Consider the following 71,727-nt stretch of genomic DNA (forward strand, 5'->3'; position numbering starts at 1 on the left):
AACAAATGTTGTGTAAGAGAAGTGACTGCCATCTCAGAAATCCCTTGGCCTCCGAATTATCATTGTTATACAAGTGTTGCAATTCCAAATTCTCTCGAAACCTGAATGCATAGGTTGAGTTAACTGAACATAGGATGGAAGTTCATCACGAAGATGGGGTGGGCACCAATAAATTTTGAGCCTTATATACTTTGTTTCTCAAACTGTGAACCAAGCCACGATACAACCTTCAGAAGTCCTAATTGAAGCTAGGTTTATTTTGAAAGCATGCTACAGTAAGGTTGCATTAACCTGACTCCTAAGAGAGTTTGTCAATCATTTGTCTTGGTCTTTTTTGCTTTACCTTTCACTTCAAATGCCATGTTTCTTTGCTTTTCTCTTTTGCTTTACAATTCCATTTCCTTTTGATTTCAAAAACTTGCATGCTTTGCATTTAGATTACCAGTCTTAAACAAACATTTTTGCTTGTAAACAACATTTCCTCATCAAGGAATTTCAAACAGTTGAGAAACTTGGTCCGTGATCTTATCAGGGGCATTTCATTTCAAGGATCCTATTGGGAATCAGTTCAAGATTTATCTTAGTGCAAGTTATTATCAGATTTGGTTTATCAAAAGATCTCTTTCAAGACTTATGTTGGGGAAATCTTCTTCAAGAGAATCTCCAAGCAGTTTATCAATCCTTCTCAAAAGGATCATCATTTCAGTATAATTTGCAAGTGTGATAGAAGAGCTTATAGGCAGTGTTCCATGTGTTGAGGAATCAGACATCCATCTCTGCCGCACAAAAAGAGTCTATCTCGATTGTTATCTCCAATTGCATTGCATAGTTCATTCATATCATACATAGAAAAATTTCATATCATGCATAAACAAAATTCAATATCATGCATGCAGATTCATATTCATTTGCATTTTCCAAGGTCTTGTTGCAAACAACATTTTCACCTTATGATCAAAGTCCAACTTACTTGGCATTTATCCTATACAGATTTATCCCTTTGGTTCATCTATCTATATCTATCTGATGCTTTCCCGGATGTGTCTTTATTATTCTGATGTTCTCCCAGAATTTATTTATCTGATGCTTTCCCGGATGTATCTTTGTTATTCTGATGTTTTCTCATAATTTGTTTATCTGATGTTTTCCCGGATATGTCTCTGATCATTCTAATGCTTTTCTAGAATGTTTAGATTGTTCCCATACATTCAATGCTCTTCTGAATGTCATGGATGCTTTCTTCAGAATCCTTGGTAGCGTTCAATGCTTTCCTGAATGACTACTCAGATTTTCCATTTGGTTTCCACATCCAACGCTTTTCTGGATGTCTCTAGCGTATTCTCGGGTTATCAGGTATCCTTTGTGTTCAGTGCTTTCTTGAATGTATTTGGTTGTCTCCGTTAATTCTAGAGTTTGGACTCCTTATCATCCAATGCTTTTCTGGACGTGTGTTCCCAAAGTTCATTCAACGCTCTTCTGAATGTCTTTGACGATCTTTTCCAGGGTTTATCCAATGATTTTCTGGATATCTCTAAGGCTTGCTTCTCGTACGTTCAACGCTTTTCTGGATGTGCTTGATTCTTCTCCAAAGTTCATTTAATGCTCTTCTGAGTGTCTTTGATATTCCTTTCTGTAATACGGTGAACTGACTTTTATAATCGAAAATGTTGCGGTTAAGCATGAGTCGCCACCGACTTTTATTTTATCCAAATATCGGAAAGGCTAAAAGAACAGGAAAATACCTTTTAAAAAGATTTTGAGTTCGGGGGGTAATTATGCAAAGGGAAGGTGTAAGGCACCCTTTGCATCCATGGTTTTCCATGGGCTCTTAATTGCTTTGCTCGTTTTGAAACCAAAAGTTTAGAAATGTATAGAAGATGAAGAAACAAGGACTTTAGCTCGTAAATGAGCGTAGCCTTGAGAGTGTTTGTTTAAGAAAAAGTTGATAAAAGACATTTTAGCCAGAGCAAGGCAATTAGGGGCAATTACCTTATAATTTGAAAAAAGAGTTCTTTTAGCCTTTCAGGGTGAAAGGGTCTATCCTTGCCATAAGAGGGCAGGAAGCCTTTCATTTGGAGGTTAAAGGGTCGTCGCAATGTCGTTCGCCATAAGACTGACCCATGCCATAGAGGGGCAGGTAGTCTAAGGGAAAGACCAGAATAGCCTTCATTCGTAGGCAACCAGAAGATACCTCAGCCTTTTTTCCGTAGGCAACTTCCGAGGGTCGAGGTCATGTTAGTGTATCGAAGGCAGCATCATTAGGGTCGCATGACCTTTTTATCGAGGCAACATAGCTGAGGTATCCTCATATTCGAGGGACATGGCTATTCTGCAAAAAATACACAAGGCAACAGGCAACAGGCAACAGGCAACAAGGCAACAAAGAGGTTACCCCAAAAGTGTGCGTGGGTGCAACAATCACGTGATTAATTCGATTAAATTATCTTGTAATTAGTGAGGCTAATTCAATTCAAGGTTACACTCCCTAAATTACTAACCACGCAATTTATCATAAAGCAATAACAATAGCAATATGGGGAAGGGGAAAATGAAACCAGCGGATCCCCCAATAGGGTTTGGCATAAGTAATAATAAAAGGCAGAAAATATCAGGGTTAAGGTTTAGGGTTACCAATACTCGTGGCTTCGGCAATCGACAAACCCTGAAAATTGGAAAAGAAAGAATAAACAGAAGGGTGAGTGCGTTATTAGTTCGGAGGCAAACAGAATTAACCTTAAAAATAAAGAATAAAGAAATTTAAAATAAATAAAGCAAATGGGCACTTAGCTTCGAATTTGATCTGACATGGTTGGCAGACGGAGGATGTCTTGAGACTAACCCTGAAAAGGCAAAAAGGCAAGGCATAGAAAGGAGTGAGTGTATGCACAGTTCAGAAAATATAAGGGCAAACCCTAAAATCAAAAGGAAATAAAATAAACTTTAAGATAAATTAAATACTTAACTTTGAGTCTTGATCGGGCGCGTAGTCGGAAGGTATTTGAAGAGTAACCCTGAAAAGGCATAAATAAAACATTCAGTGTAGGGCATGATCTTCGTAAACCCTGATTAAGGTACGAATTAAAATAAGAAAATACAAACGATTTAATTAATTATTGGTCTCGCGACCTAATTAATTAAATCGAGATAAAAATAAAGAAATCGAGTGCAAAAATATTTTTTATGATTTTTTATGGATTTTTATGAATTTTTTAGAATCATAATAAAATAAATGTGAATTTTAATGAATAAAAAGTAATTAAAATGTTTATGATAATAGAAAATAAATGGATATAATTATTATATAAAAATAAATAAATAGAATAATAATATATAAAAAAATAAAAATAAAAAGAAATAAAATTGGGAGAAAGAACTTAATTGATCCTGTGTTGCATATGGTTGGAGATCCATGGTGCATGTGCAGATCTGAAGGCGTTGGATTGGAACTGAGATAGATTTGATGTTTGGATACCTGCCAGCGTAGCGTGTGCCCGTGTGGGAGGAATAACGCTGGATCTGCAGGAAACTAGACTTTGAAAATTTAACAAAATAAGATGTAAGAGGCAGGGTTCGAACCCGTGCCCTATGAAGACCTTAGGATGCTGCTCTTCGCCACCACGCCAGGCTCCGCTCGCTGTTAGCAAAGTAGCAAAAAGGTTATTTAAATGTAACCATAAAACGTTTGAACTCTAAAACCAACACGCGCTACAGTCTTCCTCTCCGTTCAGACTGTTTCTTTCTACCAGAGGTTTTAGCTACGAACATGGCTGTTGGTATACCCTATAGCCACGGTTTCCATGCGTAGTTACATGCCTGCAACCATTAAATTTACATAATAATGCACATAAACTCCGAATCCATACATGGTTCGACTAGAAATCTTCTCCTGAATGCAATGGTGCCATTAATTTGGGGTGATTTTTCCTGTCTCATGAACCCCCAAATTGGAGCTCTAAAAACCTAACAATGGCAAACTACATGTCCTGCATCAAAACTCAAATCAACGTATCCAGAAAGTTTGCAAACATGATTATGAACATGATTATGCATCCAAAATGTATTTACAACTCGTCAAATATTGAAATCGGGATTGTGCAAAAAAAAGGCAAACCGAGTTCGTATATGGCATGATCCTTGGCGCTGCGCCGCCCGATAGTGATTGGGATTGCTTCGAAGAGGCCCCAGGAACGTTATTCGATTTCCAAAACTTCTTGAATCACGCTGCAAATTGGAATTCGATTTGAACTTTTGCTTCGACTTTTTTGAGTTTAGCCAGAGTTTCTTTGTCTGCAATCCTTCTCCCTGTTTTTGATTTCTGTTCTCAGTATATATACAAGTGATTTTAGGTTTAAGAACTTGAATCAAATCCCTCATATTTTGGATGATTGTAATTTGGTTTTGAATAGATATTGAATCCTTCCTTTTTAGTCTTCAATCAGATTCTACTCAATCCAATCTTACATGATTCCAAAAAATCAGAAATCAATTTCCCATGATTCCAATAATTCAGAATTTTGGCTTCTAAAAAAATTCAGAATCCAACTATTCCATAATTTTTTATGATTTATTTAATATTTTAAATGAATAAAAAACTCAAATAAATATTAATAAATCCATAAAAAATAAAAAAAAGTGGAATTAGAGACTTCTCTTAAAGTCATGGGCTTGGATCAATTTAAGTTCAATGGACTTTATTTCTACTTGCACCTAAAAACCAAAAAAAAATAGAATGATATGTAAATATAATAAAATGATTCACTAATTTTAATTAAAATTCAACTTAAATCTAAATTGAATTAAAAAATATAATTGTAAGCCTAAAAAGGGTTAGTGAACCGAAAATATTGTTAAATCGTAAAAACGACCAAAATACGCAAAGATGTACGTGTGATACATATTTTCGAAAAAAATGCAAAATCAAGTTAATTTGCAGATGATATGCAAAGCATACGCTTAAAAAGAATCTGGAGGGCAAATTTTGGGGTATGACACTTTCCGAAGTATATTCAATGCTCTTCTGAATGCTTTTGATGATCGTTCCTATTGCTTTCCAGAGTTTATTCAACGCTCTTCTGAATATCTCTGATGTCTGTCACCTTTATTCTGCTATCTCTTTCATCAAGTCTTTTACTCATCCCATCATTAGTTTATCTCTCGTGGCGTTATATTCCCCACGGAGTTTCGAGTTCGTCTCATATCATATCATACAAAAAAAAAGGAAAAAGAGTCCATACATTCATGACATTTCATATCATTCTTAAGGCATCTTAGGCTAAAAAATCGGGTTTTGTTTATATTTAAGTATCTCCTATCTTGTCGAGATGAAGTTTTTAATCTTCATATCTTCTGATAGAAGAAACTTAAATAGGGGCAGCTGTTGCACCCTGATTTTTACCCTACGATTCTATTTCATTCACATCATTGCATTTTATTTAATTAAATCATACTTTTACTAATTTTGTTGCTTCATAATCATTTGCATAATTTTAGAACACTGAACATAATTTCGCATTCGTTCGAAAAAAGAAAAAAATATTTATTCATATGCATTTTATTAGTCTTTTAATTTAAATATTAATTAAAGCTCAATTTATTTATTTTAGATTGAATTTTAATAAATGTTTAAATTAAAATATATTTTGCCATATTTTTGCATTTTTTGTTCTATTTCTCTTTGTTTTATAGGTGCAAAGCAAGATGTCATTTTTAGCCCATGTTAATTCAAGTTGCAAAGGCCCATAAGCCAATTTTGTGGAACACACCAAAAAGTTTCACGTTTTTCCATTCAATTTTTATGACATTGCACAAGTATCACAAACACACAAAAAAGAGCAAACTCTTCTCCTCCCCAATTGTCCAAAATTCTGCTCCACTCTCCATTCCACTACTCCACTATCTTTGAAACAAGTTCAAATTTCACAACAAAATTGTACCAATTGACAGAAAATGTTCCCTTTGATCTTATCCTCAATTCCCATTCAAAACCCTAATCACTCTCCTATATAAACCAACTCACATTACAAACAAAGGGGAGGAAGAAAAAACTTAAAGAAAAGCTCTGCATAAATTTCATAGAAGAAAGCTTTCCTCCAAACATTTTTGAAGCCTATCCTTCACACTCCAAACAAACCAGAACAACTTTCATCAATTCGTTTCCGCAAATCTTTGAACCTTCATCCTCAATATCCATTTCCATCAGCTGAATCATCACCTAGTGCAGCATCTCCAAATCTCCAGATTTAAACACCAACTTACAACAAATTTAAACATTTGCACAACAACAAACAACCCCATCAACACACTTCACATGCATCAACTTCAAGTCCATTCAACAATTCTAAGAAAACTCAATTCATCCAAAGCCAGGGCCGGCCCTGGGCCTGGGCAAGCAGGCCCACAACCCAGGGCCTCAAAAATAAAGGGGCCTCAAGCTTTTTTGGTATGGGCTTTTATTAGTATGATATACAATATATATACCTTTTATTTTGAAATACATCATGTCTGGTATATGTGGCGCAGCGGTAATGAGACTTGGTATCAAAAGCAGATGTCACGTGTTCAATCTTTGCCGAAGGATTTTAGTAATTTATTTTATTAAAATGCCAAACTACATGGAACAAGGTTTAAACCTTTGGCATTGTACTTTCAGAAATTAAAATATTACCAACTAAATAATGGAATTACTAACCACTACTTTTTATTATATACTATATATATACTATATAATATTAAATTTACTAACTTTTCTGATTTTATTTCTTTAATATAATATACTATATAGTATTAAGTTTATTAGATTTTATTTCTTTAATATAAATTTTTGATGATATTTATTTTTTGTAATTAAATATTCAAAAGTTTATTATATGATTAAATTATAATAAAAAAATTATATAATTATATAATTATTAGTGGTTTGATCTTGTTTATAAAAAATATATATTGTTAAATTTTATTTTATTATAATATATTTAAAAAATTGTATATTAGTGTAATTTTTAATTAATTCTTATGAATATTTGAATAATAAATTTAAATTTATAAGTTTAAAACATATTGATCTAAGTTATGATTTAAGTTAGTATAACCTAACATAATATTTATAAGATGTATATAAAAGTTAGTATAACCTAACATAATATTTATAAGATATATATAAATCTTTAATTAATTCAATTATTTTTATATTATTACGTCAATTTTGACGGTTAACTAAAGTATCACAAAACAACTAAATAGTGAGAAAAGTATAAAGCGGTAAACAAACTTAACTCAAATTATTGATTTTTTTATTTATAAAAAGAAACATTACTAAATTTATTTTATAATAATAAATTAAAAATTAGTAATATTAATATTATTTATAACTAAATATTTTTATTAATTGTTATTTTTTTAGGGGTCCAATTTTATTATTTACCCTGGGCCTCTAAAAATCAGGACCGGCTGTCACTCAAACCAACCTATAGATTCACAGCTTTTTGCTCTCATTAACTTACCTCACAACACCATAACACTCAGCATCATTTTCTGTCAAAAGCAAAGCTGAACCACAACTTCATACGCATCACGGCTTCACGGATCCTTCATACCACAAAATCCACCGAGCTTCATCACCACAACGACTCACACAACATAACCTCCGAGTCAACACGACGCTCGCAGTTCTGATCCTCCAATCGCACAACACCGACCTAAAACGCTTAAGTGGATTCGGAGTGGTAACTTCTAACACCAATCTTGCATTTATTTTCTCTGATTTGATTATGATAATGCTGTGAATGCTTGTTGGATGTCGTAGATCATGCTGATGTTTAAATTCCTGTTTGAACCTTGGCATTTTTGTTTGTTTGTATCGTGAGAGAGGAAATTGACAGAGGGAAGTTTCGTTTCTGGAACGCAATCAGGGAGAGAGTCGATAGGATTAGAATGGTTTAATTGTTGCTGTTGTTTCGATTAGAAGAGAGAGGTTCTGTTGAGAGAATGTGAGATTTTTTTTGAAGCGTGAAAGAGGAATAACAGGGAAAGGAGAGATTTGAGTTATTTGTTTTTGTTTCCATTGAAAGTGCGGATGAAAAAAGAGGCGTGAGAAATTAGGTTTAGGGCGGACTCCACAAACTGTTAGTATTAGGTTTTTTTGTGTTAATAATGCTGGGCTTTTGATTGTTGTGGCCCAATCCGAAAGTGATCTCCGCACCCTATATTTGGTCTACAGAACCCCTGTCATGGCTATTTGTGGTTTGCCCTGGGCGAACCTCTTTAAGCCCACCGAATTCCCTTCTATTCACACCTTCCTTTTAATTATTTTAGCCTTTGTGTTTTGGTTTTTATGTTATTTGTTTTAAGTGATATTCTTTAGTTTGATTGTTTATTTTGTTTCATAATATTATTAAAAAATACAAAAACATGTTTTTTAGTTTAGACTTTATTTTCCTTATTAAATTCCAAAAATATTAGATTAGTCCTTTAATTTTTCAATTTTAGGTAGGATTAGTTTAACATAATTTTAGGATTTAGAATTCTCCCACCGTCTTTTAGTTTTAGTTTTCTTTTTCTTTTCAACTTTTAAAACACTTAATAATTATTCAAAAGTAGAGAATGGTGAGTATCCTTGCATTGATATTTAATTCACCACTATTCACACTTCCCTTTAAAAAAATACCCAACAAAAAAAACACTTAAAATACCTAATAAAATTTCATATTCTTAAAAAGGAGAGAAGGGTGGATATCGTTGCATTGGGATTTGATTCACCATTATCTACATCAAAAAATACCAACCAATCACATTTTTATTTTCCTTTTAAGAACATGTTAATTCTTTTCCACGACAATTGTGTAAGTCTCCAAAGGTCGAGCAGCAGTGGAATGCGACGTTTAACATCGTTCATTTAAAAAACACAAAACATACAAAAATTTGTAAACCGAACTACGGCTGCTCTGATTCCTTAAAGGAATACGTAGGCATCGAGTCGCGGGGCTCGAACGAGCACATCTTTGTAAATATTTCTTTCTTTTCCCCGTGTTTCTTTTCTCTTTCTTTTTCGAGCGTTTCCCTTTAGCTTTTAGTTTTAGATTTTTAGATAACACCCATAGATTTAGACTAATAAGAGAAGATCCCGTCGAGTACGACGGACGTGAGGAGTGCTAATCCCTTCTCCTTGTGTAACCGACACCCTTACCCTCTTCTCTTGGTCGTAAGACCTTTTGTTTGTTTTACCCTTTAGGTTTTAGTCGATGTTTTCCTTTCCCATTTTTTGTGATAAATAAATAATCGATGGCGACTTCATTGATTTTAAATCTAGTTGATGTTCGATCCGGTTGTCACACACATTACCCAAACCCGCACCTGAAATCGACACCCGAACCCGAACACAAATCCAAAGGCTGTTCGAGTTGCAAAATAACACCCACGCCCACACCCGTTGGGTTCAGAATTTTTTACCCAAACCCAAACCCGCAGCAAAACACATAAAATACATTTTTCCTATAATTTTCTCACAACTATATATATATATATATATATATATATATATATATATATATATATATATATATATATATATATATATATATATATATATATATAAGCGGGTGAAATTTTGGATTTTGGGTGCAGGTTTCACACTACCCAAACCCGCACTCGAAATATCGGGTGACACCCGAACTCAAACCCAGTCAATTCTGGTTTTCACCCGTTGACTCAGATTCGTCTGCTTGCCATCCCTACGATGTACAACAAATGATTTAAGAAACTTACTCAAAATATGAGCTTTTGGAAACTTGATGAAATAAGTTGAATAAACACTTGCTTGGATAACACTTACTTTGTCAAAGTATCGTAAAAACTTGCTTCAATAAGTTGCTCAAAATGAAGGATTAAGAGTTTTTGTGAATAAAATGGAAGAGTTGACTGCAAATGAAGAATGGGGGTTATGTCGCGCTAAATATATACTTAAAACAGGTTCAAATATGCATTTCCGAAATCTACTAAACTTAAATTATGGGTGGATTCGGAGATGCATCTTCGAAATTCCCTTGATTTTGAAAAAAAAAAATGCTGTTTCGGGTATGCATATTTGAAAATTTCTCTAAAAAATATGTTATAGTGAGTTCATTAATATATATTTGAATTTTGAAGATATTTAAATTTTTTTAAAATTTTGGCCAATGACCTCTAAGAAGACACAAAGATTATTTTAAGGGTTAAGTATGTTTTTGGTCCTTATAAATATCTCAAATTTCATTTTTAGTTCCGATTAAAAAAATGACATATTTTAGTCCCTATAAAATTTTTATGCATTTAATTTTACTCCCTGCTATTTTTTAAAATTTTGAAAACTGTTTAATTACTCTTAAATTTTTAAATAATTTTTTTAATACTTGTTTAAAATATTATAAAATATTTATTTATAAAATTATAAAGTTTTATAAAATGAGAAGAATTAAATATGAATTTTTTAAATTTCAAAAAATAATGATAAAAGTAATGCAAATTTCTAGAAATTAAATTTTGAAGTTCTTTTTTCGAGGAACTTTTTATAACGTTCTAAACATGTTTGTAAAATAATCATTATAAAATATACATCGGTTTAACTGTAGGAACTAAAACTATGTGTATAATAATTTTAAAAGGACCATAACATGTAATTTTTTTAACAAAAAAGTAAAGATTTTCCTGACGTGGCAGACTTAGTTGAAATTTTTTATTTTTTAAAATTATTTTTAGTGACTTGACAAACAAGCTAAATTTTTAGTCATATTGAACACATGACTTAGTTAGGGCACCACAATTTTACATTTGTTGTCCTAATTCTTGGGTTAAGTATATATATATTATAATAATATTTTATTAACTAATATATTAATTAATTTATATTTTAATATTCTAGTTAATTATTGTTAACGTTATTAATTAATATATTAGTTAATTAATTTATAAAATAAATTAGTTAATATATTAATTAATTAAATTATAAAATATATTAGTTAAAATATAATAGTTATATTATAGTTATTAGTTAAAATAAATAGTTATATTATAGTTACTAGGTAATATTAGTTAAAATATAATAGTTATATTATAGTTATTAGTTAATAGTAGTTAACATTATTATTAATAATACTGTTACAATTAATATTTATTTTAAAATATAAACTAAATTATAAATTAAGCTAAATTAAATTACATTAAATTATAAAATATAAAATAAATTAAACTAAAATAAATTAAATTAAATTAAGCTAAATTAATATAAACTAAATTATTATAACATAAATTAATTTAGTTTTAATTTAAATTAGTTTAATTTTATTTTAATTTAGTTTTAATTTGATTTATTTTTAACTACATAAACAAATTTAATTTAGTCATGTTTTATAAGCTATGTTTTATAAACTAATTTAAAAAATACTGAACCAAATCAATTTAGTCATATTTTATATGCTATATTTGAAAAAATACTGTTTGTCATGTTTCATAGGTTGTGTTTTAAAATAATAATGTAGCTTTTAAACTAATGTTATAAACTAATTTAATAAATTAATTTAAACTAATTTATTAATGTTATTTTTAATTAGTAATTTAAATATTTAAAATTATTTAAATATTAACATTTTTAAATACCAATAATATTTAATATTTTTTAAATATTTATGTTACAATAGTTTAAATACTAACGATAAATATGTAATTCATGTAATATACTAATGTTAATATATTAATTAATAAAATATTATTAATTAATAATAATAATAAAACATATATTATATTAAAACATAAAGACCTAAATAAATATATTAACATTATTATATTAGTTAATAAAATATTATTATTAATAATAATAATAAAATATATATTAAAACATAAGGACTTAAATAAATAATTAATAAACATGTTTTATGAAATTATTATAATAAAATATGTCAAATGAAATTAAAATAAATAAAAAATAAATAAAAATTCTAATTAAGCCTGTTATGTCAATAAAAATAATTTATAAAAATAAAAAATTTCAACTAAGTCTGCCACATTATTAAAAATTATTAAAAATAATAAAATAAATTTAACTAAATCCGTCATATGATTAAAATTAAATTAAAAAAAATAATTACCACGTCAGTAATTTTAATAATTAAATTTTTGAAGGGACAAAACACTGAAAATGAATTCAAACTTTTTTTTTACGAGAGTAAGTTTTTAAACCTCGCCCATATATAGGCTATGATAGAGGGTAAAATAACTATTATCTCAAAAAAAAAAAAAAATCATACTTAATCTATCGTGTTTTCTTATTATTTTGTATTCTGAATTTACTTCCCTAATAAACAAAGAGAAAAAAGTAATAAATTCTGATTTCGTAGCTCTCTTTCGATTTCACTTCGTCTCCATCACTCTCCGCCTCGACCACCGCCGGCAGCTGCCCAGCATATCACTCAGTCCTCTGCTCAGCCGCAGACATCACACCAGCGACCGTCCCTCCATCTATACAACTCTGTCAAGTGAGTCATCATCTCCTCACTCCAACGTTCCTTGCACTTTCTGAATTTTTGTGTACTGTAATCAAACTTTCATCACTTTTTGATTTTCGATTGTTTAATTATAGGATTCATATGAATTTGATCACGATCTTATGCTAACAATTTCGATTTCGAAAAGATTGTAATCATGTTCTTACAATTCAAAGAATTTTTTTTCAAAACTTGAAAGTTAGGTTTTTTCTTCTAGTATTTCCATTACATTCTGGAAATGATGAACTATTTATGCTTCATTTTCTAAAACCTTATCGAAATCGTTAAAAAAATCTATCCTTTAGTCCAGGAGTTGCTGATTTTTCTAACCCTATATCTTTAAGATTTAGGGTTTATAAACTATAAAACCTAAACAATTTAATGGCTCATTCGCTACAACTATATCTCAAACGCTAAAATATCTTTCCTTTTAGTCCAAGTTTTGTTTCTTTAAACCCTCTATATGTAAGATTTAGGGTTTCGAGCCTAAACCCTTTGCTAATCATGCTTCATTTGCTATAACCTTATCTAAAATGTTTTTAAAAATTCTGTCCTTTGGTCTAAGTGTTGATTCTTTAACCTTAAACTATTCATGCTTCATTTGCTACAATCCTCTCTAAAGCGTTTGCAATAAATATATCCTTTAATATGTTGATTCTTTAAAATTTAAACCCTGTATCTGGAAGATTATAGAGAAAAACTCAAATTAATGTTTTGTTTGCAGCAGCTTCCTCAATTTTCTTGTACTCATAGAAGGTGTTAGATAGGATATCCAACCATACATCATGATTATTGAACACAGATACCAAACATTATAAGCTCCTACGAAAATTATTCCCTTCACCATTCTAACTGACTAACATGATTCACCCTTAGATTTAATATGAGTCAACATATCTCGGCAGCTTCAATCTACACTTTTCAAATTCATCTAAGAGACCACATATCTAAATGATTCCAGTATGTCTATATATATGCAAATGGCAAAAAATGAATTTGGATTGAATTTTAATGCTGTTTTGCAACTCCCATTCCAGTTTTTGATGAAATACATGAAGATTGAATTTCATCAAAAACTAAACACAATTTAACACTTTGTGATTTTTATTTAATGATGCAGATCTTGAAGTAGAGATGCATGTATGATCTTTAACTGTTTTTGATTGGAAGATTTTTTGTTATGGCAACGGCAACATATCCACCACCACCGCCTTATTACAGGCTTTACAAAAATTACGCGCAAGACCCTCAGTCTGCCCCAGAGCCTCCACCACCAATTGAAGGAACTTACATTTGTTTCGGAGGCAGTTACACTGTGAGGTTTTTTACACTTGTGTTTTTGATATTATTGCGGTCCTTATTACTATCTGGACAAATATTTATTCGAGACGATATTGCTCAGAGTTATGAGAATGGTTAAATCCGTGAGGTTGATGGCAGAAGCTCCAACGATTTCTCGTTAAAGTTTCCTTTCAAAATCTGTTTATAATATCGTCATCTAAACACGAGTTCTGTTTACTATCTAGTTGTTTGGTATCCCATTTTTTAGGGCTGTGATAGGTGCCATCTATAATGCCCAATATACTTAAAAAATGGAGAAGTTTCTTGTCCGACGTGATATCATTAAATAGGGTTATGTAGTTAAGATTTTCCCATATTCTGCACCGCAAAAACTGGATTTGTTGTTATTTATATTCAAGATCAGATTGTGCTCAGTCATGTAAAACATGGTTTCTTCTTAGTTGTTTGAGATGCAATTTTCTGAAAGTATATATTTATCTGTGAGATTTTATGCAGAAACCTCTTTGGCATGATCATAGTGTTAATATTTTGTTTATTTATTTATTTTTACGTAGACTAGTGATGTTCTACCAAGCTTGGAAGAACAAGGTGTTCGCCAACTCTATTCCAAGGGACCTAATATTGGTAGGCTATCTTCAACTTTTTTATGCTCAATTTAATTTCAAAATGTTATGAAGTGGCTGGCCATATGAGTTACAAATAGTTGGAGTTTTATGTTATGTATTTCACTCTTATCCTCAGTAGTGTTGTCAAATAGCGGCACTATAACATAGTGGTATTTGAACAAATCACTATTGTTCAATGATAAGCTAGTAAAAGATGTTGTCGAATAGCTGCTATAGCGGCACTTTAGTAAAAGATGTTGTCCCCCCGGTCTCAATCTTCCCACTTTCTTGTCTATATAAATGCTTCTTTTGATTAGCCTCCTTCAATTTATGTTGAGACATTTTTTCATTTAGTGATTTTGGGTATAACAAACATTGTACCCTCTAATGTAATTGTATAGTCTAGACTTGTGGGCTTGATCTTTTAGGGATTATTAACATTATAGTTTTGTGAGTGAAAAAAATACTGAATTATTTACAAAACATGGTGTTGCTACTAGATAAAATATTACCTCTTATAATTAACATCTTACCTTCCATAGATTTCAAGAAGGAGCTGAGATCACTTAATGGAGAATTGCAACTACACATTTTGGAGCTTGCTGATATTCTTATTGAGAGACCATCACAATATGCAAGGAGAGTTGAAGAAATTTCAACCTTGTTCAAAAATTTACACCACCTTTTAAATTCCCTGCGTCCTCATCAGGTAAACAATATTCTAGACAGTTATAATTATATGTACCCGCCTTTGATTTGGATGCTTTTGGTCTTTTTCCCTTTTCTGAAATTTTCATTATATCATGTATTTATTTTATAGGCTAGAGCAACTTTGATTCACATTTTGGAACTTCAGATAGAGCGCCGTAAACAAGCTGTGGAAGACATTAAAAGGTATGCACATTTCCTGATATTTTTCTTAATGTCCTTGTCTATGGTTTTAGAACCTTTTACAATTTTTGTTGGTATGCTGCCAACCTTCCCGGATTTCTGTATCCATGAGTCAGTTCATTCTTTCTGGTTGTACCCACTGCTCCAATATCCACTCAAGGCCAGTGTAGGTTTCTTCGAGCAAGCAATGCCAAAAAGGAAGTTTATTCGTCCCTGTTAGTTTATTGATTGAAAATGGTGAAAGATACACAAGAGACTCTATTCTCTTCACACGGGGTAAACTAGTAAACACTTCTAAGAATGGAAAAGATACCTAACCGATTTAGGGAAATCATATTTATATGTCCCCTAAAACAGAAATACAAGAGAAGATAACATTTGCAAAACCTTACTAATTTTCAAACAAGGTCCTCCGTCGTAGGTTCGTACACCCATGGCTGCTTGCTTACCAGGGTTTTATTTTATTGAAAGAGTAGATTATATTATTTCCTTCTAGAATCTAGAGTTTTATGTTCAAATAAAATTTAATGCATATAGTTTACTGTTACACAATCACATCATCTTTTTCATGTTTCAGCAACATGCACTTTTCCATTTAACAGTAGAAGGAATATTAAAAACTTCATGAATTTTTAATGATGTAGTTCTAATTGATAACGGAAATTGGAAACATCACCTGTCATTCATGTGATGATTTATGTTGCCAAATGTTTTCTAATGAAGTACAGTTATTTTACTTTGACAACCAGAAATCATAGAGCATTTCACATTGTACTTTACCATAATTTGAAAGACAATATCTAGTGTATCGGTAAGTTACCTTTGCTGTATATAAATAAAATGACTATAATTCTTTGGAATCTTGATTAGTCTAAATTTGAGATAGTATAGTTCACGAAATTTGATAGACGCAATGATTCTGCCCTTTGTTAAACCTGTGTTTCTTTTCTTTTTAGGAGGAGAGAAGAAGCTCGAAGACTCCTTAATGAGTCATTGGCAACACTTGATGGTCATTAAAGCATTGTGTACCTTGTATTGTTGTGCAACTACATCTCAATGAATTTCGACCAATAGATTCATACCTTGCGTCAAAGGTTGCCATGCTATAAGTTATAGGGAAGACTGTTTTATAGTGTGTCGTAGATATTATAACTACTTGTGGATGAACTTTTAGGATTGTTCTTTAAATTGTGTGTGAGAATTGTTACTTGGTAATAACTTTTAGACACTTTAATTATGTGCTCAATTTCTCTTTGAAGTAAACAAATGGAGTCTGAAAAAACAAACAGAATTGACATTGAGCATATAGTAGTTAGCATGGATAGCTAGATTCCAAATCTTTAGTTTTACACTAACAAGGAAATATAAGAGCACACAAAAACCCCGGCTCCATGAAATTATGATCTTCTACTATATCATCAGTCCCATGAATTGTCTCACATTCTGACTAACAATTGTTCTCCACTCCATCTAATCTAGCTGATCACTTTCCCATGTTAGCTTTGAGGCAACTCTTTCATGCTGTGGGAAATATTCCTACAAGAGCAAAGAACCAAAAGAACCGGTGAGACATTCGGATCATAATTTGAATTGGTTGGATCGACCGATTATAAAAATATCAGATAGAATAGAATTACCTCCATGTTTTTGACAAGTTCTTTTGGTGTTGGGGCAGATACAATTATATGACGAGCTGTGGGGCTAATGAATCCTTCCTCCACAGCTTTGTCAATGAAAGACAAAAAGGAATTGTAGTATCCATCAACATTTAGCAATCCCACCTTCAAAAACAAACAAAAAATATCTTAAAAGGGAAAGATATATGCCAAGTTGAGAATTGAAATCATTTGTGTAGAATTAAAATCTTTACTGGTTTATCATGTATGCCAAGTTGAGCCCATGTTATCACCTCAAGAAGCTCCTCAAGTGTACCATAGCCACCTTCATGCACATAAATATAAACCCTTTAAAAAATGTCACTACAAATAGACTAAATGGTTTCAATATTGAATAATTTTACATTTTGTTTTACAAAACTGTGCCATTTCCACAGTTTTTAAAAATAATTATATAATAATATATGAATAAGACATTTTTTCTGACATTGTGATGAAATTATTCTTTTAGACAATATGTGGAAACCCTCCTAGATAATGGAATGAAGACAAATAAACCTTTATTCTTAAGGATTTGAAAATATGTATTTTATTCTTTTTTAATAAATAAAATTAGACTATGAACTATGAAGTGTTTTGTTTTTGTGGCTAAGCTCATGAAAGATTTCATCAAGACTGGGAAAGCTGCCAATATTATGGGCCCCTATCTCTTTGGGCCTGTGTGGATAAACCACTTGCAATGTCCATGTCAGTTAGTATGACAAAAAATAATAATTTTTTGCCCATGTTTAAGTATAAAATATTATTTAAGTTTATCATTGTAAAAACATACAATTAAAAATATATTATAAATATCAATTTGTTTACATCAATATATTATAAAAATTTAAAAAAAAAACTTAGAAACTGAATCATAAGCCAACTGATTATACCAATCTAAAAATGTACAAGAGTATGTTTTGCAAGTTCGCACCACTAGTTTATGCTATAATCTCACATGAATAAAGTCGAGTTTTTTTTTTATATAAATATAATTCTCTTGCGTGTTTATAATATTTTTTTAAAAATAATTTATAGTGTTTTTTTTTACTTGCAACTTCAAATAAGATTTTAGCTTATAATTTATAATATATTGTTTTACTACTATTTATACCATCATTATCATAAATAAAAAGATTAAATATTACTTTAGTTTTTAAAAATATTTTGTTTGTCATAATTTACATTTATCAATATCTTAAATTATTAATTTTATTAAATATTTTAATTTAAAATTTTATTTTATCTTCTTTGGTGTCGCATTTCTCAACTGACACCAAACATAATTTAAAGTGATCTTTAGAAAAAAAAATATAAATAATTTTCAAAATTAGGTGATGTGGAAAAAAAATCCAAATCACACACCTAATACACCTAAATCCATATGAGTCCAATTAATATTTGAATGAACCTAAATCTTAGTACACTTTCGTCTTTTTCCACAAATGACTTTTCTAATCTTTATTACTTTTGACCTTTTTAAATTAATATCTGGTCTTAGAATGTTTGTCATGTGATAATTAATGCATAATCAAAGTAAATTTAAAAAATTCTTTTTGGACATTTTATGGTCTTTTCATCAAAGACTAGACTATACCCCACTTATGGTAGAACTTTTTAATCAATCTTTTCATAAAGTTTTATTTATTCTTAGTTTAAAGGAAATTTGCAACACTTTCGCAAATTCCAACTAAAATTTAAGTGCATTCCAACAAAATTAAAATAAATAAATAAAAAGCATTTAACATCTTTTATTCTATTATTAATTTAATAAAGTTATTTTACCTAATAACTTTAAGATTATCTACTTTTTTCCCTCTAATTTTAAAAAAAAAATTTACTAAATTGCAATTGACATGTGTAAATTTTGTTCAATACTATCAAAGAAATGACTTACATTCTCCTAAAATAAAAAGAGAAAAAAAAGGTACTATTAGTTTACAAGGTCCCTTAAATTAATCCATCATGAATTAAAGATTAATAACATTATCCATGTGAAAAATATTGGAGCTAGAAAGTAGAGTGTACCAACCAGGTAAAGCAATAAAAGCATCAGAATTTCTAGCCATTTCAGCTTTCCTTTGATGCATGTCAGCTACTGCTTTCACTTCTCCCACTGTTTCTCCAGTAAGCTGCACCATATCACATATACCAAATTATCACTCAAACAATAGTAAACTTATAAAGTCCGCGAATCAAATATATCTGTGTGAAATGATCAAATATGACAGTTATTTACGTGAAATAATCAAATACGACGGTTATTACGAGATTAGAGAGTATTGTAAGATATTTGTTTGGTTTGGGAAGAAACAAGAGGAATATAGAGAATATAGAAAAGGAATAATGCCAAGGAGAATATGAAGAGTGTAAGATAGAACATGGAGAGAATGACAAAATAGTTCAGAAGAATAAGCAACCCTAGATTGACACGTGTATATTGATGGATACGTTTGTAATTTAACACTTAATGCAAAATGGTGTATACTAGAGAGAAAAAAAACATGCAAGCACAACTTGCATTTTTTCACATAAATACAAGTTGAAATTTAGATATTGAGATAACAAAAGCATGGTTGAAATTGACTTAAAATTATTAAGCTAACTCTAGTATAGTCATTTTCTTTTTATATTTTTCGAAATGAAGATTGATAAATGCTTCCAAAATAAGTTAACATTACCTCTCTTGGCATAAGTGTTTTGGGAATCACTCTGAAAAAAAAAAAAAAAGTTAGGCCAATAAAATATCTACGATGCATGTTTGAAATTCGATAATATCATAGCAAATTTGAAATTCGATAATATCATAGCAAATTTGACGATATTATAATGAAACCGTGATTCTGATAAATTTACTGTCAATTTAAACATGCATGAAATATGATCAAGAAAATGATAAAATAGTCAGAATTTCGACTCACCCGATTACATGTCGACCACCATCGTACACCGCTTGAGAAATCAACCCCATCAAACCAATGCTGCCTCCTCCATAAACTAAATCAATATTTCTTGAAACCTTGTATCATATCAAAATACAAAAAAATCTCAAAAGCCATATTGATGTATATGTATTTATATAGAATAAGGACTAAAGTAGTAATTTACCAATTCTCTTCCAAGTTCAATAGCAGCATCTTTATAACTAGTCTTATTACCAGGACTACTACCACAAAACACACAAACTCTCTTAAACTTTGATGATAACTTCATCTCTATGTCTCTCTCCATTCTCTCTCTCTTTCTCTCTCTCAAAAAATGGATGAGTGGTTTATGGTTTATGGTGTATATATATAACAGCAAAACGAACACGTATTCCTCACCACACATCATTAAACATGACAATGACATGTCTATAGGGAACCAAAGAAAAATTTGATCCAATGTCTTATGTTTTTGTGTGTTTTCTACTTTAATTACTATGGTCCCCTTCTATCACCATTCACTCAAAAAATTAATAAATCCAATAACTAAATGTTCAATCCGTGGTCCTATGTCAAGATCATTGTACTATTTTGTTTCGGTCGTGTCTAATTCAATTTTTATACAAAATTTTCAAATTTTACAGTAAAGGCCGTGTCTAACTTAATACTGAATATTTAGAGTTTGACTCTGAATTACTAAATTTTATATAGACTTTGATACTATGTTAAAATTTTTTGTTGAATCTAACTTGACTTATAAAATCGGCTATAGTATTAAAAAATTATATATTGTTCTTTGTAGTCAAAAGTTTTTTCTTAATGCATGATTCTAGACATTAATCTCTTAATGCTCTCGTGATCTAACAATAGTTTATTTTAAACTTTTATCATTAAGATTCGTTTAATTTAATTCTTGACAACACAGTTTGGAACACACTGTATATATGTAATGAGCCCGTGAAACCCTATCTCACACTCCATGGTTCCTGTTGTTACTTGAAAACAAAAACATTGTGTAATAGAAGTAGTTAAATCATAGGTATCTTTAATGTTAGTTGACTTGTTCTTACACCAAGTCTTTGTATTTCTCTCTCTACCTGACACTGTTGATGATAATTCTGAAAAATCATGATGATATAAGACATTCAAACTTTAATCACAGACAGATACTAGTGCATTTGCCATTACATATCTTGTACCATCCATTATGGTGTCTGAGATGATATGCAAGTTTACTTTTAATACACATGTTTTTAATTTAAACTTAAATCAATTCTGTCTAACAAAAGCTACTCAAATTTTTGGAGATTCTGTGTAAATTATTAGTTACAATTTAATCATACAAAAATAAATAAAAATCCTATTTAGTTACAATTTAATGTGACAAATATTTTATAAGACTCTATTTAGTTATGTTTAACTCTGGTAAATTTAAATCTGTCTTACACGTCTTCAAAGACAGTTATGATGTCTAATTTATTGAAAGAGAGCTTTGCTATAAATTGCATTTATCTCTGCGGTTTCATCGTCCCTTGCATTCCTTTCCATCTAAAAAGATTAGTTTTTATAGGTAGAGATGGCAAAAAAAGTCCGTTAATAAGACATATTCCTATTTTGCTCATATTTTTTATAGGGTGGATCAAACTTTTAGATCTTCACCCTCTAATGTATCCGTCCTGATTTTTGTGAGCTTTTCGGAGCGCGAGCATTAACAAAATTTTGTTAAACTTTTAACCTTTATGTAAGACATGCATGCCCGTCTCACACCGTTTTCATTTTTTTTTTCTTCAGGTTTTTGTGGGCTTGGCCATTAACATTAATTTATGCAACTTTTAGCCTTTAAGACTATAAGGTTTTAGGTCCGCACAGTGAATTATGCCTACCTTGCTTTGCTCTGATTTTTTTAACGAATTCTTGTTAGCCGGACTTATACGGGGCGAAATATGTGTTTGCCACCCCTATCTACATTAATGTCGATCATTACCGTTCTTCTCAAAAGAGTAGTCTTTGTAGTTAGTACCTTAGATTTTTTTCTAACCTAAGTGATTAGTCTCTACGATCGTTCCAGTTGTACTTAGATGATACTCGTTATATATATTTTTTAATCCGCTCACTCGTATTATCAAATTAATATTTCCTTTTAATACGAACATATTGACGAATTTGATTAACAATTAATAAATTTAAAGATCAATTTTAAAATACTTTGTCAATATAGTAGATTAGGTCAAATTGAGTAGTTTGAACTTTGAAGGATTTTGATGAATTGATTCATCCGTGCAATGATAGGTGTTTGAGCAGAGTTCAAAGAGAGGACAAATAGTGAATGAGTACTTTTACTGCCACCAATATTACTTTACCTCACTCTACAAAAATATAGATAAGAATAACCATGAATCATTCACTCTCAACCATTCTTTATCAATAAAAATATCATAAACCCTAAAATTCTTATTCTCTAAGCCAATAAGAACTCGACGCATTGAAAAAGCCATAACAATTTGGTTTAGCCATTTTTAGAATTGCAAACTCAACTTTGATGTTACTCTTTTGTCTCCCCTCAAACCATAGCCAAAACTTTTGACTCTTCTAATCAATGAACAACAAGTTATTACGTATCATCAATTGCACTTTTTTTTCTTTCACTTTCTTTATTCTTTTGTTGGTGAAAGCATTGCACTTTGTTTTTATTAAATAAATATGTCCAATGAAAGTTAGATATGTAGGGTTGTAATATAATAATATTGCCCTAAGTTGGTTAGCTTGACTTTAATTTTCATCAACTTAACTATAATTAGTGAATCAAAATTCAAAATGAGAATTATACTTGGTTAATTAAAAATTAAGAGGGTCTTCTTAAATTTCTTAAACTTTTTGTAAGTCTTATGTATAGTTTTTGAATGAATTTTTTAGGTTAATCTCAGTTTAACTACGCAAAAACAAACGATAACTCTATTTTACTATAGTTTAAGAGTGATATATTTTATGAAATATTATTTAACCAAAGTTTAACTATATCAAAATTTAAATTCTGTGAGACAATCTGCCTTAGAGACTCTAAAGAGGGCTATATTAATTAATCAGTAGATTAATCATTATAGGCAAATATGGATTGCTTGATGATATTTTATACTCGATTAATTAAAAATTAAGAGAGTATTTTTTAAAGTTTTTGTAGGTTTTGTGTAGAGTTTTAGAAGTATTTTGTAGATTAACTTCTGTTTAACTATGCAAAAACAAACCGTGACTCTACTTTATCATAGTTTAAGAGTGATATATAATTTTTATGAGATATTATTTAACTACAGTTTAATTATGACAAATTTTGAATACTGTGAGATAGTTTGTCTGTAAAACTCTTCCAAACTACTATATATCTTAATTAATAAGCAGATTGATCATTATAATCAAATATGGATTGGTAGGTGGTATTTTATATTATCTATGTTAAGATTGTATTATATAGTATTATTTAAAAATAATTTAAAATATCTTATGCATTTGCAAGGCCAATGAATGATTGAGTTTTTGTGCACCAAAATGGTGGAATCCTACTCATATAAGTTAATAACCTACCCTTTATACTTGAGTACAACTTTTTTATTCTTTCTTTATTAGCCTCTCATATTTCATCTAGTCACATTTTTTTCTGACCAATTTTGGCCACCATTAAATTATTAATTTGGCCACCATTTACTTATAGCACTAGAATATGGACACATGTAATTGATGTTAGTTTTTGCTCAGATCGATCATGTCATATTTTTAAATTCTAACAAGAATTATTGGACATATATATAAGTGGTGTATATGATTGGTGATGCAAATTGAAGCCTTCAATTGGTCACATTCATAAGAAGAGCATAAAAGTGTGTCCAAGAGTTTCCTTTTCGGATAAGGTAGTAAGAAAAACATCTCTTTCATCTTATTGTCTACGCACTCTATTGCCCTTACCCAATCCCTTTATTTCAATGCACTTAATTCTAAATCCCATCACTTTCTTTCCTAATGAGCCAATCTAAAAGCTAAATGATGGAACTATTCGATGCTTAAGTATGCCTAACTTTTAACATTTCAATTTTTAGGTTTTTACTTAAGGGGTTTGGTGAAAATTTTTATGGTTGGTTTTCAATATAACTTTCATAACTTGTATCTTGTGAAAGATATAAAAAAGTATAACAAGCCTCGTGGATACTTTAAACACCTTTTAATAGCAAAAACATAAATCATATATAAATACAAACTAAAGTTTATAAATGGTAGAAAAAAAAACAAACAACATTAGTGGTTTGCAAGAGCAACAAGCTCCACAAAAGTCGAAGACAAAACAACAACAAAGAAGAGTTAAAACAATCAAACCACAAAGGAATAGAAGGAAAAAACAAGGAAAACAAAATCAAACTAACGATCCGAATTATACAGCGACCTCAGGCACAAAAGAGCTCCAGATATCATAAACTGTAGGGAGGTAAACTCAATCACCTGCACAAAATAAAAGGAGAGTAATTAATCATTTGCACAAACCTAAATGTCAAACCACTTAAGCGGATCTCAATTCAAGTCTAATAGAGGAATGACAAAACTCAAAGCATGAACATGGATCTACTTTCACGTCAAATTAATAATTTCAGACATTTAGAGATTAATCATCAAGCTTTTTAGGAAAAAAAACTTTATTTCACATTTTCCAAATAGTCAAAACCGTTGTTCACCTGATTTTTTAAAATTTTCCATTTGCTCAATCAAAGCAGTTAGAGTTATAGTAAAAGTCGCGTCAATTTCCTCAATATATGCTCTAGTCGTTGGTTGATCCGCCATGGTTGTCAAGCTACGAAAAAAATATGAGAAAACATGTTTTGATGCCAACTGACGCAGTCGGAAACCCTAGGAAATAGCAAGCGCGAAAACCTAGAATGAAAATGCATTATTTCAAGCACAAAACCTGTCAGATAAGCTCTGGAATTCATCAGATAAAGAAGTTATAAGTTATGGTAATTAAGAATGTGCATATAAAGTGATTCATAGACAAGTTATGGTAATTAAGAATGTACATATAAAGTGACTCATAAACTCAATTTGGATCCTCTGTTTCAAGTCCAAGTCTCATAGGCATAATTCTTTCTTGGTGCCCGTTTACTCTCCCTTTCTTCCACTACATGTTCCTCCATTGGGATTATATTACTAGTGCCAAAAATGAGCTAAAATATGAGTATGATTAGAGGTATGGGTCACGATCCTCTTCTTTTTGGTATATCCTCTATACTTCTCTTGGTCCCTTGGTTGCTATTGTTGTGTATGTACATATCAATGACATAAATATAACAATTAAACATTTTTACTTTACAACACCACCTCAGATCCACCACTTTTATACACAACTCCCTAATAATATCATCACCGAACTCACCAAAAGTCGCAGTTTCAACCGCAATAAAAATAGTCTTTGTTTGGTATGCTCACATATGTGGTACTTACATTACTAAGAATTGATACTCTTTGATCCGCTACAACAAAAAAGATTTACATGATCTTAATATGAAACCTTAATTATAGCATTGGATCAACTATACCTTCGAGAAAAGACCAAGTTCCTCTTTTGGCTTGCTTGTCGCAACTCTAGTTCACCATTGCAACATCGTCACATTGATTGTGTGCTCCATCTGTGGCCTAGAATAAGAGTCGTTCTTTCATTGTGTTAATGACTATATGGATTATAAAAACCTTTGATTGTACCTTAGGTTTAATCATCTATATCTTTTCTTGGCCCAAGATTGAAATATTTAGATATAAAATTAGATTAAATATGTTATTCTCAGCCATTGTAGCGAGTTTCTAGTTGCCCCCTATAAGAAAATTTGTTGTGATCCCCTCCCTAACTTTGTCAGATTCTCATAGATACAGCTCTGATTGTCGCAGAATTTAAATACGTGCCCCTTAGCTAATAGATCAACTCCTTTACTACTAGGATAGATAACGCACTGTTGTACATTTCTACAAAATATTATTAGTATATACCGTCAAGACCAAAAATCAAAATAAGTATTTTGCTGTATTATTTTCCTGGTTGGTCACTTTAAAATTCACATAAAACTTATTATTAATAGAAAGTTTCAAAATAAAAATCAAAATTAGAGATAAGATTTACCTATTCACTTTCTTAATATAGAAAGTTATTATACTTATTTTCACATGAAATCTTATGAAAAAGATAGATAAAATTCTAACATGACAATAATCCTATAAAAAGTATACCAAAATTGAACGGAAATGTATAAAATGATTTTTCATTAATATTTTTATATAAATCAAATATCATCCGTATATAATTGAAAAATTAATTTTTCAAATAAAATAAGATTACAGTGCAAATTATTATTAATTCCATTTTTTATTATAATTGTTTTAGACTTTTCACACATATTAAGAAAAATAATAATTATTGTATAAAAATTAAAAATTATAAAAGTTTTTTACAAAATTATCCTTCATTAATGACATGTGAAAGATGAATTTACATAATTAAAAGGAGAAAATAATAAATATTTAAGGATATAATAGAGAAAATATAATTAATCATGCATTTGAAATTGTTAAATGACTTATATTTAAATATTATTTTTTTCTAAAATAATTAATAATAAAAAACAGAGAATATTATTTTAATAAATGGGTGGATGCACTTGTATTGGATTGGGGCTCAAGCCCCCACAAGCAAGTAAAACAGTTCTTCAATAATAATAGTATAATTATTTTTTAGCCTCCATTAAATAGATCAATAGATAGCCTATTATTTATTTTACTCAAGTTTACTATTTTATTTTGTCTTTTCTAACTATTCAAAAATTTACTTTTCTAATCTTTTCCCTAGTATCTCTTCCAATTATATACTCACATTCACTTCCAACTATTATTTTTAAGGGGTAATATTTTATACTTTAACTAATTATAAATTTTGTAGAAACAGTTTTTTGTTTAATAGTTTATTCAAAAATAGATTTTAGCTAATTAATTTTTTTTTCATAATCTACTACTGTAAATATCCAAAATCCATCAAATCAATATAATTTGGTGGCACAATTTTTTTAAAGTGCTAAATATTTTAAATAAGAATTTTTCATAAATACCTTTAATATTTTATTTTATGCATATATTTTATAAAATTACCTAATTAAATAACTTTTATTTACAATTCAATAACTAGAATCCCTATAAATCACTTTATAGTATATATATATATATATATATATATATATATATATATATATATATATATATATATATATATATATATATATATATATATATATATATATATATATATATTTGATTTGAGATTAATTATCCAGTTCGTGCATCATAACCATTTATAAATATTATTTTATAAATAATTAAAATAAATATTAAATTTTAATAAATATTTAATAGTCACGATTCGCTAACGGTGTAAAACTACTTTACACTGTCCGTAATACCTCTTAAATTCATTTGATTTTACGCAAGTCTTATATACTTTAGTGAGTTAGAAATAAAAAAAAATATTATTTATTTATTTATATAGAATGATAATTAGATAGTGTTGAGGATAAAAAAAATTATTGCAACCTCTTATCAAATAGTTAACACATTCAGATTTTTTTTAATACTTTTTTATTTTATTTTCATGCTAAAGAAAAAAAATTAACTTTGAATATATTTTCAGTTCACTTTGTCCTTATTAGAGTCTAGAGATGACAATCACACACTTATTTATTGGATCCTCCTAAAATAAATTCAAATGAGTACTCCTAACCTAGGCCAGTGGTTGGGTATTCGACATTGAATCGTCATTGGTAAAAGTTTTGGATTGTTTTAACTTTTAAGTTTTCAAAATTTATTATAAGAAAAATGAAAAAGCAAATTTGAATAAAAAATAAAAATTACAATTAAAAATGAAAAAAATAAAATAAAAATACACGTGGATTTGAAAAAAAAGGTCACGTAAACTGACACACTGACAGTTAGAGAGATTATTTACTGCAATGCGACAATTTAAGGTGTATTTGAGAGAATATGAAAAAGTTAAGGAGAGATCACAACAAAAGGGCCAATTAAAAATTCGCTACAATGGCAGGAAGTAACATATATTTAACTCTAAAAAATAAAATTCATGATACCCATCATAAAGGTGGCAAAACGGGCCGCGGCCCGCCAGGCTGGCCGCACACCCGTCAAAAAATGGCGGGTTGGGTTGGGATTTTAGGCCCGCCGCTCGCCAAAGTTCCACTCCTCCAAAACTCACTCTTTTTTTAGTTAATTCTAATAATTGCAATTCTTGATGTATACATTTATTTATAAATATATGTAATATTTTTTAAAGTAAATTTGTTAAAAAGTTGCTTTTATAAAAAATTGTTTTAAAAAATAAGTAAAAAGTTTAATTAAAAGGTAAAAAAAAACCTATTAATCTATTAAACAATATAAATAAAAATAGGCGGGTAAGTCCGCCGCCCGCCATCTTGGCGGGGCGGGCATAATTTTTATGCCCATTTTACTTGGCGGACATGCCCGCCCCGTTCGTTTTTTGGTGGACATAAGGCGGGCGGACGACGGACGACTCGTTTTGCCACCCCTAATCATAACCTTTTTATCAGGGGAATCTAATATGCTTGGAGAAATATATATATATATATATATATATATATATATATATATATATATATATATATATATATATATATATATATATATATATATATATATATATATATATATATATATATATATATATATATATATATATATATGAAACCTCAAACAAGACTTGCATATTCTTGTTTCATCAATTGGAATTGGCAAATTTCTCATGCACTATTATCAAGTAGAAGGAAGTTGCAATGACACACCAACGTATACTAACTTTGGCGATATTTTTCGCATCTCATTTGAGACATGGCAATGTGATTTCTCAGAATTCATACCCAAATCTTAAGGGAACCTCTATGTAGAACTCTGAGTCATTCACAAAGGCCTCTCACAAGGAAAATGTATGGACATTATTGATTCGACGTGTTACATATACTTATCCATCAGTATCAGCATCATTGAGACACCCTTAAAATAAGTATTATAAATATGTGATGTTAATCAAAAGTATTAAAATATCTCACTTTAAAATAAAATGTCTAGAATTATCTACACCTTTTGTGAAGACTGCTAATGTTGATCTTCTGATTCACATATCTCCTTCTCCAAGATTGAGTAACATTCTCGCATTGGATGTTGTCGAAACTTTATTTTTAAGAATTTAATTTTTTTCTCCCTTTCTTTTATTTTATCATTGAAAACAAAAAGAAAAGTATAAGAGAAGGTGGAAAATTATATGTTTTAGTAATTAAGAATTAACTTTTTAAATGACACATAAGGAAGTTATAAGTTGAGTCTTAGATAGTTGAGTTTTACAACTTGAAACTGAAATGAAATTGTGAGACCAATAGTGTCGTTGGAACATTGAAATGACGATGGGCCATGAAATGAACAAGGCTCCTTACTGGCGCTGCAAAGATTTTATTGGAATCTGACTGTTTCTGCATTGTCCCTTTTTTTGAATGTTGCAAAAAAGATAAACATTAATATGTCCATGGTCTTTTTCTCAGCCGAAAAACTTCATGATTTAGGATTGTCTAAAGGTTAGTCTTCATGTCTGAAGAAAGCAATACAAACAATCAGTTTGACAAAAAAAAGAAGAATTTGATTTGTCTTTTGTTTTTGGTTTATGAAACAACAAGCATAAGTTAAGGAAAGACTATAATCTCATCGACAGCTCCAATATATCATAGGCTCTCTGCTAATTTAGTGTATTTTTTTTTTGTTGATTTTTAGCTCTTTTTAATTAAAGTTAATCATTTTTTTCTTAAATCTATTATATAGACAGGGCTGGCCTGTGCAAGTGTAGGAAGTGCTACAACACAGTCCTTAAATTTTGGGAGCTCCCAAATTTTGAAAGGTTTAATTTTTTTTCCATAAATATTAATCAAAATAAATAAAATGTTAATAATAAAAACTCAATACATACAAAAATTGAGATAGATTAAAATTTAAAATAATTATAATTAAATATATTATTGACTAATACATGATTGTATTTTTTTATGTGTCTTTTTAAATTATTATAATTGCATTTATTTTTAAAATTTGGACCTATTTTTTAAATTAGAATGAGACCTCTGCATTGATTGGGTCGGCACTGCCTAGAGAGGAGGAGTAAGTGATTTAAAGTATATTATATGGATGAAATGAGTTAAGAAATATGGTTGAACCTAACTCAACCTATAAATCTGACTTGCATAGTGAGGATTGTCCTCCATTTATAAGTATATGTTCAAATTATGTGAGACTCTTAACACACTCCCTTTCACGACAACTAGAGCGTGAAAATAAATGGTGGATGATCCGATAGCAGAAACATGATAGTAGGTGATACACCAAATGTCAAACAAGGCTTTTGTTCAAGTTAATTTTAAAGAATTTTAAATTATATTTAAAATTAAAAAATTCATTAAAAAAAGAAATTATTCTATTTAATGTATATGTCAAATTAGTTTATAGGAATATTTTAAAGTTTGTATTAATAACGGTCTAATAAGACCGGCCAAATCCTAAGGTCCATTCTAATTACAGACGCCCACTTAATTGGCGAACATGTGATCAACGACATCATGCGTCTTGCCTAGAATCCTAAAATACTGCATTCGAGCGACGACATCATGCGTCTTGCCTAGAATCCACGAATGTCAGCTTAACCGCCGCCCATGTAAAAGTGTGACTTTGCGTCACACCGAGATATCACTCATTCATACACTTCTCTATCACTTTGTTGACTTAAGCGTTGAAGTGCTAACTGAAAATACCTTCTCTCTAATCACCAGAGATATTTATCACTATGTTAGAAGCTTTTTCACAACGATAGCCATCAACATACTACTCATTTTCTATTCAACTACAGAATAACAACACCATCTGTGAGAGTTGTCTTCTAATTCTCAGGAATTACCATTATATTCTTTTAATCACTTACGTTGCGCTGGTGCAATTTTTTATGTTAATCGTCCCAAGCATCATAGTTGTTTTTGTTACCAAGTTTTGGTCATGTTGACCTCTTTGCACTGTTCCATATCATCATCTCCAATGACACAATCAAAGGTAAATCGATCTACCATTCACCATAAAGATTTTTTCGTGCCTAACGTTTGATCGATGATTCAAATGCTTCAAGAAATTTTTGTATTGGTTCTTACTCTTATGGCGAAAGAACCACACCTACCAAGATGCTTTAATCTTATTCACTTCACCAGTCATAAAACCACGTCAAATTCTAATTCGCCAAACGGTCAAAGAGTCATCTCTTTAATCTCTATCGTTCAGTAAAATTTTCCATTTCATCTCTCGCAACAAGCTTTTCTTCCACTGTCACTATAGTCTTTTAAACCAAATATGTCATGCAGTCTCCAACAACTCCAAACAAAACTGGAAATGCATTTTGCTAACAAATTCTTGAAAAGTATCTACAACTTAGTGCAACAACAAATTGTGAACCTCCTTAGCAAAAGGCTCTTTCGTGTAGAGAAGAATCAATATTAGATTTCTTATCAAATTGAAACTCACCTAGAAGTGATGCAACACAACCACTCTGGATTTGTCCTGAGGACCCCTCTCATTGAAGTCACATCACAACCAAAGAGTGTCCTAGAGTTACCTGAGCTTGACTCTAAGTCACACTAATGTATTACTCATTCATAAATTTGTAAGTTTTATCTTTATATTTTGTTGAGTTGAGGATTGAAGTATTAACTTTGCATAAACCTCCCATATCTTATCACTAAAAATACTTACTACCATGTCAAAAGTCTTTCCATAATGGTTATCGTAACATAATACTCTATTTTCTACTCTACTACAGAATAGTTTGCAAGTTGATTCCTATGGTTTTAAAAAGTTTTAATTGAATCCTAATTTTTTTTTATTAAAAATTGGCCCGTAAAATTTTTAAAAAATGGTAGATTCACTCTAATTTTCTTAAATTTGAAGGAATTTTTTTTAAAATGAATAGAAATACACCCAAAATTTTAATGATAAAATATTCTACTACTCAATTTAAACAACAATTTTATAGATTGAGAAGAGATGATTAAAATATAACCAATAATTTTTTTAAATGAAGTGGAACTCTTACATTCAACTCCTAGGTCAAAAAGACAAAAACCAAAGCAATCCATGGAGAATTTATCTTGTCACCCCCAAATTAGCCATGGCACTTCTCAAAATGTATGAAAAGATCAAAATGTTCATCCAAAATTATTGATCACATTTTTCAAAATCTGTGGAGAGTATCGGATTTTTCAAATTCTTGGGAGATACCGGAAATTTCGCGAATATAAGTAAATTTCCGGTATTTGTATGAAATTTCCGATACTTTTTATCAGAAATTTCACAATTTGTGGTATTTTCGTACCGGCAATTTTAAAATTTACGGTATTTTGTATCGGAAATTTCAAAATTTCCTATATCTTTATAAATTTTTTAAAAATACCGTAAATTTTGAAATTTCCGGTATTTTGTCCAGTACAAGAAATTTTGAAATATTTGAGTACTAGAGGTATACCTGAAATTTCAATATTCCGGTATACCGGAAATTTCAAATAAACTAAATTTCCAGTATGTTATACCGGAAATTCAAAATTAAATGAATTTCCGGTATTTAGTACCAGAAACTTTGTGGTGCATACCGGAAATTTGGTTCGGAAATTCTTTGTTTTCCATATTTTTTTATCAGGGATAAAATTGGATTAAAAAAATTGGGGGTGGCAAGTCTAAAAAAGGGGATGACAAGTTAATTCCTCTAATCCATGGAATACGAGAATTTGTCTTGCCACCCCTCAAATTATATCCGCCACCCCCCTAATTTACGATATTCCCAAAATACCCCTGATACTATTAACTTAAAATTTATATAATTTTTGAAAAAAAATTACTGTGGGAAAAAATCAGTCAAAAAGTAAATTTCCGGTACCTTTTTTGTGCGATACCGGAAATTATTTGAAGTTCACAAATTTCCGATATCTTTTTACCAAAAATTTCGAAATTTCCGGTGCGATTTATTGGATATTTTAAAATTCCGGTAATTTTGCAAACTCATTAACTCCTACCGGAAAGTTTCTCTATTTCCGATATATAACACGTTACCGAAAATTTCCTAATTTTCCGGTATATAACACGTTACCGGAAATTTCAAATTTCCGGTGTGTACCAGAAATTTTCCTAAACCTGATGTTCGAGGACAGCTTTATACTCAAATCCATCAACACGCACATTTGTTTTCCAAGTTGTTCTATGACACTGTCTCTGATGTTAGTAATTCATTACTCGTAAAACACATGAGTTTTCTGGGTAAGGAGAAATGGATGTCGATTCCCGATATGGGTTACCCTGTTGCTTCTAAATACAGTGTTGTATTTGTTTCTCTTTCCATGAGAATGAAAATAACATTTTTCCCGCTTCTCATAGCTCCACCCCCATACACGAGTCGACATACGATGATTGCTGTTGGTTTTGTCAACAACAATCATTGGGTTCAGATAAAGTTGAGACACGATTGTCCACTGCCGCCCGTCACTGTTCGTTGGAGGAATAATTGTTCTAATAATGCAAAAGGATGAGAATTAGCAAATGCGGGTCGGTTTAGACACTAGGAAGCACTGGCAGGAAACTGAAGCATTAGGAAGAATGTTTCGATGGATGCAGAAACGGTTGATATATTGTAATGATAGATATGTATGATATTTATTCTATTTATGTATTAAGACAGTTTGATATTTATTTTATTTATGTTAAGCAAGTTAAAAAAAATAAATTTAATTCCCAGTACCGGAAATTTCTGGAAATTAGAAATTTCCGGTATTACCGAAAATTTTAAAATTTCTGGTAGTTGAAATCATATCAGAAATTTAAAATTTCCGATTTGAAAATTAACTAGTGTTTCATACCGATTTTAATGAGGTGATGTAATATTTTGAGAGAATTTAAAATAATTTTCATAAAATTTATTGTTTGAATACAAAAATGAAGAATTGTTAAAATGATGGAAATTTATAGAGTATTTTATCTAAGTTAAATTTAATCATTTTGAAATGACACCAAAAGTCAAAGAATTTGAAATTCCTCTCATACTCCAGAGAATGTATTTGTTTATATTATTTTTTCAAATTTTGTAAATTAACTTCATATTTTCCTAAATTACAAAATTGAATACAAAAAATTTTCAGAAAATTACAAATTAGTGTTTAATATTTTTTAAAATTTACAATTTAATCCTTTAAATTTTTAAAAATTGCAAATTAGTCCCTACTTTTCAATTTTTTAATTTGATCCAAAAATTTAAATTTTATAAGAAAATGACCTCAAATATTTAACAACGAATTATCTTAATACTCCATCCAAACAAAATAATTTAAAAATGAATGAATTTCAATTAAATCATTTGAATTGTTTTAAATTTTATTAAAATTTTCAATTACTTCATCCAAACACACTCTTAAAGTATTACTGAATTAATACTAAACATTTATTTCCAGAATATTGGATTATAAAACGATTCCTTATTTCATTTCTTTCTAAAAGTATATGTGATAATGTGAGGTTTATGCATTTAGATAGTATAGTCGAATGTGTTTCATACAATGGAAGTGATTTACAAGAATTCAGGTATAGTATTAAAATTATTCAATTTTAAAATTTTTAATCATTTATATAAATTTAAAAAGTTGTGTCAAATTTAAATTTTAAAAACATAGATCAGTTTGCAATTCAATTTTTAAAAACATAGCAATTTTTAAAAACTCAAAAGAATTAATTTCTTTTTGAGTGAAACAATAAGGGTGTTACGAACAATTCCGTCGAGAATTTTTCAGTCAAGCTCATATTTTTTTAATCATTAAGGAATGATCTAAATTCTATCACATTTGATTAAGAATGTTATCAAAATTGTACATAAATGGACAAAAGTTTTGGGTCATCACGAAGAGCATTCATACTGGATCAAGAGCAGCACATAAGTGTTGCTCTTAACCTCCACTATAACCTTCCGCTTGATAGGTGTATGGGTAAGTAGCGTCGCTACCTTATAATTTGTTCAAATTTGTAAAAATATTCAACCGGGAAGATCCTCCTAAAAGTAACGTTTTGATATAAAATATACTATCAGAAGTAAATTTTCAATAAACTCTGTATTTTTAGACACAGTTGCTCAACTTGTTACAACAATTCCTATCTCTAATTCATATAAACAAAATGATCCAAAACAAACAAATTACACAATTAAGAAACTATAAAACAACAATGTACATTCATTATTATTCATCAGAAAAATCAGGTTCTGTTGGCTTCTGCAAAGAGCTAACCACACCTTTCCTAGTACTCCTTGCCACCCTTGTTCCATAAACAACAAAACCTGTCCCATATTTTGCTTCTCTTTCGGTCTCCGAAGCTGCCATAAGTTTCTCCTTCGCCCTCAACTCTGCAGCTTCTTTCCTTTTCTTGTGCCTTCTCCATGCAGCTTGAACAAAACATGCAGCCCAAGTTCTCCATTGGTGTGAATAGAATCTGAATTTATGCCTAAGCTGTTTACTATGTAGTCTTCTAAATTGTGATGCAACAAACTTAAGATCTTCGGCTATGAGCGCGAACGCTTCTACTTCTGAGACAGCGTTAACTGTTCTTGTGGACGAAGGGAGTATCACACTTGGTCTTGGATCTAAGGCCCATGTTAATAGCTCTTCGCCGCAGAAATCACCTGGACCGATGCGACACGAGTTGAAGAATCCGTCTCGGCCACCGTTTGTGGTGTAGGAATCAAGATGGCCTCTAATTATGAAGAGCATTTCGTTCACTGGATCGCCTTCGCGAACAAGGTATGTTCCTTGAGTGCATAATGCAGGCTTTAGTCTTTCGCATATTGCGTCTAGCATCCTTTCGTCCATTTGATCAAACAACGGAACCTGTTAATAATCAGTTAATTGATCATTTCAAATGTCATAAGCCAAAATCGACAACCAAAAACTATCATATTAACAGATAAAAACTCGGTGTTTCTTGACTTACTCCTCGAACTAGTTCAAGACAAAGATGGCGTTTGATGTCTCTCCTAAGATCGAGTGGAAGTCCTTTGAGAAGATCTTCTTCTTCTACTCCTCGCGTAGCCACCCATTTATATTGATTATATTTTCGAATAGACTCTCTTAGTTCTGAAGGTAGTTGCCTGTGATGCATCCATTGTTCTGTATCAGTTCTTTTCACCCTCCACTCTTCTAGGCGAACAGTTATCGATTGAAGGTATGTCTGCAAAATTCAAGTTCTATTAGAAGTAAAGACTAATGGAACCGACTTTTAAGGTGAGTGATGCATCCCATTGATAAACACATTTTCCATCGCATCTCATCCAACGATCAAAATCAAAACGATATCTATTGTACCAAGAGAAATAAATGAACCGCGCTTACCTGCATATTACCAATCAGCAACGCGAAAAGAACCAATCCAAGAGTTGCAACAACAATGGCAACCATGATTTCTCCAATAAAAGTGCTAGTAAGAAGGCCTTGTCCTAAAGAACTGCACCATCCAATCATAAATACATCATTATATTTTGCTCAACACGACCGCGTAAAACAACTAGAAAAACGGGCAACATTTCGAGGTTTCTAACAAAGTATAGAATACTAATTGACCATAATACTTGCCTGAGATTCCTTAAACCCCACCAGAGACAAAAGAAGTACTTATTGAAGAATGGAGAGGATGTGACTTGGGAAGTCATGGCATCAGCATATATACCAAACTGATAAAAGCCAGAACTCGGTGAACATAAATTTGTGACATTACTCAATACAAACCAATTGACCCTCGACGCATCTTTAACTCGATGGCAATCAAAGAATCCATATTGACAGTTCAGTTTCTCCATATTGCACACACTTCTCCAACACGCTTCTTGACGTTCAATCGATAGAAGGTACCAGCAAGCTCCTAAAATCTATTAAGAATGTAAAAGCACAAGTAAGTTTCGAAACGATATTTCAAATTTTCTGTTTGACATTTCTGCAATGACTTACATGGCTGGCCAACATGTAAAGCATGAGGTTGTAAGCAGCACCTGCCCATGCTGTTTCTGTCACAACACCCGTAGCTTTTACAATTTGCGACGAAAGTGGAAAAATCAAATATAGCCTTGGAATATATTGGAAAATGATGAAAAATCGAAGCACATTTTTCGTGTTTGCCATCGTCGAACCCCTAAGCGTTGGGATAATAATCCAAATCAACACCTGCAAGTGCAACAATAACATATATATAGTCAGAGACGTAGACATACTTGGCCGAACTTCGTAACCAAAAATCGTAGTAACAGATTCATCTGTATTCTGTACCTACCTGAGGAAGAGGCAATGCAGCAATAAAGTCTAACCAAAAACCCTTACTGAAGTACCTAACAGCGATCTTCGAATACGTAAGAACAAGCTCTCCTCTACCAAAAACCTTGGAAGAAGGAGCAACATACGCGGTACGAAACTTCATGAAAATCTGAATCATGTAAAACAAATCCCCAACTGATCTAACAATTGTGAGGACAATCTCAAGATTTTTTCCAATATCAATGCAAACTTCTTCTCTAACTACTGGCAAATAAAAGAAAAGAGGATCCACAAACAACGAAACCAAACATGCTACTAGAAATATCTTGTTCCAACGATGAATGATTTGTCCTCTAGGATCTAATACTAATACTCTCTTTTTCACTCTTTCATAATCCTCTGAGAATACTCTTGATAATACTCTTGTTTTCAAAAACTTGTTCCTCGTAACCTTAGACTTTCTCGAACTTGGTTCTGGTATTTGTGTTCCATCAATGTGATATTTCACTTTAACACCACTTGTTGTTGGAGTTTTTGATATATCAGAATCATCTTCAAACCTATGAAAATTTCAAATAATTAGTACTAAATAGCTTGAAAATTTGAAAGTTATTGAAAGGAATTTAAATTTAGGTAACTATAAAACAACCTCTCAGATCTTGAATTATCAAAACCCATACTGGTTTTCGAATTGAATCAGTTTCTCTTCAATCAAAACTATGAATCTGGATAACAAGGAAAATTGAGTTAAGTCAATCCATGTTAATCTAGTAATTAAAGAATGTTGAGACATATGAACAATGGAATAGAAGATACAAAACTTGGTATAAAAGTAAGTATATTGATCATCTGCCGCGTCTAGTCACAGTGCAGAAATATGGCTCAGCACTGTGTAACTACGGCAGATGATCAGTATAAAGAAAGGTAAGAAACAAAATTGGTTTCTTACGTAGATATTCCAACAAAAGTGAGAGAGATTCCAAAGCATTTCCCTATGCTGCAAGCAACTTATCTTTTGACAGTGAAGGAGTAATGAAGAGTGAGAAATGAATCATGAAGAGTATAGTTAGTATATTCATTCCTTCATTTATTTTCTTATAATGTCTCACTCTTCCCCTTGAAAATGGGAAATCGTGTGAACTAAAATTTGGAAGCTATAAAGAAAAGGAATGCGCGTTTATTTATTTATAACCATAAGGGGAAATATCGAAATAAATAATGAAAATTAAGGACATAACAGCTAGGCTATATGAATACAGAAAAGGGAATAACATTAAAAATAGAAAAAAGGATCCAGTAAGTCAACTTATTGTTATAACCGAAGAAAATAATTTTGTTATGAGTTCTATTAACTATGGGTATCTTTGGTTTGATTTTTGGAAGATAGAAAAATAATTTTAGAGGTGTAAAATTTATTTTGAAATGATTTTGAGGTGTTTAATATATATTTTTTTAAATAGAATTGATTCTATTTGAAGATAATTTATAACTTTTGTGTTCGGATCTTCGCCTCCTCCTGCAAGGCCTAAACATGGTTGACTTTTTTCCTGGAGAACAATTGTCTCTTTCTGGAATTTAGAGCACTTCTGCTCCATATGTTTGTATTTTCCCTTCTAGGCATCCTTCTTCTTGGAAGGGTTACCTACAACTAAGACATTACCTCGGCTAGCAGCAGCTAAAGAGAACAAAGAAAATGTCTAGTATGTGTGATATGTGACCTCAGAAAGAAGGTCCATTTTGTCCGCCTCGGGAAGAAATTAGAGGAAGGACAAATCCTCCACAGAGGCAACAACACCAACTTCCTCGAGAGTGCGAGGAATCCAAGTAGAATGAATGGGAGGTAGTTTGAGAAAAGGATTAGTCGACCCTAAAGTTGCACCCCTGGAAAGACACGCATGTTTAAGGGAGTCCTCATCTAAAGGACAATGTTGATCCTAATCACGACATCTCTTCACCGAAGTGGGAGAAGGTTGTGGCTAATATTCCATAGAGAGAGTGACATTGGTAAGTTGATCCTCACCAGTGGAGCTGCAGTAGCCCTAACAACCGGTGGGGTGCAAGAGTTGTGGGGGGAGGTGTAACAACTCGTTCACTAGGACAATGTTTGATGTCTTGAGAAGAGAAAAGAGAAAATACCAGCTGCAACTTGTCTATTTTATTTGCAGAGTACATGCACACATGTAAAAAAAACTCTAGGACTCCGCCTCAACAAACATTTCTTTCCTCTTTACACGGTCGACCACACCCATAATAGTGCAAATGTCAATTAGCTTTTTCCTCTGCAGAGAAGATGACACTTCACTGGGACCAATAATTCATAACCAAGTCCCTGCTACACGGGTTCCAAATTCTCCTTCATCATAGCCTCTTTAGTGGAGGGAGATTCCAACTTAATGCTTTAGGATTGAGCTACAGAGCATAAATGAGGTCAGGACCAGTACTTCACAAACCTGCTCTCGTAATAACGAAAGATTTTGGTCGGGCTATAACAATAGGCAAGATGAGACTCCGGAGTACAAATGCCTCACCAGCGTAAAACACCTCAAAAAATTTCTCTAATCGTCAATGAAGTGGCTAAGCCAGAAAAGGTGTTGGAAAAACTCGATAAGCCATTGATCATGGATATCATTTCGGGAGGTGTGCATAATGTAGAACAGTTTGAAGAACAATCGTGGAGATTGTTTCCAAAACCTATGCGCAACCCAATATTGGAACACTTTCATGAAGACCCAGGAGCCCAAATGAATCTAAGAGGGACAACCTTCAAGTACTTCAGTACTACCACCTCAAACTCATACAAAGACAACCTCAGACGTATCTTGGTAAACACACACTCATAAAACGAAATTGAATAACCATCAAAAGGGTTAATATCCTTTTTTTTCTGCATCCACATGAAGGACATAGTTTGAAGGGTAGCTGATCACAATGTTGGTCGCGTCTACAACCGCCTCATTACTTAAAACAAAGGGGTCCCTACTAATTCTGCAGCCACCTAGTTATACTTAATCGCGTAAGTCGACTCCACTAATTTCATCCTTTTCAAGGAGCTTGCCAACTTTAAATGCTCGACAAGTTTATGCCAAGAAACCACTTCGAATTAACCCTTATACTTCATATAGGCCTTGATGTCAACATCAATAGGGTCTCGATTGTTGGTTCTTTGATAAACCTGAATGAAATTTCTGGCACATTTTCTCCTTAGTCTAGCGGCCAACATTTCCAAGGCTCACAAAGTGGGAGAAGTCAAAGCTTTGGCCGCACGAGAAGAAGGGGGCATAGAAGCAATTGTATGATCCTCTTCCTCGTCATCATCAAACAAGAGGGAATCGAAAGAAGAGTCCCTAGAGGATGTTCCCTCATCATGGGAACCCATAGAAAGCTTTATCGAATCGAAATCATCAGTTAGGGATATAACCTTATGGCCTAGGTGATAATAGACAAAGAGGAAGGCTTTGAGCCAAGAGATACTCCTAATCTCGTAGCAGGAGAGACATCACTCTCAATTGCTAGTCAAGTTGATAGGAATATCACTCGCTCTGATCATAAAACTTGAAATATCGAAGGTAAAAGCTTGAGGTGATGACAATACCTAGTAAGGTAAAGTTAACGAAAGGCAAATGTAATAAGAAAAAATGGAAACTTGAGTAAGGAGTTGCAACTATTCTGGTAAATACCACCATGAAGGAAAAGAGGAAAAATATCGCAAATGGAAACTGATTTTCAAGAATTGCGAAAAGTTTATCAACATTTAACAACCCATATATGTAGACAAAGGCAAGCAACGAGACAAATCAATAGAAGTAAGAAGTTACAAAATCAACAACCAGATTCTCTCTTGGAAACATAAACATACTCGAGTGCACTATAAGTAGTGTCATGCCTTAACTAGTCATCTAAAGACACATGTGAGAACGTAGCAGCAAAACACAACGATGATAGAAATACATTTAATGTACTTGTTCACCCCTACCTTTTCAACTGACTCTAAGCGTTTCGACTTCTAGTTTAAAACAAATGACATCTTCAGAGGCCGACCACTAATGTTAAGACTTCCCAAACTCAGTAACGTCCAACAAGCCTTGAGGGTAGCTACTTTGAGCCAACCAAAGGCCTAAAAGCTAAAGCTCAAACTGATGTCAATCCACTCCAAATGATCTAAAGTATAAAAGTCACCACACGAGTCACTCAAAGTACATTTTTTGATATCCACTTTAACTACATCCATCTTGAATTCTAATTTGACTTGCGCATTAGAATACTAACTTTGCAGGTCTACCTCTGCGCTGTTATATAACAGATTTGCACCATCTGTTCAGACATACATAATTTCAGAACAAAATACATAGTATTTATATAATATTAATAAAAATATATATAATTTATAATTTAGATATTTAAAAATCAATCTAAATTAAATTTGATAAAATTGAATTTTATTGAATCAAAATTTTTTAATTAATCATTTAAACTCTTCATATTATAAATAAATTTATATTTAAATTAAATGATTTGTTGTCTCAAAGCCGACCTAATATCATAAAGACTGTAATACCTTGTAGCTAAATATTTAAGACACCGTAATTAAATATGTAGGACAAACATATTAATTAGATATGGATAGTAAAGAGTGTTGTCCGGCAGGTAAGTAGGGACCATAGCCATAGAGAGGACAGATAGAGAGATGTTAGTTTTGTTTCCATTTCAATTCAACCAACTTGGTCGGTTGAAGAGAACGAGAGAGGAATGGTAATGTTAATGTATTTGTTTCTTTAACATTCACATCATTAATAATAAAATGATCGATCCGAGGAGGAGTTGACTGCGTTAGATACGCTTCCATGGAATCTTGACATGTGTTGCTCACACCCCACAACTCCACCTCATATTTTTATTTCTTACTTGGCCTGCAACTTGTGCAACTCACTTGTGTGTGAGGTTCATCTTTGTATTTAATCTCATGATTTTTTATTTATTTTATATTTTAGACTACTATTAAGTCTCAATAGATAAGACCAATTTTAGTACTAACTATTTTGCAATAATAATACTCTTTAATTTTTGTGAATTTTGAATATTCGACTTAAACAATGAATAACTATTTTGCAATAATAATACTCTTTAATTTTTGTGAATTTTGAATATTCGACTTAAACAATGAATAAGGTTTAGGTAAGGTATTATAGTATTTATTTTTATATCTACAATTTAGAAAAAAATTAGTATCAGAATTCATATCCGTGTATGCAACAACTTCTATATCTGTATTTGTAATTTATGAGTACTTAAGTATTCATACTCAGTTTTAATATGTAACACCCATATATAAATACATACATCAAAGCATATACATATACATGAATCCAAGTATTTGGTACTGAAAATACTTATAAGTTCCTAGTCAACACATTATACATATTAATGCCCTAAATACAAAAGTTCTAACAACGGCATAATACATACAAGATGTTCAAAACAAAATACTAAGAACTAGATCAACAATGATCACAAAAGAAAATCCACAACGGAAGCTTCGCCATATCCAAAATAAGCATAAGGAATAAGGAAATCAAACTGCTTTCTCCTTACCCTTCGCGGAACCTGTAGTACTTGAAATCAATATATAATGGGGTGAGATACAAAATCTCAGTGAGTTCCCTATCCTATGGATCCTCTCGGCTTTACAAGGTTCTAACCTATAAGTCTCAAGTCATAAAGGAACTAGACCTTGAGTTCTCATACTAACATTATATGGAATCATACTTAGAGTTCAACAACTCAACACAAGATTACTAATCAGAAACCAATACCAAGGCATCCCCATATTCCCGTCCCCTTCTACGTCTAGGAGGTGGCACGAGTCATGGATCCTTTGGAAAATCTTGACATACGAAATGGATTCGGACTCATGAGCCTTTCCCCATGAATCGTCACTTCACATGGCCCGTACACCATCACAAGTCTCTACCCGTAGGTTCCATTCGTACACAAAAGCGGGAATCAAACCTGCCAAGATTATGTGTGCCTCTCTGCACAGTGCCTCTCTGCACGAAGAATGTCTGTTAGCATTCAAAAGAAAAAAAGAAATAAAGAAATACAACGGTTCCGATTAATACATCATACAATGGTGATTGCTCACGCAAACCACTAGGCATGTTAGCCTTTCCTCATAAGATTCCAAACACGTATGTTCCATATAATGTCTCATCCTAGGTTTCTTTGTTAAGCTACATAACCTAACAATTCCTAGTTTCCTCACTTAACCTTTATTCACATAACAATGAAGTTATTCAAACCTCTCTGATATAAATATATAACAAAGGTATACCAATCCACCTGCAATAGAACTCAACCAACAATTATAGAGTACACAAGCATCATACCAAAAGCATAACATTCTCATGATTCCGAACGAAACCAACCCAAGTAATCAAGCAATTCCCGACTCTCGATTAAATAATTCTCCTTTTGTTCCCAAAACCTACACTACTAGAAAGTACACGCTTCTAGCTTCCTACCACTTCGAACGGTGATTAAAACAGAGTTATGGTTCAAAAGTTATGATCGAAACAGTTTTATCTCATTAAGCTAAAGAATTGGCTAAGAAAGCTTCAGTTCGCGCCGCGCAACAGCTAGGTCGCGCCGCGAACCTCAGGCAGGGACAAACCTTACAAAATTCTCCTAGTGTTCGCGTCGCGAACCCTCGTACGCGCCGCGTACTGATAGCAGAAACAAAACTTCCTAAAAACCTGCTTAGTTCGCGCCGCGCAGCCTCGTTCGCGCCGCGAAGCGCGCGAAATCAGAAATTCCAGATCTGATTTCTTGCTTTTCCATCGTTGAATCCAACCATCTCCACACTCAAACCTGTTCCAGATTCATAGTAAAGCATAGAACAACATATATGGTCTCTACTCAGGATTTATTTACAGCAACAAACATCAATCTCTTAGATTGAGTCAAACCCTAAGATTTCTACCAAAAACCCCAATTTCTCAACTTATGATTTCATCCATAAATCAAAAACTATAAGTTTCTAACTAGAACCCACCTCGATTATGAGTCGTTGATGTCGAAGATGAGTTGATTCGGCGGAGAAATGATGAAGATCCAAGCTTCTCCTCTTTGCTCCTCTTGCTCTTCCTTCTCTCTACTCTTCTCTCTAACTTTGTCTTGTTTTTTGGAAAAATGAAGAAGAAAAGCAAGGAAAGAAAGATATAAGAAAAATATCTTAAGTTACAATACTAACTCAATTGTCCAAAAGTATCTCTAATGTACCAATTAATAAAACCTCGGTGTCAGCTAATAACATTAGAGCATTTAATTTAATACGGGGTATTACATCCTCCCCCCCTTAAATAGAAATTCGTCCTCGAATTTAAGAATTACCTGAAAAGGTGAGGGTAAGCATCCCGCATTTCCGATTCAAGCTCCCATGTAGCATCACCCGGATGCGTCACATCCCACTGAACCTTAACAAGAGGAATCTCCTTGTTTCGTAACACTTTAGTCTCTCTTCCCACGATACGGCTCGGTAAGGGTTCAAAAGTCAAGTCTGATTCTATTTCAATTGCATCTGGTAATACCGGCTGAAAAGGATCGGGAATAAACTTCCGCAGTTGAGACACGTGAAAAACATCATGCATTTCTGATAGAGAATGTGGTAAGGCTAAACGGTAAGCTACTTCACCAATCCTTTCTAGAATCTCATACGGTCCCACGTATCTCGGACTTAACTTCCTCGACTTAAACGGTCCTTTCAACCTCAATCTCGGAGTAACCTTCAAGAATACATGGTCACCTTCCATAAACTCCAAAGGCCTCCTACGGTTATCCGCATAACTCTTCTGACAATCTTGTGCTTGCTTAACCCTCTCACGAATCATTCTAATCTTGTCCGTGGTCTCTTGAATAATTTCGGGTCCCAAAATTCTATCCTCACCAACTTCTGACCAACACAACGGTGTTCTACATTTTCTCCCATACAATGCCTCATAAGGTGCCATACCGATACTCGCGTGATAACTGTTATTGTATGCAAATTCAATCAATGGTAAAAGCTCCTTCCAATTTCCTCTACTTTCAAGCACACAAGCTCTTAACATATCTTCCAAGGTTTGTATCGTTCGTTCCGTTTGACCATCCGTTTGAGGGTGGTTCGACGTGCTCAAACATAATTTAGATCCCATCGCTTGTTGAAAAGCTCTCCAAAACCTCGAAGTGAATTTTGGATCTCTATCCGACACAATACTAGAGGGTACACCGTGCAACTTCAAAATCTCTGCGACAAATAACCGTGCAAGATGACTTGCCTTGTAAGTAGTCTTCACGGCTAAGAAATGTGCAGATTTCGTCAACCGATCTACAATCACCCAAATAGAATCATATCCACCTTGAGTACGAGGTAAACTAACCGCAAAATCCATTGAAATACTATCCCACTTACATATTGGAATCTCTAGTGGTTGTAACAATCCACCTGGTCTTTGATGTTAAATCTTTACTTGTTGGCATACAGCACACTCCGATACGTACACCGCGACATCTCTTTTCATTCCGGACCACCAATAATCTCTTTTCAAATCTTGATACATTTTTGAAGAACCCGGATGTATAGTGAAAGCACCCTTGTGAGCTTCATCCAAAATCCTTCTTTTCAATAGCGCATCGTCCGGAACACAAATCCTCTGATTAAACATAATCACTCCATCCGTAGCTCGAGTAAACCCTGGTTGAACCAACACCTCTTGTAACTTAGTATCAGACACTTGTGCTTGTTGGATGTCATTTCTCAAAATAGAATTAACATTCAAGTTTCCCATCAATACTCCATTTTGGGTCCAAACAAATTGAAGGTTGAGATCTCGAAATTTTTCCAATAATGCATACTCTAACATCATCAATTCGGCCCTCTTTAACACCTTCCGACTCAAAGCATCCGCCACTTTATTTGCCTTGCCTGGATGATACTTTAAGTCAAAATCATAATCCTTCAAGTAATCCTTCAAAATCATAATCCTTCAAGTATTCCATCCACCCCATAATTTGAAATTTTTTGATTCCTTTCGTAGTTGCATCTACAGAAGGGTAATAAACTAGTGCATATGGGAAACAATACACATTAAAATCTCTTAAGGGAAGCTTCCATAGATGCATCTACGGAAAAGCTTAGCGCCACATTGTTTCGTAGATGCATCTACGAAAGGGTCTGATATTGTTTGAACCAGAGTGATCACTCCCCCATTGTTTCATTTCTCCAAACTTTTCATACTCCACACCCTAAAAACCCTACATCACCAATACCTTATTTCACTCCAACACTCAAACTTTTTGGTGCAAAAAATCAAAGGGAGCAAGAATAGTCTGAATTTCAGGTAAATAATCACTTTCAACCACTACATTGTTCACATTGTCAATGCATTTTTCTGCAAAAAAGTTACGTAGCTTCCGTATATCCATCTACGGAACGTATTGAAGATGAACACTTCCGTATATGCATCTACGGAATAGTCCCAACAATTTTTTTCCAGCATTTTGTAATTCTGTGTGATTTTGACAAAATAGGTATGGTGCACCCCAATAATATTTTAAGAGAATTAGCTACTTTAGTCGATGTTTGTACGAGTATCGACGGGGTAGTCACAAATGTGGTAGATGTCAGAGGTGACTTTCGTAGCAAGCAAGACTTTGATGATCGTGAAAGCATGCTAACATGGATTCTTAGGAACGCAACTAATCTTTGTTTTGGTGTGGTGATAGGAAGATCGGATAATGGTACGACACGAAGAAACTCGTTTGTAACAATATTGTGCGAAAGAAGCGGGAAATATCATCCTCCTCTAAAGAATTTTAAAAGAGACGACACGGGTACTAGAAAATGCGAGTGTCCATTTAAAATGCGAGTGTCCATTAGAAAATGCGAAAGAAGCGGAGATGCTCTGTTGTTTATGGTTTGCATAACCATGATTTGTGCGCAAAATTACAAGGCCATCATATTGCATGTTGGCTCAATTCGGTTGAGAAGGCATCTATTAAAGACATGTCCTTGAATTTTGTCCAACCGAAAAATATACTTGCCACATTGAAAAGGAAGGAACCCGACAACATTTCAAATATAAGGCAAGTGTATAATCAACGGTACCACAATAAAAAGGCGAGTAGGAGAGATATGAGCGAGATGCAACATTTGTTGAAAATGTTGGATGATAACAAATACGTGGTGCAGTACAGAAATTGCGATGACGAGGTTACGGTCCGAGATATTTTTTGGATTCATCCGGATTCCAAAAAGTTGTTCAACACTTTCTCGACAGTGCTCCTTCTCGATTCTACCTACAAGACCAACAAGTATCGACTCCCATTATTCGAGATGGTCGGTGTTATATCCACCGAGAAGACATTTGCCGTTGGTTTAGCTTTTTTGGAGTGTGAAAAAGAGGATAACTTTAGGTGGGCCTTGGAGGTGAGTCGCTCACTTTTGAAAAAACAAGTCGAGATGCCTAAGGCGATTGTTACGGACCGCGACCCCGCTTTGATGAATGCGGTTGCAAAGGTATTTTCTTCTTCCGATGCATTAATTTGTCGATATCACATATCATGTAATGTGAGAAGTAAGGTTAAACCCGTTGTGGAGACAAAACAAGTAGCGACCGAAGGTGGGAAAACGGTGAAGCCCGGAGTGATTTTTGACCAAATAATGGATTCATGGGCTCGTATTGCAAGTTCGTCGACAAAAGAATTGTATGCCGATGCCGTATTTCAATTTCGGAATATATGTGAAAAATATCCCAATTTATTGAAATACATTGAAAGCACCATTCTTGATAAAGTGAAGGAGAAGTTTGTTTGTGCGTGGACTGATAAGGTCCGACACCTTGGGAATTCAAAAGGATGCATGAATTCAAAAGATTGAAGAATATCGATAAAATCTCGAATGCGGAAAAGTCAAAAGTGGAACCACCAATAGATTTAGCTGGCGACCGTTCTTTTCATGTATTTATCTAATTTCAAAATGTAATATATGCACTCTATAACATTGCAATATAATCCTTTTTGTGTTTGTGTATTTGTGTCTATGTGTTTCAAATTGTTTACGTTTTGTTCCTATGTGTGTTTGCGTGTTTGTATCTAGTTTCCTAAATTTGTTACCAAAACTGCTGCCTACTGCTTTCTGTTCTGCTAAAAAAATAGCAGGGAAACTTCCATAAATGCATCTACGGAAGGGTATTACAATGAAAATTATAGGTATTTACCGTAGATGCATCTATGGAAGGGTGTTACAATGAAAATTATAGGTTTTTACCGTAGATGCATCTACGAAACATTTGTGTGGTCCATAGTCTCCAAAGGCTTCTATAAATTTGGTACTGAAAATGATTATATGAGTTAAATTATGACAATGTAATGGATGTAGCATTCGAAGATTCTGATAAATGCAGTGATGAATTTTTGGAATATGATATCGCATATAAGTTATATTTTGTGTAGGATACAAAAAGACCCATTAAAAACATAAGTTCGTAATGATTCAAATGATAGTGAAGCTGATATTCAGAATTTGGATAGTGTTTGTGAAACTTATGAGGAATTTGGACCAAAGAAAAAGAAATACCAAGTTTTTAAGTTCCATCAAAACATAGCATATTATAAGTGGAAATTATAAACCTATTTTAGGACAAAGGATGGTTTCGACGAATAAATAACAACATATGAAATGCTGTCTGAAAGAAATATTAAGTTCAAGAAAACTGTCAAAAAAGATAAGGGTGACTTGAAAATATGGATGTGAGCGAAATGCTTATTGTGAAAATTTTCAAAATGAAGATATATGACAACTAAGGAAGATAGTGTACATTCACAAGTTTGATAGAGATTATAATGTTAAAATATTAAGTACGTAGTGGCTAAGTAGGAGGGTACATGATTCTTTGAAATAAAGCCCTAAGATGAAGATTAATGACATTAGGTTAAAGGCTCAAAGAAAATAAAATCTAGGTGTTAACGATATAAAGGTTGTTATGGAAAGGTTTGTAGCTAGATGGATCATTATTAGAGAAATACTAAAGAATTCATGACTATTGTCATCAACTTATAAGATTAAATCATGATTTAATAGTCAAGGTTGATGCAGAAACTCGTTCAAGGTATATGAGCTGATAGGAGACGTCATTTCCAGATGTTCTATATTTTTTATGCAGCATATAAGGAGAGCTTCAAGCATTGGAAACCGTGAATGGACTAGATGGATAATTTTTAAATGGGCTATAAGGAGCACTATTACAAATAAGTAATTTTACCTCGATTAGAAAAGAGATTTTACCATGGTTTGATGGCCGAGGTAAAGAAGGGTGTCATGGCAAGTGCGTCTCATTTCCCCCCAGTTGATATACCAATCGAGGGGAAAGTTGTACTGGTTAAGAGTTCGATTCCCAACAACTGCATTTTTGTGTTTTCAAAACTGGAAAACATGCGCCACTTTTCCTCTCGGTTGGTTTTATTATCCAATGTGAAATGTAGGTATTTACCTCAGTTGTGAGTTACAATCGAGGGGGGATACATTATTTTTTTTAGTATTACATAATTTTCATTTTGACCGGTTTGTATACACATTTTGTGACAGAACCTATATACACATGTTGTGACATAACCTATATACACATGTTTTCAAGAAGTAGAAAATCAACTAGAAGCATTTTAGATAGAAACCTATATACACATTTTGTGACAAAATATATATGTTTTCAACAAGGAAGCAAACCAGCTAGGAGCATTTTATATATACAAATATAAATTGTTTACAACCAATCCAAAATAGCACACATACATTTACATCATACCAATCTAGGTTACTAGCCAACAAACCAAAAGAAATTAGTTTAATCTATAAGTTATATAGGAAGCAATCGGCCCAACGTGAATGTATGTCATTTATATCTGATGTGAATGGTGTCACATCATTAATTGTAACACCCTTCTAAACCCCGCGGCAAATCAAATAAATATATCAGAGTAAAAACATAAACACAAGGGTGCCACAATTATTTAAAATAAATAAACCAATCATGGTCAAGTCATGGTTCATTAGGAAACGATTTACCAAAAACACAATCATGTTTATCACAGCGGAATAAGAAACATCGTCAATATAACCAAATGGAAATATAATCCAACACCAAATAAAATAGAGTAATCTCATGAAAACTCTAAAACTATCGTTCCCCAGTGTTACAAGATCAGAGCATGACCGACACGACCCAACATAATGGATAAACTCTACGAGTCATCCTCACCGAGCACTAATGCCGCTACTCCTCAATCTGAAAATGACAACATGTAAGGGTGAGTCTCATTCGCAGTTAGTAAATATTATGCAATTCATAAGCAACAAGCATCATAATATACCGTTCACCCAATTATACATATTCAAATTCACATATATTATTCATCAATTCACACAATAATAGATTACAACACACAACACAGAAATCCATAAAATCATGTTATGACAAAATGCATATGACACAACTGATACTATGCATATGGTACCAATAAACCGTGGAATCAATCCACCTAACCGATCTACGCCTCATCGAGATACGGACCACCGACACAATTTCTGCACAATGGGAAATATGTCCACCAACGATCCAAACATCACCGGGATCCATCATCAAATGCATATGAATGAATGAAACACACATAACATACTTAAAAACATCACCGAATCACGATGAACAACTCATCTCAACACCACATCACCGAATAAGTATGTACATGTTTTCAACATCATTCAAATAGTCATGCATTCATCACAATCATAGTAATAATCACAACCAGTTTATCATCACATCAATTACATTGTCACACCTATCTCATATGCACACAATGATCAATTCTCATCAAGTAATTAAATCGGGTTTTAAAGAAATAAAGTCGACTACTGCCCATATTCATTATTCATCATATAAAACATTTAATTATTTGCACAACGTCCAAAACGGCACTAAGAAAGGATTCACGGATCAAAAGATACGTCATTTTAAAGTTTTAGAAAAATTCCCGCACAGCAAGGTTCGCTCAGCGACGCAAGGCAGAAGCGAATTCCTTCAGATCTCCGCTCAGCGGACCTCTAGCAATGTTATACAGAAGCTAACCAGGTCGGGACCTCCGCTCAGCGGACCCCCTTCCGCTCAGCGGACCCCCCTCCGCTTAGCGGACCTGCGATTTTACCAATTCTCAGATCTGCGACAAACCTACGATTTCACACCCTTTTCACCCAAAAACGGTTCCAGACATCATATACAGGCATACAAACATCATACATTCAATCATACACCACAAAACATCATTTAAACTCATTATTAACCAAATAGTTCACACAATTTTCATCAATTCAATCCAAATTATAACACCCTAACCTAACAATCCCAATGTCAAATTGAACCAAACCATACATCAATCTACCTATTACCTAAGACTACATAAGAGATACTAAAAGGAATAGTCCCCCCTTACCTCGATGAATTTCTTGAATGCTCTCCTTCTGGTTTCACGTTCTTGCCTCTTTCTCTTCTCTTGCCCTTTTCACGTGTTCTTCCTCTTTCTCTTCTCTTGGTTCTTTTCTTATTTTATGAAAAATAAAATAAAATGAACACCACTTAGTAAAAAGGCCTAACCAAATAACACTCATCTTTTAGTAACATCACACCACAAGCCCAATAGCTCTTATTCCATCATTTTCTAATTAAATCCAAATAAAATACTAAAATTTCAATTATTTAATTTAAATCCGAATTAAATTAATAAACTGAAATTATGGGGTGTTACATTAAACACCTATAATTTGAACAAAATTAAAGTTTACTTAACACAACAACAACAATAACAACATTTAACTTTTAATCTCCCCAACAACAACATAATTATTTTACTAGCTAGCAAACTAACATAAATAAATTTCACGCATATGGATAAAGTGATTATCTTAGCCCATGAATCCCTAATGTTTCCAGAGACAATGTGCAACATATGTTTCATAACATAATATTCACACGCTTATCTGTTTGGTTGTCTCTACATCTACAAATAATTTATATATAGTGGTTAATACACACAATGCACAAGTAATACATTAGAGAAAATTATAAAAATATCACAAATAATACCACTTACTTTTGAAAAATAAATTTTAGTTTTTTATTTCTTAAAGCACGACACACAAGATTGTATCCCTCAATAGCTCTATAGGTTGGAAAAAATTAAACATAAATAAAAATTATTCAAAAGTAAATGTAGCATTTTAGTATTACAAAATAATACCACTTACGAGCTAGTAATTTCTTTCATCTTTGAATCAAGAATAAAGTGTAACGAGTATATCATAATTATGCAATTTTGCTTGAGACAAATAATTATTAGTTTCCAATGACCTCTGTATACACATCCTGAATATTTAATAATGGGTAAAAAATTGAATATTAAATAAGAGAAAACACAAATCATATATACTTCCGAATTGATAAACGGTCCTAGGTAATAATCTATTTTCTCTTAAATTAACTTATTTTGTATGAACATTTAGATATCATTTGATGAACTTTGGGAAAATTGAATATGACATGGGTCCAAGAAACCATACTTTGTATATCTCATTGTGAAATTTTTTGATGCATGTACCTAAATGATATACACAAAAGTTGACATTAAAAGTATTTGAGAACAATGAATATAAATTGAAATCACCATAAAAGTTGTACTTATGTGCACCATAATTGAAGTACGGTTATGTCAAGACAATTAATGCCTTTCACAAAATCCCTAATACAACTATTTGCTATAAAAAATTAATGTTTTGGTTGATGTTCTAATTGTATCAGGAAAAAGTCTCCCATCTCTTCTACCATGCTTGTCAATCTTTTCAATGGATCTGGTTTAGGTATTGGAGTCTCAATCTGGTAATGGGAGATTGAAGCTGAACAACTACCTTTTGTACTTGCATCACCTAAAACAACTTTATCAGATATGTGTAATTAATTTAAATTTGGGCGGGTAAGTACACTCATTGATATAAATGATTGCATCATAAAAACAACAACAACATTACACACAATTTTAAGAACACAAACAACAATAACACACAACACATATTTTGAATCAGACAAGAAAAAAAAGAAAGTTATTAAATAAAAATTATATTTACCTTAATCATATCCAAATCCACACTCTCTCACATGTCCTAGGTCACACTTTTATGCACCTCCTTGGCCACCATATCCCGCACCTCATGGATCACCCTCTCCTGCACCTCCTTGCCCGCCCTCTCCAGCACCTCCTGGGTCACCCTCTCCTGCACCTCATGGATCACCCTCTCCTCCACCTCCTTGGCCACCCTCTCCTTCACATCTTGGGTCACACTCTCTTTCCTAGCCGCCCGCTCATTTTCTAATGTTTCCTATATCTTGTAGAAGGAAATGGTGAGAATTTTGTTTGTAAAATTCATTTTATTCTTCAAGTGGAAGATGATCCTAAGACTTATAAGGAAGCAGTAGCTTCAGTTAAATCCTCATTTTGGAAGGATTCTATCCAAGACAAAAATTGATTCAATAATGTCAAACCACACTTGGGAGCTTATCGATCTACTTAATGGATCAATACCCGTCAGATGCAAGTGGTTGTTGAGAAATAAGTATCATAGTAATAGTACACTAAAAACCTACAAGTCTATATTAGAAGAAAAAGGGTTTTATACAAAATAAAGGTGTTTATTATTTTAACACATATGCACCATTAGCAAGGACGACAACAATTAGAGTGTTATTAGCATTAGCTTTTTTTATGACCTTATAGTTAACCAAATGGATGTTAAAACAACATTTCTAATGGAGATCTCGATGCAGAAATATACATGGAGCAACGAGAAGGTTACGTGCTTCTTGGAAATGAATAAAAGGTGTGTAAGTTTATCAAGTCCTTGCATGAGTTAAAACAAGCACTGAAACAATGACATCAACAGTTTGACTCTATAATACTTTAAAATTGATTTGTTCATAATTCTTATGATAAATATTTGTATAAAAAGCCGCGTGAGAACAATGTGATATTTATTTGTCTCTCTATATTGATGACATGTTGATCATTAGCATATAGATGAATGGAATTTTAGAAACAAATGGGTTTTTAACTTCCACATACAAAATGAAAGATCTTGGACTATTTGACACTATTTAAGGGATCATTGTAAAGAGAAACAATGGGGGTTATGAACTTAGTCAAACAAATTATGTTGATAAAATGCTTTATAAGTTCAAACACTTAGGTTTCAAGGAAGTGAATACTCCATTTGATCCTAGTGTCAAGCTTCAAAAGAATGATAGAAGAGTTGTGGCTCAATTGGAATATGCTAGTGGAATTGGTTGTCTAATGTATTTGATGTAATGTACCAGACCCGACATAACATTTGCAGTAAGTAAAATGAGTAGATTTACTAGAAATCCAAATGGTGAGCATTGGAATGTCATCACAAGGACTTCCGGTTATCTTTTAAAAAACAAAGATCTAGGCCTTCATTATGATATGTTTCCTGCCATACTAGAAGGATATACTAAAGCGAGTTGGATATCGAGTGTTGGAGATCATAAATCTACCACTGGGTAGATATTTATACTAGTTGCGGGTGCAATTTCTTAAAAGAGCAAGAAATAAACATTTATCACTCTTTCAATAAGGGAATAAAAGTTTATTGCTCTTGCTCCGCTATTCAAGAAGTTGAATGGTTGAGGGACCTTCTGTTGGAAGTTCCATTGGCTAAAGATAACGTTTCAAAGGTGTTGATACATTGCGATAATCAAATGTCTTTAGTTGGAGAATACAAAAAAGTGTATAATGGAAAATATAGGCACATAGGCTTCACATATATACGTTAAAGCTACAATTTAGCTGATCTATTTAAAAAACCATTGGACAGAGATTTAGTAACAAATATCTCGAGAGGTATGACATTGAAACTCCTTGAGAAAGAGTTCAAACAACACCAGAAATCTAATCTAACATCAAGAAAACATCAAACTTAGATTCAATGGGTTACAACAATCTGTTGATTTGGATATTTTATGCAACATTATGTAATAATGTTGACTATTGTATTTCGAAGGTTGAGTTTTTCAAAGTCTTAATGAAGTTCAATGATGAGAATATGTATCTCAAGAAAAGTACATACAATATTAACTTAACCTATGTGAATTTTGAGATGATGTCATCTCAAAGTGATAATTGGAGTTTCTCTCACAAAAAAAATTCACAAACAAGAAAAACACATGGTCATAAATAATGTTAGGCGAGAGATGTTGGCGAAGAACCATTCAAGAGTGTGTGTAAGGTAACGCCGATCTAATCACAAGGATTAACAGGTTCAAAGTATTGCTACCTAAAATTTTGATTAAACTTCGTGTTGTCCTTACTAAGATTACGTTCAAACCGAAAGATACTTAATTGTATTATCATTCTTTTTTCCATTTCTAAAATTGGTCTTGTAATTATTATAATAAGTGGGGAATTGTTATAATAAATAATTATTAATTATCATTAGTGTGTTCCAAAATGACAAGAAAATTTATAAGTAGGTAAATGAACATTCTATGCATGAGAAATAGTCTCACATGGAATCCATGTTATCTCATTTTAATAGTTCTTATATAGATAGTTGTATTTATTAACTCAACAAAGGAAGTAAAGAGGATAAAATGCAACATGAACAAGTGTGGTAGCCCCAAGTGTTATGCCACTTGTCACCTTGACACCCCCTCGTCAGTATCGCCACCAATGAAACCAAATTTGTCTCTGGGACCAAGATCATGAGCGTAGGTATAGAGGCACTAGTGTCAGCTTGTTGGCAGTACTTAGGTACGACGCATCGGAGCAATCAAGCTACTCTTGGAGGCAATCCACCCTCATGATTGTGGTCGTTACTCTATCTTTTTGTAGTCGTTGTGTCGGGACGGAACTAATAAAACAAAGAGAAAAGGGTACGGCGGGTTGGTTATGTAAGGGGAAGGTATTAGTTCCCCTCACATCCATGGTACTTCATGAGAACATTTTGTAAATTTGTTATTTGAAATTAAAAGATATGTGTGCAAAAATATTAATGAGATGATAAAAGAACATTTTTTTATCGTGCTCGGCAAGACGTCGCATCTTATGCCTACATACCTCTTATGCGTAATAGGGAAGTCAGAACATTCGTAGTTTCGCTTAAAAAGAAACAACGAAAGTTTGTTGATTGATTTTAATAAAAAGATATGTTGTCTTATTTGAGTAGAAAACACCACATAATCTCTATAATTATAGGAAAATGATCATTTGCATCATCTTGCGTATGGAGAATTTACAGTTTGGACTAGGTCAACATAGTATATCTCAACATATCAATGGAAAAATTATGCATTTTGCAATGTTCTTAGAAGTAGGATGGTTTGCAAACACTTCTAAAACAAGACTAATGTCTAATCTTTTGAGAAAAGGTTTCAAAATAAAAAGCCAAGTGGAAAAAGATTTGAATGAGGTTTTGTGTTTTTTATGGTTTTTAAAAGGGGTTTTGATATGCTTAAGTGTTTTGAAGCATTTATTAAGAAAAACGTTTTTACGATCACTTGACAAAGTCAAGGTTTATTAAGAAAATAGTTTGAAGCTTGAAAACAAGAAGGTTTTGAAAAAGAGATAAGCTTTAAAAATTGAAGAAGATGGGCAAGAGGTGAAAGGACTATCCTAAAACATAAAGTAAAAGTTAAGGAATAGAGAGATCAAACCAAAGAAGAAGCGAGCATCTGACAATAAGTCAATATGAGCATTCCCTTTCCTTTGGATTAAGCATTAAAGAAAACCAAACCATAAGCAGATGAAAGCATAAACTCTAGATGAAAACCAAAGCATCAGATGAATCTCATAGCACAGATGAAATTCCAATCATCAGATGAAAGCACAAGGTCTTAAAAGAAATCCAAGTATCACAAAATTCTCAAGACATAGATAAAATTCTCATTCATTAGATGAAAACTCAAAGTCACAGTTAACAATCTCTGCATCAAATAAAAATACAAAAAAAAAAACAGATAAAACCCAAGGTATCAGATAAATCTCCTAAGGTCTCAGCTAAAAGTCTCAGGCTTAACTGGATGATCCAAATGAATCTTAGGTCTCTGATGAAAGTCCAAAGCAAAGGATCTAACCTAAGTCCAAAAGTCCAAATCTCTATAGCAAAGTATAATAACCATAGTCTAATTAAGATGTTAATTTTAGGGTTTTACGTTTATTAATGTCTTTGATGAAAAGAAAAAGAAAATGGCCAAGGGGCAAAAGAAGAAAGACAATAAAATAAATGGCAAAAAGATAAATGACATAAAAAAATGACATGAAGGATAAAATGCTAAAGGTAAATTGCATAAAAGTAAATTGCAAGAATTTAAATGGTGAGAAATTAAATGGCGTTAAAGTAACGTTAGTACAATCAATAATGTTAGTATTAGTATTAATAATCTAATTCGGGACAAATTTAGCGCTATGTTAAGCAATCGAAGATGTACTTATATAGAAGTAACATCTATGAGGCCGGTCAATAACAATTTTTGTACCATACTTGTTAGAGAAATGATAAAGATCATTCTCCTAAAACAAGTAGCACAAGTAAAAACCAAATAGGGATCGAGCACAAAGGCAATGAGATTGATCCATTACTTCAATCATTCTTCATGATAACTTAGGACAAACTTATCATAAACCCAAAGTACCTAAAATGATCCAATGATTAATGGTAGGTAAATTTGAAATGATGAAAGTTCAACAATCATCAATCCAAACTTCATGAACAAGATGGACTACTAATCATCCAATTGATTAAAAAAGGAAAAGAAAAAGAAAGAGATGAAGATAAAGAGAGAAAACCAAATTGGATCACAACATTGATCAAGTCATCCTCAAGATCAATCATCTTTCTTGGTGGATTAAGGTCATAAACCAAATCAACACCCAAAGTCCATTGATATTGACGAGACCTGTGATCAAATAGGTCATAATCCAAGGCAAACAACAATCAAACAAATTAAAATGCATGAAAATGATTTTCAAATTGTAGATAAAAGGGAAAATAACAAAGTAATATCAAATTGTCAAATAAATGGCAAGTAAAAATATAGAAAAAATCAGAAATGATTAAAAAAAATTAGAATTTTTTTTGGATATTTATAGTTAGAATACTATTTTAAACAAGCCAAAATATGAGAAAATTACAAGAAAATAGAAAAAAATAAAAATAAAAATTCAAAAAATGACACAATGTGTAAAATGACATGAAATATTTTTTGTGAATTTTTTCAGAATTTTTGGAATTAAAATGAAACTTAAATGAATTTTAGAAAGTAAAATTAAAATAAAGAAAAAGAAAATAAATCAGAAAAAACCTGATGCGTTGAACCAAGGCCTCATTAATTGACGTGGCAGATCCAAGGGATCTAAGGCTAAGGCTAAGGCGCATGATGGAATTTAAATCAGAAAATGCACTGGATCCATTTAAAAACAACTAACGAAATTAAAACAATGGCTCTGTCTCATTGGTCAACTCATTTAAAACAAACTCAGGCCATCTATTGCACCTCCAATCATCTTCTCTGGCCACCCACTTGGGTTTGAAATATTGACTTTTTGGTCAAACCCATTTGATCAAACTTAAATCTTTTGAACTTTTCTTGCAATCCAAGATACAATAATGCACATATGAACTCCTCATGATGGATTCTTGATTAAACTTTGAATGAATGATCAGGGCAAAACTTAAAGTTACTTGATGAGGAAGACATGAAAATAAACACATGAACCTTAAATTTTCTTGAGAAGTAAACAACTAAACTTTGGACAAATTTTGATCAATTGATGTTGAATGATGCTTGAGGAAGATATGACCTAAGATTATAGGTCAATCTTTGATGGACAAGTCTTTGAGAAACAATGTTGGCCATGATTTAACTTTGAACAACCAAACCCTAGTTGATAAAAACATGCTTGATGTCCTTGATCCAATCCATTATCTTGCAAAACAAATAAAAGAAACAAGACATATTTTTGTATTTTAGTTAAGGTTAGTAAAGCTTAAAGGTATATGTAACACAAATCACAAGATATATAAGAGAGTGCATGGTGATCTCCACAAAGGCAAGCTGAGAGAGAGAGAGAGAGAGAGAGAGAGAGAGAGAGAGAGAGAGAGAGAGAGAGAGAGAGAGAGAGAGAGAGAGAGAGAGAGAGAGAGAGAGAGAGAGAGAGAGAGAGAGAGAGAGAGAGAGAGAGAGAGAGAGAGAGAGAGAGAGAGAGAACCAAATTTGTGATCTTGATATGACGCATGATGCAAAAAATGATGTGGGGTCTTAGGAGTAAAAATTAGAGTATGACACGTTGCTTCAATTTATTATTTTTTGAATTCAGAAATGGCAACGCTTATAAATGAAGTGTTGCAATAGTTGATAAAAGGTGAAAAGTTGCAACACTTAATGTGAATTATTGCTAAAAGGGTGTGTTTCATCAAGGGTCACAATCTTGTAAAATAACATCACTTAGCCTATATATTGACCATTTTGAATTCAGAAAAATATCTAACATTAATCTATGTAAATTGCAAATTTCCATCTTCCATACATTCTAGTTTTCATCTCAAATATAAACTGAATTATCTTGAGTATTCCTATAAGTTGATTCTAAAATATTTTGAGAATACTTAAAATATTATTAGAAAAGTGATTACATGCACGATTTCAGTGTTGATCCATTTAACTTACCTTCGTTGTTTAACCGAAAATAAGATTCTAAATATTGCTCTTAATACATATTCATTCACATTGATAAGATATGAGACCGACACAAATACCGATTTATATTCAATAGAGCATAGAAGGAGTGACTACTATCCATGCATGTAATATACTGTACTTATTTTCATCCTTAGATATGCGTTTCATAAAAAAATATCAATTTAAAGTTTGGATTGAGAAAGCATTTTGGAGATCATTAATTAATCTCCGTCAACGTCAAGTTTCCACCTTGTTTTCCTGTCGTGTATTATGGGAGTCGGTGCATCATTTCCCACATAGCATGGGAGATTAAGACGGATCATTCATCACTCGATCAATTGTGCCCATAAACTAAATTCTATTATTTCGAAAATTTAGGCTGTTATGTTCACTACTCTTGTTGTGATGCATGTACTTTTCATGTACCATGTCCATGCACAGACATGTTATCCTATTGCATTAATATTATGGTGATTGTGAGGTCAGAGTTGGAGTTGCATTAGACCATGTGCAATGGTGGGTTTATTTGAACTCAACACCACAAAATCATGTGCAATGGTGTGTGTAGTGTAGTGTTGAGTGTGTGTTGGAAAAGAGAGATGTTGAGAAAACTCAACACCATGTAAACTGACGCAGGGGCTGACGTGGCTGGTCTTGATTGGCTGGCCAGATTTTTATCCATTTAATACTTTAAATTCAATTATTTCGTTGCAAATTAAATTATTTTTTTTTACCAAAATTCATGATTTTTTTCCTCTATAAATAGAGACTTGGTTCATTTGATTTAGACACAGAAAAAAAAAACTAAGTTTTTCACTATCTTTCTCTATTATTATCTTTCTATTAGTGTTTTTTTTGAAGTTAAGTGTCTTTATTAAATAAAAAAAAACCAACTTATTTAAATAAATTTTGTTTTTATTACAAAAAATTAAAAAATAAATTATTAAGTATTTATTATTTTAATTTAATTTTTAATTTTATGTAATCATAAAAATAAAAATAAAATTTAAATAAGAATATCAAAATAAAAAGTGGTGGGGTAGAGTGTTGAGTGAAAAACCATTGGAGAGGGTAAAAGTTGAATGGGTGTTGAGTTATTAGGTGGAAGAAAGAGAAAATGATGTGGAGTGTTGGGAGTTGAAAAAATGGGTGTTGAGTGTTGAAACCATTGTAGATGATCTTACGTGAGTTCATATTATTATATGCACCTACATAAGTAGAGTACAAATAAACTATTGAAAGGCTTGACCTAGAGAAAAGCATGCCTTGTGGTAGCATTAAATATGGTTGTACCTTCCAGAAATTGTTAACTCAAGTACAGACTGGATCCATCATGCAAGAGGACCCATCCCAAGGATTTGAGCATCTCTTTTGATGCACGAGTGTAATTGCATGTTCATGCATATGGATAAGCCTAAATAAACAACTTATCACATATTTAAATGATTTTTTAAATATATTTAAAAAAACATATTTAAATAAATGATTTTTTTAATCAAATAACCCATATTTCCGACTCATTGCTCAACCAAATTAAATCTCAATGTACCCCACTCTGAAACAAACAAAAAATATTATAAATGATAGGTTAAAGCAATTGGCGTCCCACTTGAACATCCAAAGCCCACACTAAAGCAAATGGCGTGTTAGTTAAAGCTGTATAGGACAATGTTATTGGCGCCATCTCCCTATTACATATGACATTCTCAAATTCTTGAGAAAGAAAATTCAACCATAACTAATCTCAACTTTCACTAGAGAAAAAGTAATTAGTAAAATATTACTATTACCATTTTGTGTCACTTGCGTAAATAAAGTTCTCTTTTTATTTAACGTATAACTATGTTCCATCAATTTTAGCAAGTTTATAGTATGCAAAATCTCAAATGCATGATTAAAATGTCAGAAGAGTCTGTGGAAGATTCTAGTTACACCAACAAATTTACACTCATATCCCAACCCAACAAAATTATCAAACCACACAACAACCCTTCGTTAACATTCAAAACTAGTATGCTAAACACCCAAAACCAATATATGACACTCAATCACAAAACCAAGAGTATACCCCTTACTACCGCCAACTCAACATATTCATACCAATACACACAAGAACCACCTCAAGAAAACATAAACTTCCAAATACCACAACAATAAATAAACATTCACGCCAACCCCAACACTTCAACAAAACTTCTACCGTCCAACCATTTTCACTCCCAAACTACAACACAACTAAACTATGAACATGTGGACAACGAATTAAATTACAACAACCCCTTCATGAAATTGTTGTGAAAAACGATACCAATAACAAAGTATAATAGGGAATTAGGGAACAGAAGAAGAACACAAGAATTGGTTATAACTGCTATTCTTTTACTTTCTCTTAAAACAAGATTACAAGTTTACAAGAATAACAAATAACCTCTCTCACCCTAAATTAGGATTTGCAGCATAGCAATGATGAGAGACTAGTATGCTATTTATAATAAAACCTAACATACTAACTAATGGGCTTTTTCCACAAGGCCCATTACACAAGCCAACTTAATAAACAAGCTAACTTAACAAATTAGGGTTTAAACACTAAAACCTAATTTAACATGCTAACAACCCTAGCATCTTCGACATCTGCATGCTCGACCCATCTTCGACTACAGCATGCACACTTCGACACCAGCATGTGAGCAACCCTTCGACTTCATGCTTAACTCTGTCGAACTGTCGAACCAAGAAGCTACCCTTCGACAATACTAGAGTTCGATCCAATATCTCACAAATCTCCACCTTGGACCTAACTCTACAACGTCAAGGAACAAACTAGCTTTCTTCATGCAGCTTTATCAACTGCATACAGTGGAAAAATTTGCAACTCGGCAATGTCTTGGTGATCATATCAGCAGCATTGTCTTCAGTCGAAACCTTCAGCACTTGGACTTCTCCACGCTCGATTACTCCTCTGACGAAATGCAGCCTCACATCAATGTGCTTAGTTCGCTCATGATAGGCTGAATTCTTCGACAAGTGTATTGCACTTTGACTATCACATTTAACAGTGATACCTCGACCTTGAAGTTTCAGCTCCTTCGCAAAACCTTCAAGCCACAATGCTTCTTTCACAGCTTCAGTTAGGGCAATATACTCCGCTTCAGTGGTTGATAGAGCAACAACCTTCTGAAGTGTTGCTTTCCAACTAATTGCAGTGCCAAACATAGTGAAAACATATCCAGAAATAGATTTTCTGGAATCCATACAACCTGCATAATCAGAGTCGACATATCCTTCTATTACTGCTTTACTATCTTCACCCAAGGCTCCACCATAAATTAGGACTCTATTCAGAGACCCATTTATGTACCTTAAAATCCACTCCAATGCTTGCTAGTGAGCCTTTCCAGGGTTCGCCATGTACCTGCTTACAAGACTTACTGCATATGCTATGTCGGGTCTAGTACAGACCATAGCATACATCAAAGAACCAACTATATTAGCATATGGGATGCTATTCATATAGGCTCTTTCGACATCATTACTGGGACACTGATCAATACTCAGCTTGAATTGAGGGTTTGTTGGAGTCACAACTGGCTTCGAATTCGACATACCAAACTTTTCAAGAATCTTCCGTAGATATGCCTCTTGAGATAGGCATAACTTCGACTTCTTTCTATCTCTTCGAATGTCAATTCCAAGAATCCTGGAAGCAGCTCCCAGATCCTTCATATCGAACTCCTTATTGAGTTCAGCCTTCACCCTCGTCACATCTTCAACATTGTTGCTTGCTATGAGAATATCATCCACATAAAGCAACAAAATAACAAATGAATTACCAGGTCGAAATCTGAAGTAAACGCAGTGGTCGAACTGACTTCTAATGAAACTTATGCGTGCCATGAACTTGTCGAATCTCCTATTCCACTGTCGAGGAGATTGTTTCAGCCCATACAAAGATCTCTTTAACTTGCACACATAATCTTCCTTCCCCTTTTCGACATACCCTTCAGGTTGCCTCATCAGGATCGTTTCATCTAGATTACCATACAAGAACGCAGTCTTCACATCCATTTGTTCCAGTTCAAGATCGAACTGTGCTACCATGGCAAGTAACATTCGAATGGACCTATGCTTCACAACAGGAGAGAACATATCATTGAAGTCGGCACCTTCTTTCTGAGTGAAACCCCTTGCAACTAACCTTGCCTTGTATCTTTTCGACGTCACTCCTTCAATTCCTTCCTTAACTTTGAAAATCCATTTACAGCTGACTAACCTTGCCCCAGCAGGTTTCTTGATCAGTTCCCAAGTATGATTATCATGAAGAGATTTCATCTCATCATCCATGGCCTTCAGCCATTCAGTCTTATTTCGACTCCTCATAACTTCCTTGTAGTCTCTAGGTTCTTCGTCTAGAACCTCACTTGCAGAGATTAAGGCATAAGCTATAAGATCTGCATACCCAAGTCTCTGAGGTGTCTTTATGACTCTTCTCGACCTATCTCTCGACAATAGGTAGTCATCGTCAGTTTCCTCAACTTTCTCAGCATCTTCTGCTTCTTCTTCGACTTCATCAGGGATATGCAATTCAGCATCAACATGCTCCACCTCAACAGGAATCTCTACCTGTTCCAGCTCTTCGTCAGATGTTTCTGTACTTCGACCAACATCATCAGTTTTCTTAAAAGCCATTTCAGCTTCATTGAAAACTACATCTCGACTGGTGATACACCTCCTGTGACTTGGCTCTAGGCACCATAGCCCATAAGCTTTGACTCCTTCTGGGTATCCCATGAACATGCATTTCAGAGCTCTAGGTTCGACCTTGTCTTGCCTAATGTGAGCATAAGCTACGCAGCCAAATACTCTCAGTTTGTCGAGATCTGGTGGATGTCCCGACCAAACTTCTTCAGGTGTCTTCATATCTAACGCTGTCGAAGGACATCTGTTTATCAAATATGTTGCTGTCGAAACAGCCTCAGCCCAGAACACCTTCGTTAACCCCGCACTAGTCAACATGCATCTGACTCTCTCCAAAATAGTTCGATTAAACCTTTCAGCCAAACCATTTTGCTGTGGAGTACCTGCAGTAGTTCTATGCCTTGCAATACCAGAGGCAGCAAAAAAACTGTCGAATGCCTCATTGCAAAATTCAAGGCCATTGTCGGTTCTCAACCTCTTGACCTTTCTGCCAGTCTGATTTTCAACCAGAGTCTTCCAACTTTTGAAAATCTCAAAAGTTTCATCCTTAGTCTTCTGGATGAATACCCATAATTTTTCTGGAATAATCATCTACTATGGATAGAAAATACCTTGCTCCTGAATGTGATGGACACCTTGCAGGCCCCCAAAGATCAGCATGGATGTAATCAAGGGATCCATGTGTTCTTTGTTTGCCTTTGTTGAACTTCACTCTGCAAGATTTTCCAAGTACACAGGGTTTACAAAACTTCAGCTTTTCGACTTTGTCTCCGCCAAGCAGATTTTGTTTCCCTAATTCGACCAGACCCCTTTCACTGACGTGGCCCAATCTCATGTGCCAGATTTCTGTTTTCGACAAAGGTTTCGTGGATGCAACATTTGTCGAACCACTTACAACTTCAGCCTCAAGGGTATACAAGCCTTGTTTCTTCACGCCTCTCAAGACTTCCTTCGAACCCTTCATGACTCTTAGGATACTTTTCTCTCCTTGGAAAACATATCCTTTCTTGTCGAATTCACCAAGAGAAAGCAGATTTCTCTTCAAATCAGGAACATACCTGACTTCAGTCAACAACCTTATTGACTCATCATGGAGCTTGAATCTCACAGATCCAACACCTGCAGTTTTGCAAGCCTTGTTGTTTCCCAGCAATACTGATCCACCATCTTGATCGCATAATTCCTCGAACAAGTCTTTGTTTGGAGTCATGTGCCAAGTGCAACCTGAATCCATAATCCACTCCTTCTTAGAGTCACTGCTTGAAACCACAAGAACATCAGATGATTCGAAATCATCTTGAACAATGGCAGCGTTGCCATTATCCTTACCTCCATGATATTTCAGGCGTTCAGGGCACACCTTTCTTGTGTGACCCTCCTTCTTACAATGGTAGCATCGAATGCCAGATGCTTCGCCACCGTAAGACTTCGACTGGCTTTTGCCTTTCTTCTTGTCGAACTTACCATCCTTTCGTAAGAGTTTTCCTTTAACGGCCAAACCTTCGCCAACAGTCGAAGGTTTATGCTCCTTTCGTTCATTCAAGTCCTTAGAGTACAAGGCTGATTGAACTTCTTCAAACGTCAGGGACTCCCTTCCATACAAGAGAGTTTCTTTGAAGTGAGCATGTGATCGAGGCAAAGAACACAGTAGTAACAGCGCTTGATCTTCATCATCGATCTTCACATCAATATTTTCAAGATCAAGAATCAGCTTGTTGAACATATCCAACTGCTCAGCCAATACTTTGTCTTCAATCATCTTGAATGAATACAAAGCTTGCTTCATGTAGAGTCGATTTACCAGCGATTTGGTCATATACAGACTTTCAAGTTTCACCCATAACCCTGATGCCGTCGTCTCCTTTGATACCTTCCGGAGAACCTTATCACCAAGGCTCAACAAAATTGCGCTGTGTGCTTTCTCGATCATATTCGTCTTCTCCGCTGCCGTCAATTCTGCATTCATGGCTGCCTCTCCCTTCAACGCTTCCAAACAACCCTGCTGAACCAGTAGGGCTTCCAAACAGACCGAAATCATTCACTCCGGTGAACTTTTCAATCTCATACTTTGTTGAAGGCATCTTCTCCACGCTCACCGCACCAATTTGTTGTGAAAAACGATACCAATAACAAAGTATAATAGGGAATTAGGGAACAGAAGAAGAACACAAGAATTGGTTATAACTGCTATTCTTTTACTTTCTCTTAAAACAAGATTACAAGTTTACAAGAATAACAAATAACCTCTCTCACCCTAAATTAGGATTTGCAGCATAGCAATGATGAGAGACTAGTATGCTATTTATAATAAAACCTAACATACTAACTAATGGGCTTTTTCCACAAGGCCCATTACACAAGCCAACTTAATAAACAAGCTAACTTAACAAATTAGGGTTTAAACACTAAAACCTAATCTAACATGCTAACAACCCTAGCATCTTCGACATCTGCATGCTCGACCCATCTTCGACTACAGCATGCACACTTCGACACCAGCATGTGAGCAACCCTTCGACTTCATGCTTAACTCTGTCGAACTGTCGAACCAAGAAGCTACCCTTCGACAATACTAGAGTTCGATCCAATATCTCACAGAAATGATAAGACTTGAACCAAGTCGAAGAATGATTTATGTTTGATCGTGGCGTGGGACTCCTTTTCATCCACCTCAGTAGAACCACTCAAGACCTCGACAACCATTAGTATCTCATTCGTGTGGGGCTAGTGGTCACTATAATGTACTGCGTCATTAATAATTTTAACCATAATTTTGATGTTTGTAATCTAATTTAAATTATATTTCATTAATATTTTATTTTATTTATTATTAATTAATATATTGTTAAAATTAAAAGGGTTAAATATGTCAGGGGTCCTTATAAATATGCAACCCTGCAATTTTAGTCCTTCTAAAAATTTTCTTCAATGAATGATCCTCACAAATTTTTCCGCCCACAATATTGGCCCCTCCCGTTAATTTCCACTAACGGAGGCTGACGTGGCACACTACGTGAAAAACAGCTTGACAAAAATCTAAAAACATTAGAAATTGCAGAGATTTTAAACATCCTCTAAACTAACCCAGAAAAAATAAACAAAAATATTAATTTTGAACTTTAGATAGCGCACACGTTTCATTATTGCAACCTAAATCAATGCAAATAACAACTTGAATATAAGTAGCTTTTTTCCATTTAATTGAGGGGAAAATAAAAGGACCTTTAAGAACAAATTTAAAATCTTATATCATTATGATTCAAATTAGAATTAAAGTAAAGTAGCACACATGTTTCAAGCATTTTTTTTGTAACAGTACAGGTTTCGAGCATGATAGTACATTGCAAGATCGCTAATCTTGCTCCATAAACTTTGCAATAGTATTTAAAAGTATTTTTTATGAAAGAGGCAAAGGGAATATTGTAACAGTGCAAGACTCTGGTAGTATATTTTTGTGTGAAACTACTTTTTCTTCTAACACAACTGCCTCTTCACTAAGCCTTGGATTATTCATGTAACGATGTTCTGGTGGGAGGAAAAACTTTAGAAACATCCTCGTGAATGGTAGGCAAAATTGCACCTAAAACTGCACATTCCTCATCATTCTTTTTTAAACTAAAAGGAATTAGAAGTGGCTTAGTTCCTTCACAGGGTTGATCAACTGAAGCACATATGGAGCTCTGGTGAAATTTCAACAAATCCGTTTCTTTAACTGGTTGATCATTCTGTCAACAACCAGCAGATCATTGAATAATGGCTAAGACCATCTTTAAACTAGAATGTTTCTGAGACATGCTAAAACAGAACCAAGAGAGGCCACTTTCTCATAGATCAACCACTTTCTATGAGCTTCAACCTAATATTATCTTCCTCATATAATCTTAACTATCCTCACTCTTAGTACCCCACTCACAACCTCTCAACAACAAAAACGCCACAACAACAAACAGAGGCACATAAGAAAAAACCAAGGAAATTAAAAAAACAGAGGCCATCCAGATTTCTTCATCTCCCTTCTCTTTTCCTGATACCCCATGAATACTTGAGCCATGCTGAATAAAACCCTATGTTTGTCCCCTCTGATTCGTCTTTCCCATCATTTTGTTTTTTTAGAATTAGGGTTCATGAGGGTTTCAAATATTCGTCATCCAGATTTTTTTTTGGGTTAGTTTAGAGGAGGTTTAAAACCCCCGCAATTTCAAACGTTTTTAGATATTTGCCAAGCTGGCTTCCACGTAGCATGCCATGTCATCCTCCGTTAGTGAAAACTAACAGGAGGAACTAATGTTGGGGACGGAAAAGTTTGCGAGGACCATTTATTGAAGAAAAATTTTAAAGGACTAAAATTAAAGGGTCGCATATTTATAGGAACTAAAAACATATTTAACCCAAATTAAAATATTAATTAACTATATTATAGTTATATTAAATATTAATTATAAACACTTATATACTAATTATTAAATAAAAAATAAAGGACATTACTATGCAGTTATAGTGTCCTATTAAACTTTATGAAGGGGCGATAATTGTTTATTTTTTAAAATAAAACAGCCCCAAATGGGCTGAGGCCTTTTTATTTTTCCATAGAGTTGTTTTTTCCTTTATAGTCATTTGGTCCATGGAATGGGCCGGGTAATAGTATATTCTATTGATGTGAGAGATGTTCTCGTGCTTAATTTGATCCAAGGTTTGACCAATTTGTGTCATTCGTCTCCCCAAGTTCATTCTATCTTCCACCTTTTCCATCTTGAACTGTCTGTTCACTTGGACCAACACCTCTTCACTATCCGTGTAAAGCTCTACCTCATTCACGTTCATTCTTAGAGCTACTTCTAACGCATTCATAATGAATATGTTTATGTTTTTTCTAACGAATATGTTTATGTTGTTTTTTATGTTAGTATTGTGATTGTTGCTATTGGGATCACACTTTTCCCTCGTTTGAGCCTCAGCATCCACATGCCACTTATTACCCGTGTAACAATTAGTTTGTTCTTCCAAACTGTTGATATTCCTTTTTTGCATGTCTTTTATGTCAGTCCTCTGTAGCGACTCAATGTGTAACTTGTTCTCTTTCATGTTCTTCTGGTAATGGGTTATGTTTTCAGACTTCTTTACCTGTATCTATAGATGAGGACGCTCCTTCTGATCTTTATTGGAATTGTTTGTTTTTTCCCTCTCTCAGCTTTCTTAACCATGTAGTTCTTCTAATAATAGACATTCTTAGCTTTCCAAAACATAATGAGACCTTAAGTCCAAAAATAAAAATTATACTCTCTATTAATTGGGACTTTAAATCAAAAATTAAAATAAAATGTATTTTGATAGTAGACATTCTAAGATTTCGAAAACATATTCATTTATTCGATTTCTACTTCGTTTGGTATTTTAAAGAATTGTTCGAACCTGAGGTATGACTAGTAGCAAATATTTTTTCTGGTGTCTGCACCTGTTCCTATTATTTAATTTAATTGTACCGATTGAGAACTTAACTCTTAAAATAAAAATCATTGTCTTAAAGTAGACACTCTAAGTTTTCCGAAACATATTCATTTGCTTGATTTCGACTCTGTTTGATATTTTAAATAATTATTCAAATATGATGTATCACTAGAAGGAAATATTGTGATATGGTTGAACTAAAACGAATAGAACTGGAGTTTCGTAACTCCGATCAATATGCGATCAATTGCGTTGGAAAGAGAGGTTAAAGAATTTTTGAACTAGAGAGTTTCATAAGTTTATCATAAGTCTACGAAATTTGGTGTTATTGTGAAGTGAGACGATGTCAGAGTTAAGTCGAGAGTTTTGGGAAACCCTTTATATATATATATATATATATATATATATATATATATATATATATATATATATATATAATAACTTTAATTTGAGTTATTTGATGGGTTAGAGTTAGAGTTTGATATGTTTTAGAGTCGAGTTGAATCAAGAGGGTTGTGTTTTGAATTATTGATTCGTTTAGAGTTGTATGAGATATTCAGAGTTTAATTTGGCGTGTTTAGAGTTAGAGTTGAGGTACTATGACACTTTAGAGTTGAGTTTGAGTCATGTTTTTTTTGTTTAAGTCTGCCAAGGTAAAAGAGTTAAAAATTGAGTTATTGAGTTGTTTGGAGTTAAATTTGAGTAATCTGATGAGTATAGAATTGAGTTAGCGATAGTTGAGTTAAGAATAAATTTCTCCTGGGGAACTTTGTTGGGCTATGAGTTGACCTTGTTGGTCCTGTAAAGGTTGTGGAATTATCTATTTACTCAGTTGATGAGTAATTTTGAGAATGTATGATAATTTTCTTACACGTTGGTGAGTATGTTTGAGTATTAACATGTTTACCTTGTTGATGAGTATTGTTGAAATTAGATGTTAATATTTTCCTTGTTGATGAATGATGTTGAATGAATATATATGCGTGTTGTTTAGCTGTAATTTCATATATATTATTGTGATGAGTAGTTCAGACGAGGAACTACACTGGTGGCCTGATATTGGCAAAGTTATTGGTTCAAATGAGGAACCATTGTTGTGTAGTACATCAATGTTTTCCGTTGCATTTCTTGCATTCATATATATATATATATATATAATATCAGATATAGGTAGAACTTCGGTCAAACGAGGTGGTCTCAGCTTCATTGGTGGAATCGTTGGTTCAATTGAGGAACTAGACATGGGTCTCAGATTCATTAGTGGAATTATTGGTTTAGATGAGGAACCAAAGACGTGGATCAATCAGTAACGTAACTTTGAAATCGAAAATTTAGTATGACATGCATGTTGAAGTAGAAGAGATGAATCACGTTGCATTACATAAATTTGCATTAGTGATTTTTATATGTTTGTGAACTATTTTATGTGATTGTTGA

General features: G+C 32.9%; 3 protein-coding genes across 6 annotated transcripts; 1 reads left to right on the forward strand and 2 right to left on the reverse strand.

Moving 5' to 3' along the window:
- The first annotated feature begins 7,463 nt into the window (after positions 1-7,463).
- On the forward strand, positions 7,464-16,540 carry LOC131653848 (mediator of RNA polymerase II transcription subunit 7a-like). 4 transcript variants are annotated; one of them, XM_058924155.1, is made up of 8 exons: positions 7,464-7,721; positions 12,363-12,500; positions 13,630-13,824; positions 14,366-14,435; positions 14,959-15,125; positions 15,237-15,310; positions 16,057-16,118; positions 16,264-16,540. In XM_058924155.1, the coding sequence occupies exons 3-7, from the start codon at positions 13,690-13,692 to the stop codon at positions 16,109-16,111; spliced, it is 501 nt and encodes a 166-aa protein (XP_058780138.1). In that variant the 5' UTR covers positions 7,464-7,721; positions 12,363-12,500; positions 13,630-13,689; the 3' UTR covers positions 16,112-16,118; positions 16,264-16,540. The 4 variants fall into 4 exon arrangements, with proteins under 4 accessions (XP_058780138.1, XP_058780137.1, XP_058780135.1 ...); XM_058924152.1 differs by lacking the exon at positions 16,057-16,118 and having other exon boundaries at positions 7,467-7,721; positions 16,264-16,534; XM_058924154.1 differs by lacking the exons at positions 12,363-12,500; positions 16,057-16,118 and having other exon boundaries at positions 7,466-7,721; positions 16,264-16,536.
- A 41-nt stretch (positions 16,541-16,581) lies between these two features.
- LOC131653847 (cytokinin riboside 5'-monophosphate phosphoribohydrolase LOG1) lies at positions 16,582-20,227 on the reverse strand. Its single transcript, XM_058924151.1, has 7 exons — positions 20,071-20,227; positions 19,884-19,981; positions 19,644-19,674; positions 18,995-19,094; positions 17,178-17,248; positions 16,945-17,088; positions 16,582-16,843 (listed from the first exon to the last, which is right to left on the reverse strand). Exons 1-7 carry the CDS (start codon positions 20,191-20,193, stop codon positions 16,778-16,780), a joined length of 633 nt encoding a protein of 210 aa, XP_058780134.1. The 5' UTR covers positions 20,194-20,227; the 3' UTR covers positions 16,582-16,777.
- Positions 20,228-35,124: 14,897 nt separating this feature from the next.
- LOC131648213 (protein CNGC15c-like) lies at positions 35,125-38,467 on the reverse strand. Its single transcript, XM_058917993.1, has 8 exons — positions 38,277-38,467; positions 37,977-38,052; positions 37,347-37,887; positions 37,028-37,240; positions 36,656-36,948; positions 36,416-36,527; positions 36,018-36,254; positions 35,125-35,914 (listed from the first exon to the last, which is right to left on the reverse strand). Exons 2-8 carry the CDS (start codon positions 38,003-38,005, stop codon positions 35,270-35,272), a joined length of 2,070 nt encoding a protein of 689 aa, XP_058773976.1. The 5' UTR covers positions 38,006-38,052; positions 38,277-38,467; the 3' UTR covers positions 35,125-35,269.
- Between the last annotated feature and the right edge of the window lie 33,260 nt (positions 38,468-71,727).

The sequence above is a fragment of the Vicia villosa genome, linkage group LG2 (genome assembly GCF_029867415.1).
Source record: "Vicia villosa cultivar HV-30 ecotype Madison, WI linkage group LG2, Vvil1.0, whole genome shotgun sequence".
Lineage (NCBI taxonomy): Eukaryota > Viridiplantae > Streptophyta > Magnoliopsida > Fabales > Fabaceae > Vicia > Vicia villosa.

Excerpts from the sequence above, each read along its gene's own strand:
- LOC131653848 (XM_058924154.1), top strand. The coding sequence starts at position 13,690 with ATGGCAACGGCAACATATCCACCACCACCGCCTTATTACAGGCTTTAC. Across the intron at positions 14,436-14,958 it reads TTCCAAGGGACCTAATATTG|ATTTCAAGAAGGAGCTGAGA; the intron begins GTAGGCTATCTT and ends TACCTTCCATAG. Across the intron at positions 15,311-16,263 it reads GCTGTGGAAGACATTAAAAG|GAGGAGAGAAGAAGCTCGAA; the intron begins GTATGCACATTT and ends TTTTCTTTTTAG.
- LOC131653847 (XM_058924151.1), bottom strand. The coding sequence starts at position 20,193 with ATGGAGAGAGACATAGAGATGAAGTTATCATCAAAGTTTAAGAGAGTT. Across the intron at positions 19,982-20,070 it reads TTGAACTTGGAAGAGAATTG|GTTTCAAGAAATATTGATTT; the intron begins GTAAATTACTAC and ends ATATGATACAAG. Across the intron at positions 19,095-19,643 it reads AAACACTTATGCCAAGAGAG|CTTACTGGAGAAACAGTGGG; the intron begins GTAATGTTAACT and ends GATATGGTGCAG.
- LOC131648213 (XM_058917993.1), bottom strand. The coding sequence starts at position 38,005 with ATGGGTTTTGATAATTCAAGATCTGAGAG. Across the intron at positions 36,949-37,027 it reads TTTACATGTTGGCCAGCCAT|ATTTTAGGAGCTTGCTGGTA; the intron begins GTAAGTCATTGC and ends CATTCTTAATAG. Across the intron at positions 35,915-36,017 it reads GTCTTGAACTAGTTCGAGGA|GTTCCGTTGTTTGATCAAAT; the intron begins GTAAGTCAAGAA and ends GATTATTAACAG.